The sequence below is a fragment of the Leptopilina boulardi genome, unplaced genomic scaffold (assembly GCF_019393585.1).
Source record: "Leptopilina boulardi isolate dan_hultmark-lab unplaced genomic scaffold, ZJU_Lbou_2.1 LbouV2_155, whole genome shotgun sequence".
Lineage (NCBI taxonomy): Eukaryota > Metazoa > Arthropoda > Insecta > Hymenoptera > Figitidae > Leptopilina > Leptopilina boulardi.
In genome coordinates, this window is record NW_026137702.1 from 190927 (window position 1) to 261342 (window position 70416).

At 26.1% G+C, this 70416-nt stretch overlaps 1 protein-coding gene and 1 long non-coding RNA gene across 6 annotated transcripts; both read right to left on the reverse strand.

Moving 5' to 3' along the window:
• Nucleotides 1–3134: 3134 nt before the first annotated feature.
• Nucleotides 3135–29667, reverse strand: LOC127276923 (ornithine decarboxylase 1-like). Of its 5 annotated transcripts, none has more exons than XM_051297673.1 (9): nt 29530–29667; nt 29002–29132; nt 5555–5745; nt 5315–5391; nt 4794–4966; nt 4404–4704; nt 4036–4275; nt 3622–3830; nt 3135–3549 (listed from the first exon to the last, which is right to left on the reverse strand). In XM_051297673.1, exons 3-9 carry the CDS (start codon nt 5736–5738, stop codon nt 3489–3491), a joined length of 1245 nt encoding a protein of 414 aa, XP_051153630.1. In that variant the 5' UTR covers nt 5739–5745; nt 29002–29132; nt 29530–29667; the 3' UTR covers nt 3135–3488. The 5 variants fall into 5 exon arrangements, with proteins under 5 accessions (XP_051153630.1, XP_051153629.1, XP_051153632.1 ...); XM_051297672.1 differs by having other exon boundaries at nt 29499–29639; XM_051297675.1 differs by having other exon boundaries at nt 29002–29093; nt 29499–29565.
• A 3635-nt stretch (nt 29668–33302) lies between these two features.
• LOC127276926 (uncharacterized) lies at nt 33303–51888 on the reverse strand. The gene is made up of 3 exons (XR_007842281.1): nt 51830–51888; nt 42768–43008; nt 33303–35706 (listed from the first exon to the last, which is right to left on the reverse strand). It is a non-coding gene; the product is annotated as an uncharacterized LOC127276926 (long non-coding RNA).
• Between the last annotated feature and the right edge of the window lie 18528 nt (nt 51889–70416).

A 70416-nucleotide genomic window follows, 5' to 3' on the forward strand; every position in this document is an offset into this window, starting at 1 on the left:
CTATTTTTGCAATTATTGCTATAAGGATTTTAATGCGAGGATAATGTGTAGAAATGACCCTCCCTTACCAAACTCATTGTCAGAGAGATCCTTGTCAAGACTGACGAAATCGAGCATTAACACTCTTGTGCCTTAATTAATCCCATAAACCACAGACTGACCAGACCTATAATTCTAAAAGAGAGGGATTTCTGATAAAAGACACTTCAACTAGCGGATTATTATTAATAAAAAAACCCCTCTCGAGTTTTTTTTTATCTAATCCTCAATGTCAAAATGATTCTTCTCTCTTCTCTCTTTAGACGTTTTAATTTAACACATTATTATTTTATTATAATATTAATTAATCTTGTTACATTTCTTTTTTCTCTTCTGTTAACAAATAATATTCTATTTTCTTTCTTTCTCTAAGAGAAAATAGTTTTCGTATTTTGTTTTAAATATTTTAAATACTGAACGAAATTTTTTTTTCTTCCTTTGAAACGGAATTTCAATAAAGATATATTTTTCATCAAAGATGGAAAAAATTCTACCATATACAATTTATTAAGAATATGATATAGAAACGCCCCGAACTATTTTGTTCACATCCCAGTTTTCTGTACCCTGAAGTCATATTGGTGAAGGGTCGTTGGAAGTTATAGGGAGAGAGGCTGGACTGAATTCAATCCTAACGCCCTGCTTTCATGTTCCTTTATGGCTGCCGCGCATTTGGTATATATATGGTGAGAGAGAGAGAGAGTCGTGTTCAGCTTTCAATTTTGATATATAACAAGTTTCACAAGATTTTTTTTTTTTTTTTTGTAGAAAATTTCTCTTGAAAAAAATTATTTGTTAATTTAAAAATTGATTATAAATTTATATAATTCAATGTCATTTGTTAGTAAAATTTCTTTATATTTTCAAAAGAATAGGAAAAAAATAGTTTTATGAAAAAAAAAATATATATTACTTAATAGAATTAAAATTTTGAATACAGAAGTTGCTACCGAATGACTTTATTCACTTTCTTGTGCACCTAATTTGAAATTAACATTTTTCATCTCGTTATCCAAATAATGAATGATCCTTAAACAAGACTTGATAGATGTTTAAAGTGAGCCCTTAATTGAATTCACACTCAGTCACTCGGTATCGTTTACAAAACGGCAAGTCATTCAGCACTGATTTTCTCTCTCTCTATCTCTCTCTCTCTCTCTCTCTCTCTCTCTCTCTCTCTCTCTCTCTCTCTCTCTCTCTCTCTCTCTCTCTTTCTCTCCCGCGCACATACCCGGATATATTTCTTCCGATCAGCAAAAATTATTTGACAATTCACTGAGATTTAATTAAGGCTTTATTTTACTAATTTTAAGTTTGAAAATTTAAAAGCTATTATAGTTATATTTTTACCTACCAGGACTAAAATTTGTTGCAAAATGTTATGGAGAAAAATGGAATTGTTGTGCAAACAATTTTTGGATTGTTGTCAATATAACCTCACCTTAAAAAATACAAAATTTAAATATTATTTAACAACAAACAAGGGAAAATAATTTTTTTGGTTTCAGGTCAAAGAATTCGATTCAGAAGTTATGCATGTTCCACAGATTTTAATGCAAATGAAACTGGTGTTATGACTTACGGAAATCTGCTATCGATTATTTTAGAAGGCAAAGAAACTTAATAAATTGTATTAAACGAATCAAAGCTTTGTTAATACAACAAATTGTATTGCCGATTTTTAACAATTTAGTTTTGTTATTTCAACTGTTCCATAACAATTTTCTTTGTTCTTCAAACAATTCTGTTTGTTCGCCGAACAATTCAAATAGTTTTAATAACAATCCCATATTATAACAAATTTTTTTTGTCCTAAAAACAAATGGTTCTCTATTGACAATCCGGAATTGTTGTGTGGGACTTAATTTTAAGTAACCACAACACCTCAAATTTTTTTCTCTATTTAGTGAAAAATCAAGCAAAATATTTCATAAAATCTAAAGATTTACGTTTTATTCGAATTTACAATTGTAATAAATTTCCATTTTTGAAAATGATAATTCTGTTATATATTTAGTATACTTTTTCTATTTAAATATTTTCATCATTAAGAAATGGTATCGTGGTATACGTTATAAATTCTTAATTATTCTTTCAAAAGAGCTAATTAAAAATTTTATAATGAAGGAAAAAAAAATTAAATTAACTATTATTATTTTCCCACATTTTCAAGACTTTGTATAATATATATGTAAAGGTTTTATCACACTTACACCTATATTCACTGTAGTGCTATATATATAGAGAAAAGAAGCGTTACATTATATCACCGCAAGTATTTCATAAAAATTGTATCGTTTCATAATTTTCAAATGAATATATAAAAAATTAACAGTAAAATTACAACTTTATTTTAGAAATTAAAAAATCATTGAGCGAAGAATATTTTTTATCTTTTTATTATATTTTTAAGATTTATATCTAATTAAAATATATTTATAAAATTAAACCCTTTTTTTAACATTATCCCTGAGACTTAATTTTTTTTTCCTTATTGAAATATTTCTTGATTCAAAACATACCCATGCATACAGGAAAAAAATATATTTTATACAAACATGAATGTTTTTAATTAACTTTTTTTTTTCAAAGAAAATTTTATTTTGAATGAAAGAAAGCACAAGTTAAAGAAACTGGTTTCTTTAAATCAAAGAACTATATTGCAAAAATTTCTTAAAAATTTTTCTTCTATACAATTAAAATCGTAAAATATGTAAAAAATTTACAAAATTTATAAATGAATTTCTATAGTTACTTTCTATTATTAAAATATATAGTGAAGATTTTAAGTGAGGAGAGCTTATACTGTGAAAGCGAGTGGTGACTGGAAGCTTTTAATCCAAACGTGCAAGAAGACGGAAAAGATAAGAAGAGGGTTGTCAGCGTCTTTGAGACGCCAGGGACGTTTCTACTTTCCCCATGTCCTATCAACCTCGCTCCCATTCTGTCCAACGTTCTTCGATTCTCTCTCTTATATATATATAAAGCATTTCTATTTCTTCTTGTATATTATAGAAGGGTCGAAAATGTGTCAAGAAAAAAATCTGCTTCTTTTTATCTCCTTTATTTATTTGTTGAAAAAAAAATATTAAAAATTAGAAATATAATATTTTATTTATTCATTTTTACAAATTTTACTTTTTTTAAAAGGTTAAAAATATTACATATATATTATATTCAAAGTAACAAAATAAAATTTTTTATTTAAACATAAATATCTCGTCGCAGATTATAGAATAAACTATTGTTATTCCAACCAGATAAATTTTTTTTTTATAACACGGATAATATATTCTTTCTTCAATTATAATAAAATATTAAAAACATTTATCATTTATTTTTTTTTAAAAAGGTCATGGTTTTGAAATGCAGTCAATAATTAATATATACATATACGATTTTACTCGAATTTTAATTGTCTGCTTCCTATTTTATTCCTTGTGTGATATTTAAAATTGAGAATTTATTTTCTTGTTATTGACGATAGATATTAGTTGTTTCAAAGTATACCTGTTGAAAAAAAAGTAAATATTTGAAAGATTTTAGTTAAATTGCAGAAAAAAAGAATATTATTATACTCACTGATCTTTTTTTCGAATAAATGGATAAATTTCAGGACCTTGAAAGCCATTAAAACTACTTGCACACGCTAAGGTATAAGCGCCCATATCGTTCCAAATTAGCCAATCGTTAACTTTAAAATCAGGTAAAAAAACATTTTTTAATATACAATCAAATGCATCACATGTTGGTCCCCATAATGATGAAAGAAATTTTGTATTATTTTCAGTCTGAAAGTTATAATTTATTATAGCAAAATTTACATATATTATATATATATATAGAGAGAGAGAGATTTTTAATATATATACATAGTATAATTTTTATGCTTTGAAATCCCTAAAATTTTCGCTTTAATTTCATTAGTTTTGTTTAAAACATGAATAAAACAAAAATAAAATTTTTTTATGTCCGTAACATAAAAGTTGCACTTACCCCATTTAGGGAAATTGGATAACGTTGTTTCAAGTTCAACATTTCTTCTATAAATGAACCAAAAGTTCCATCATTAACGTAATACATTTTCATTTCATCATTACCAGATTGTATTATTTTTTTACCAATTAAATGAGCAACAGCAGTAAAAGCTGCTGTAACATAATATCTTCCTGGTTCACTTATAATTTTTATTGATGGATCAATGTTCTCGATTGATTTGTTTATTACATTTGCTATCTGTTGTTTTTTTTTTTAAATAAAAAAATTTTTTTTTAAAAAAAAAGAGGTTCTTTTATTGTAAATTTTCGTTATCATTATTAAATTAAATTATTAATGAAACATTATAGTTTCTTTTTTTTTTTTACCTTATCTAAGTCAAAATCATTTTCGCCTGGAAATCCACCACCAATATCGATTAAACAAGCATCATAACAACCAATTGATTTGGCATAATCGATTAAATTTTTAGCAATTTTTATACCCTCATCATATGCATTTAAATCACCACAAGGACTACCAACATGAAAGCTAAATCCATATAAAGTTAAATTCAATGATTTTGTCAAATTTATTAATTCAAAAACTTCGTCATTTGGATTACATCCATATTTTTGTCCAAGATTATTTTCCGTAACTTTTGAATCACAACGAATACGAATAACTATCCTTAAAAAAAAAACAAAAAAAGAAAATTTATTCATTTATTTGTTATTGATTTTGACAAAAAAAATTTTTTTTCTTTTTTATTTACTCACTTTGCTTCTGGAAACAAATCTTTTATCTTATAAAGTTCGAATTCACAATCGGCAGTTAATTTATCAACACCAACTTCTTTTGCAAATTTAATTTGTGATTGTGCTTTCATTGGATTAGCAAAAATAATACGTTCACCGGACACGTTATATTTCATAACATCAGTTATTTCTTTCTGTAAAATGTAAGAGATTTTATTGGTAAATTTTAATTTTAATTAATATTACCGTTGCTTAAGGTAAAAAATGGTAATGATAACAGTTGCTATGATAACGGTTGCCATAGAAACAGTTGCTATGGTAACGGTTGTCATGGAAACGGTTGCTATGGAAATAGTTACTATGGAAACGGTTGCTATGGTAACAGCTGCTATGATAACGGTTCCCATGGAAACAGTTGCTATGGTAACGGTTGCCATGGAAACAGTTGGTATAGTAACTATTACCATAGCAACCGTACACGAGCGTACAACGGACGAATGGACGGACGAACGCTAAAAAAATTTTTTTTTAAATTACATTACCTTCGATGCACAATCAAAATTTCCATTCATATCAGCTATAATTTTAATCACAGTTGGATTAGGATTACATTTCACGGCTAAAATTAAAAAAAAAAAAAATAAAATAATTTATAAATAATCTAATATTTTATTTCTACTATATTAATATAATAAAAAAACATAAATTATTATAAATTAAATTTATAAAATAGAAAAAATTTATTTTCTCGAAATGATATTGTAAAATTGGAAAAAATTTACCAAAATAAGGTGTAACACGAGGAATTTTCTCCAACCATAATTTATGCCTTGATACAACTTCACCAACATCCAAAATATGAAAAGCATCTTCTTGATTTTGATTTTTTATTATGTCATTGATAATATCATTTTTATTGAAACTATCATCGACAATTTTTATTTCACTAATATCAATGGTTGGCATTTTTTGTCTATAAAATAAAAAAGAAATTTAATTGTTATTTTTGAAAAAAAAGAAAAATTGTCAATGTTTTTATATATTACGGAGAAAAATGGAAAAACGAATAAAGTAATTTTTTACTATATTTTAAAAATAAAATCGGAACTGTCTGCAGTTTCTGCGCATTTCTAGCAATAATTTTTTACTACAGAAATGCTTAGAAACTGCGGACAGTTCCATTTTTACTTTATAAGTATATAGTAAAAGTTACTTTATTCGTTTTTCCATTTTTCTCAGTAATAGAAATTTGTGAAAATTTTTTTTTTTATTCTAATATATAAGAATTGTTGTTTCTTTCGCGTATAAGTAATTTTTTTAATATTCTAACAAAAACAATTTTATCCTCTTTGAATCTTTTAGTTACTGACCTACACTCCATATGAGAAAATATTTCCTAACACTAAATTTAATTAACTGACAAATTTTAATCTTTTACAAATTGTAAACGTAGGTTTCATAAACTATATGGGATAAAATTTTTTTTATGCATATTTTCCTCATTATAGTTAAATATTATTTAATTAAATATGTGTCACAGTGATAAAGATAACGTCAAACAACGACAAAACAGTTTTTTTTTTTTTTTTTTTGAAAAACGATTTCAAAATTAAATCATGTATTTGAAATTTGAAAATAAAATATTACAAGAATTCGGGTAAATAAATAAAATAAATGAATTAAAAAAAAGGTAAATTTAGTTTCAAAATTAAAAAATTTTTTTTTATATAAAAATAAAATATAAAAATTAATAAAAATATTTTTTATGTTGCCTTTTTAATTGTAATCAAATTTAAAAAAAAAATTAAATTTTTCAGATTAAGTTTTTGTATCCAGTAATGCCAACTTCATCCATCTCACACAATGTACCGGATATTTCAGTGAACGAATCACCCCATCAGCAGCATTGGCGTTGATTTCCGCGGGGAGTGACGCGTCACGTCGCGTGTTTCGAGGGGTGCCAAAAGCAGTCTGCACCTTTTTTTTATTCTTTCTTTTTTAACTGTTGGTCCAACTTTTTTCTTTTACTTCTTCGGGATATGTTTTCCTCAATTATTTTTTTCATAAAAAATTATGACAATTAACGAGAAAAAATTAATAAATCGTAAAATAAAAAACACTTTTTTCTCCTTTTTAATTATTTTATTTTCTTTTATTTATATCTTTATTATTTCTCAACTAAGCGATTATTAACAATTATTCGAATAAAACTGAATTTAGTTACCGACTGAGTAGTTTTTGTAGACTATGATTTACATTCTTTTTAGGTTAGGTTTTCTTTTCTCGAAAGCATTATTTGATAAATATAAAATTTAGAAGGAAAAGTTTTTTTTATTTTTTATATACATATACAGTTACAAAAGGAAAATCACCAAGTGGACCAATCAAAAAGTGCGCCAAATTTTCGGGAAATAAAATTTGCGAGATAATGACTTAAAAATAATGCCAAAAAATTAAGCAAAAGGTCTCGAACAAAAAATGTATAGCGCACTTTTTAATTGGTCCAGCGGATGCTGAGCTACACTCACTAAAACTGGGAAAAAATTTCGAAAAATTAAATTTGCGAGATAATTGATCGGGAATACAGCCAAAGACTTAACCCGGGAGTCTCGAACAAAAAATGTATGGCGCACTTTTTTATTGGTACAGCGGATGCTGAGCTACACTCAGATAAATTTTTTAAAAAATTTCGAAAAATTAAATTTGCGAGATAATTGATCGGGAATACCGCCAAAGTCTTAACCCGGGAGTCTCGAACAAAAAATCTATGGCGCACTTTTTGATTGGTCCAGCGGATGCTGAGCTACACTCAGATAAATTTTTTAAAAAATTTCGAAAAATTAAATTTGCGAAATAATTGATCGGGAATACCGCCAAAGTCTTAACCCGGAAGTCTCGAACAAAAAATGTATGGCGCACTTTTTGATTGGTCCAGCGGATGCTGAGCTACACTCAGATAAATTTTTTAAAAAATTTCGAAAAATTAAATTTGCGAGATAATTGATCGGGAATACCGCCAAAGTCTTAACCCGGGAGTCTCGAACAAAAAATGTATGGCGCACTTTTTTATTGGTACAGCGGATGCTGAGCTATACTCAGATAAATTTTTTAAAAAATTTCGAAAAATTAAATTTGCGAGATAATTGATCGGGAATACCGCCAAAGTCTTAACCCGGGAGTCTCGAACAAAAAATCTATGGCGCACTTTTTGATTGGTCCAGCGGATGCTGAGCTACACTTAGATAAATTTTTTTAAAAATTTCGAAAAATTAAATTTGCGAGATAATTGATCGGGAATACCGCCAAAGTCTTAACCCGGGAGTCTCGAACAAAAAATGTATGGCGCACTTTTTTATTGGTACAGCGGATGCTGAGCTACACTCAGATAAATTTTTTAAAAAATTTCGAAAAATTAAATTTGCGAGATAATTGATCGGGAATACCGCCAAAGTCTTAACCCGGGAGTCTCGAACAAAAAATCTATGGCGCACTTTTTGATTGGAACAGCGGATGCTGAGCTACACTCAGATAAATTTTTTAAAAAATTTCGAAAAATTAAATTTGCGAGATAATTGATCGGGAATACCGCCAAAGTCTTAACCCGGGAGTCTCGAACAAAAAATGTATGGCGCACTTTTTTATTGGTACAGCGGATGCTGAGCTACACTCAGATAAATTTTTTAAAAAATTTCGAAAAATTAAATTTGCGAGATAATTGATCGGGAATACCGCCAAAGTCTTAACCCGGGAGTCTCGAACAAAAAATGTATGGCGCACTTTTTGATTGGTCCAGCGGATGCTGAGCTACACTCAGATAAATTTTTTAAAAAATTTCGAAAAATTAAATTTGCGAGATAATTGATCGGGAATACCGCCAAAGTCTTAACCCGGGAGTCTCGAACAAAAAATCTATGGCGCACTTTTTGATTGGTCCAGCGGATGCTGAGCTACACTTAGATAAATTTTTTTAAAAATTTCGAAAAATTAAATTTGCGAGATAATTGATCGGGAATACCGCCAAAGTCTTAACCCGGGAGTCTCGAACAAAAAATGTATGGCGCACTTTTTTATTGGTACAGCGGATGCTGAGCTACACTCAGATAAATTTTTTAAAAAATTTCGAAAAATTAAATTTGCGAGATAATTGATCGGGAATACCGCCAAAGTCTTAACCCGGGAGTCTCGAACAAAAAATGTATGGCGCACTTTTTTATTGGTACAGCGGATGCTGAGCTACACTCAGATAAATTTTTTAAAAAATTTCGAAAAATTAAATTTGCGAGATAATTGATCGGGAATACCGCCAAAGTCTTAACCCGGGAGTCTCGAACAAAAAATGTATCGCGCACTTTTTGATTGGTCCAGCGGATGCTGAGCTACACTCACTAAAACTGGGAAAAAATTTCGAAAAATTAAATTTGCGAGATAATTGATCGGGAATACCGCCAAAGTCTTAACCCGGGAGTCTCGAACAAAAAATGTATGGCGCACTTTTTTATTGGTACAGCGGATGCTGAGCTACACTCAGATAAATTTTTTAAAAAATTTCGAAAAATTAAATTTGCGAGATAATTGATCGGGAATACCGCCAAAGTCTTAACCCGGGAGTCTCGAACAAAAAATGTATGGCGCACTTTTTGATTGGTCCAGCGGATGCTGAGCTACACTCAGATAAATTTTTTAAAAAATTTCGAAAAATTAAATTTGCGAGATAATTGATCGGGAATACCGCCAAAGTCTTAACCCGGGAGTCTCGAACAAAAAATCTATGGCGCACTTTTTGATTGGTCCAGCGGATGCTGAGCTACACTCAGATAAATTTTTTAAAAAATTTCGAAAAATTAAATTTGCGAGATAATTGATCGGGAATACCGCCAAAGTCTTAACCCGGGAGTCTCTAACAAAAAATGTATGGCGCACTTTTTGATTGGTCCAGCGGATGCTGAGCTACACTCAGATAAATTTTTTAAAAAATTTCGAAAAATTAAATTTGCGAGATAATTGATCGGGAATACCGCCAAAATCTTAACCCGGGAGTCTCGAACAAAAAATGTATGGCGCACTTTTTTATTGGTACAGTGGATGCTGAGCTACACTAAGATAAATTTTTTAAAAAATTTCTAAAAATTAAATTTGCGGGATAATAGATCGGGAATACCGCCAAAGTCTTAACCCGGAAGTCTCGAACAAAAAATGTATGGCGCACTTCTTGATTGGTTCAGCGGATGCTGAGCTACACTCAGATAAATTTTTTAAAAAATTTCGAAAAATTAAATTTGCGAGATAATTGATCGCGAATACCGCCAAAGTCTTAACCCGGGAGTCTCTAACAAAAAATGTATGGCGCACTTTTTGATTGGTCCAGCGGATGCTGAGCTACACTCAGATAAATTTTTTAAAAAATTTCGAAAAATTAAATTTGCGAGATAATTGATCGGGAATACCGCCAAAATCTTAACCCGGGAGTCTCGAACAAAAAATGTATGGCGCACTTTTTTATTGGTACAGCGGATGCTGAGCTACACTAAGATAAATTTTTTAAAAAATTTCTAAAAATTAAATTTGCGGGATAATAGATCGGGAATACCGCCAAAGTCTTAACCCGGAAGTCTCGAACAAAAAATGTATGGCGCACTTCTTGATTGGTTCAGCGGATGCTGAGCTACACTCAGATAAATTTTTTAAAAAATTTCGAAAAATTAAATTTGCGACATAATTGATCGGGAATACCGCCAAAGTCTTAACCCGGGAGTCTCGAACAAAAAATGTTTGGCGCACTTTTTTATTGGTACAGCGGATGCTGAGCTACACTCAGATAAATTTTTTAAAAAATTTCGAAAAATTAAATTTGCGAGATAATTGATCGGGAATACCGCCAAAGTCTTAACCCGGGAGTCTCGAACAAAAAATCTATGGCGCACTTTTTGATTGGAACAGCGGATGCTGAGCTACACTCAGATAAATTTTTTAAAAAATTTCGAAAAATTAAATTTGCGAGATAATTGATCGGGAATACCGCCAAAGTCTTAACCCGGGAGTCTCGAACAAAAAATGTATGGCGCACTTTTTGATTGGTCCAGCGGATGCTGAGCTACACTCAGATAAATTTTTTAAAAAATTTCGAAAAATTAAATTTGCGAGATAATTGATCGGGAATACCGCCAAAGTCTTAACCCGGGAGTCTCGAACAAAAAATCTATGGCGCACTTTTTGATTGGTCCAGCGGATGCTGAGCTACACTTAGATAAATTTTTTTAAAAATTTCGAAAAATTAAATTTGCGAGATAATTGATCGGGAATACCGCCAAAGTCTTAACCCGGGAGTCTCGAACAAAAAATGTATGGCGCACTTTTTTATTGGTACAGCGGATGCTGAGCTACACTCAGATAAATTTTTTAAAAAATTTCGAAAAATTAAATTTGCGAGATAATTGATCGGGAATACCGCCAAAGTCTTAACCCGGGAGTCTCGAACAAAAAATGTATGGCGCACTTTTTTATTGGTACAGCGGATGCTGAGCTACACTCAGATAAATTTTTTAAAAAATTTCGAAAAATTAAATTTGCGAGATAATTGATCGGGAATACCGCCAAAGTCTTAACCCGGGAGTCTCGAACAAAAAATGTATCGCGCACTTTTTGATTGGTCCAGCGGATGCTGAGCTACACTCACTAAAACTGGGAAAAAATTTCGAAAAATTAAATTTGCGAGATAATTGATCGGGAATACCGCCAAAGTCTTAACCCGGGAGTCTCGAACAAAAAATGTATGGCGCACTTTTTTATTGGTACAGCGGATGCTGAGCTACACTCAGATAAATTTTTTAAAAAATTTCGAAAAATTAAATTTGCGAGATAATTGATCGGGAATACCGCCAAAGTCTTAACCCGGGAGTCTCGAACAAAAAATGTATGGCGCACTTTTTGATTGGTCCAGCGGATGCTGAGCTACACTCAGATAAATTTTTTAAAAAATTTCGAAAAATTAAATTTGCGAGATAATTGATCGGGAATACCGCCAAAGTCTTAACCCGGGAGTCTCGAACAAAAAATCTATGGCGCACTTTTTGATTGGTCCAGCGGATGCTGAGCTACACTCAGATAAATTTTTTAAAAAATTTCGAAAAATTAAATTTGCGAGATAATTGATCGGGAATACCGCCAAAGTCTTAACCCGGGAGTCTCTAACAAAAAATGTATGGCGCACTTTTTGATTGGTCCAGCGGATGCTGAGCTACACTCAGATAAATTTTTTAAAAAATTTCGAAAAATTAAATTTGCGAGATAATTGATCGGGAATACCGCCAAAATCTTAACCCGGGAGTCTCGAACAAAAAATGTATGGCGCACTTTTTTATTGGTACAGTGGATGCTGAGCTACACTAAGATAAATTTTTTAAAAAATTTCTAAAAATTAAATTTGCGGGATAATAGATCGGGAATACCGCCAAAGTCTTAACCCGGAAGTCTCGAACAAAAAATGTATGGCGCACTTCTTGATTGGTTCAGCGGATGCTGAGCTACACTCAGATAAATTTTTTAAAAAATTTCGAAAAATTAAATTTGCGAGATAATTGATCGGGAATACCGCCAAAGTCTTAACCCGGGAGTCTCTAACAAAAAATGTATGGCGCACTTTTTGATTGGTCCAGCGGATGCTGAGCTACACTCAGATAAATTTTTTAAAAAATTTCGAAAAATTAAATTTGCGAGATAATTGATCGGGAATACCGCCAAAATCTTAACCCGGGAGTCTCGAACAAAAAATGTATGGCGCACTTTTTTATTGGTACAGCGGATGCTGAGCTACACTAAGATAAATTTTTTAAAAAATTTCTAAAAATTAAATTTGCGGGATAATAGATCGGGAATACCGCCAAAGTCTTAACCCGGAAGTCTCGAACAAAAAATGTATGGCGCACTTCTTGATTGGTTCAGCGGATGCTGAGCTACACTCAGATAAATTTTTTAAAAAATTTCGAAAAATTAAATTTGCGACATAATTGATCGGGAATACCGCCAAAGTCTTAACCCGGGAGTCTCGAACAAAAAATGTTTGGCGCACTTTTTTATTGGTACAGCGGATGCTGAGCTACACTCAGATAAATTTTTTAAAAAATTTCGAAAAATTAAATTTGCGAGATAATTGATCGGGAATACCGCCAAAGTCTTAACCCGGGAGTCTCGACCAAATATCTATGGCGCACTTTTTGATTGGAACAGCGGATGCTGAGCTACACTCAGATAAATTTTTTAAAAAATTTCGAAAAATTAAATTTGCGAGATAATTGATCGGGAATACCGCCAAAGTCTTAACCCGGGAGTCTCGAACAAAAAATGTATGGCGCACTTTTTTATTGGTACAGCGGATGCTGAGCTACACTCAGATAAATTTTTTAAAAAATTTCGAAAAATTAAATTTGCGAGATAATTGATCGGGAATACCGCCAAAGTCTTAACCCGGGAGTCTCGAACAAAAAATGTATGGCGCACTTTTTGATTGGTCCAGCGGATGCTGAGCTACACTCAGATAAATTTTTTAAAAAATTTCGAAAAATTAAATTTGCGAGATAATTGATCGGGAATACCGCCAAAGTCTTAACCCGGGAGTCTCGAACAAAAAATCTATGGCGCACTTTTTGATTGGTCCAGCGGATGCTGAGCTACACTTAGATAAATTTTTTTAAAAATTTCGAAAAATTAAATTTGCGAGATAATTGATCGGGAATACCGCCAAAGTCTTAACCCGGGAGTCTCGAACAAAAAATGTATGGCGCACTTTTTTATTGGTACAGCGGATGCTGAGCTACACTCAGATAAATTTTTTAAAAAATTTCGAAAAATTAAATTTGCGAGATAATTGATCGGGAATACCGCCAAAGTCTTAACCCGGGAGTCTCGAACAAAAAATGTATGGCGCACTTTTTTATTGGTACAGCGGATGCTGAGCTACACTCAGATAAATTTTTTAAAAAATTTCGAAAAATTAAATTTGCGAGATAATTGATCGGGAATACCGCCAAAGTCTTAACCCGGGAGTCTCGAACAAAAAATGTATCGCGCACTTTTTGATTGGTCCAGCGGATGCTGAGCTACACTCACTAAAACTGGGAAAAAATTTCGAAAAATTAAATTTGCGAGATAATTGATCGGGAATACCGCCAAAGTCTTAACCCGGGAGTCTCGAACAAAAAATGTATGGCGCACTTTTTTATTGGTACAGCGGATGCTGAGCTACACTCAGATAAATTTTTTAAAAAATTTCGAAAAATTAAATTTGCGAGATAATTGATCGGGAATACCGCCAAAGTCTTAACCCGGGAGTCTCGAACAAAAAATGTATGGCGCACTTTTTGATTGGTCCAGCGGATGCTGAGCTACACTCAGATAAATTTTTTAAAAAATTTCGAAAAATTAAATTTGCGAGATAATTGATCGGGAATACCGCCAAAGTCTTAACCCGGGAGTCTCGAACAAAAAATCTATGGCGCACTTTTTGATTGGTCCAGCGGATGCTGAGCTACACTCAGATAAATTTTTTAAAAAATTTCGAAAAATTAAATTTGCGAGATAATTGATCGGGAATACCGCCAAAGTCTTAACCCGGGAGTCTCTAACAAAAAATGTATGGCGCACTTTTTGATTGGTCCAGCGGATGCTGAGCTACACTCAGATAAATTTTTTAAAAAATTTCGAAAAATTAAATTTGCGAGATAATTGATCGGGAATACCGCCAAAATCTTAACCCGGGAGTCTCGAACAAAAAATGTATGGCGCACTTTTTTATTGGTACAGTGGATGCTGAGCTACACTAAGATAAATTTTTTAAAAAATTTCTAAAAATTAAATTTGCGGGATAATAGATCGGGAATACCGCCAAAGTCTTAACCCGGAAGTCTCGAACAAAAAATGTATGGCGCACTTCTTGATTGGTTCAGCGGATGCTGAGCTACACTCAGATAAATTTTTTAAAAAATTTCGAAAAATTAAATTTGCGAGATAATTGATCGGGAATACCGCCAAAGTCTTAACCCGGGAGTCTCTAACAAAAAATGTATGGCGCACTTTTTGATTGGTCCAGCGGATGCTGAGCTACACTCAGATAAATTTTTTAAAAAATTTCGAAAAATTAAATTTGCGAGATAATTGATCGGGAATACCGCCAAAATCTTAACCCGGGAGTCTCGAACAAAAAATGTATGGCGCACTTTTTTATTGGTACAGCGGATGCTGAGCTACACTAAGATAAATTTTTTAAAAAATTTCTAAAAATTAAATTTGCGGGATAATAGATCGGGAATACCGCCAAAGTCTTAACCCGGAAGTCTCGAACAAAAAATGTATGGCGCACTTCTTGATTGGTTCAGCGGATACTGAGCTACACTCAGATAAATTTTTTAAAAAATTTCGAAAAATTAAATTTGCGACATAATTGATCGGGAATACCGCCAAAGTCTTAACCCGGGAGTCTCGAACAAAAAATGTTTGGCGCACTTTTTTATTGGTACAGCGGATGCTGAGCTACACTCAGATAAATTTTTTAAAAAATTTCGAAAAATTAAATTTGCGAGATAATTGATCGGGAATACCGCCAAAGTCTTAACCCGGAAGTCTCGAACAAAAAATGTATGGCGCACTTTTTGATTGGTTCAGCGGATGCTGAGCTACACTCAGATAAATTTTTTAAAAAATTTCGAAAAATTAAATTTGCGAGATAATTGATCGGGAATACCGCCAAAGTCTTAACCCGGGAGTCTCGAACAAAAAATGTATGGCGCACTTTTTTATTGGTACAGCGGATGCTGAGCTACACTCAGATAAATTTTTTAAAAAATTTCGAAAAATTAAATTTGCGAGATAATTGATCGGGAATACCGCCAAAGTCTTAACCCGGGAGTCTCGAACAAAAAATCTATGGCGCACTTTTTGATTGGTCCAGCGGATGCTGAGCTACACTCAGATAAATTTTTTAAAAAATTTCGAAAAATTAAATTTGCGAGATAATTGATCGGGAATACCGCCAAAGTCTTAACCCGGGAGTCTCTAACAAAAAATGTATCGCGCAGTTTTTGATTGGTCCAGCGGATGCTGAGCTACACTCACTAAAACTGGGAAAAAATTTGGAAAAATTAAATTTGCGAGATAATTGATCGGGAATACAGCCAAAGTCTTAACCCGGGAGTCTCGAACAAAAAATGTATGGCGCACTTTTTTATTGGTACAGCGGATGCTGAGCTACACTCAGATAAATTTTTTAAAAAATTTCGAAAAATTAAATTTGCGAGATAATTGATCGGGGATACCGCCAAAGTCTTAACCCGGGAGTCTCTAACAAAAAATGTATCGCGCAGTTTTTGATTGGTCCAGCGGATGCTGAGCTACACTCACTAAAACTGGGAAAAAATTTCGAAAAATTAAATTTGCGAGATAATTGATCGGGAATACCGCCAAAGTCTTAACCCGGAAGTCTCGAACAAAAAATGTATGGCGCACTTTTTGATTGGTCCAGCGGATGCTGAGCTACACTCAGATAAATTTTTTAAAAAATTTTGAAAAATTAAATTTGCGGGATAATAGATCGGGAATACCGCCAAAGTCTTAACCCGGAAGTCTCAAACAAAAAATGTGTGGCGCACTTTTTGATTGGTCCAGCGGATGCTGAGCTACACTCAGATAAATTTTTTAAAAAATTTCGAAAAATTAAATTTGCGAGATAATTGATCGGGAATACCGCCAAAGTCTTAACCCGGGAGTCTCGAACAAAAAATGTATAGCGCACATTTTTATTGGTACAGCGGATGCTGAGCTGCACTCAGATAAATTTTTTAAAAAATTTCAAAAAATTTAATTCTGCGAAATAATTGATCGGGAATACCGCCAAAGTCTTAACCCGGAAGTCTCGAACAAAAAATGTATGGCGCACTTTTTGATTGGTCCAGCGGATGCTGAGCTACACTCAGATAAATTTTTTAAAAAATTTCGAAAAATTAAATTTGCGAGATAATTGATCAGGAATACCGCCAAAGTCTTAACCCGGGAGTCTCGAACAAAAAATGTATGGCGCACTTTTTTATTGGTACAGCGGATGCTGAGCTACACTCAGATAAATTTTTTAAAAAATTTCGAAAAATTAAATTTGCGAGATAATTGATCGGGAATACCGCCAAAGTCTTAACCCAGGAGTCTCGAACAAAAAATCTATGACGCACTTTTTGATTGGTCCAGCGGATGCTGCGCTACACTCAGATAAATTTTTTAAAAAATTTCGAAAAATTAAATTTGCGAGATAATTGATCGGAAATACCGCCAAAGTCTTAACCCGGGAGTCTCGAACAAAAAATCTATGGCGCACTTTTTGATTGGTCCAGCGGATGCTGAGCTACACTCAGATAAATTTTTTAAAAAATTTCGAAAAATTAAATTTGCGAGATAATTGATCGGGGATACCGCCAAAATCTTAACCCGGAAGTCTCAAACAAAAAATGTATGGCGCACTTTTTGATTGGTCCAGCGGATGCTGAGCTACACTCAGATAAATTTTTTAAAAAATTTCGAAAAATTAAATTTGCGAGATAATTGATCGGGAATACCGCCAAAGTCTTAACCCGGGAGTCTCGAACAAAAAATGTATAGCGCACATTTTTATTGGTACAGCGGATGCTGAGCTGCACTCAGATAAATTTTTTAAAAAATTTCAAAAAATTTAATTCTGCGAAATAATTGATCGGGCATACCGCCAAAGTCTTAACCCGGAAGTCTCGAACAAAAAATGTATGGCGCACTTTTTGATTGGTCCAGCGGATGCTGAGCTACACTCAGATAAATTTTTTAAAAAATTTCGAAAAATTAAATTTGCGAGATAATTGATCAGGAATACCGCCAAAGTCTTAACCCGGGAGTCTCGAACAAAAAATGTATGGCGCACTTTTTTATTGGTACAGCGGATGCTGAGCTACACTCAGATAAATTTTTTAAAAAATTTCGAAAAATTAAATTTGCGAGATAATTGATCGGGAATACCGCCAAAGTCTTAACCCAGGAGTCTCGAACAAAAAATCTATGACGCACTTTTTGATTGGTCCAGCGGATGCTGAGCTACACTCAGATAAATTTTTTAAAAAATTTCGAAAAATTAAATTTGCGAGATAATTGATCGGGAATACCGCCAAAGTCTTAACCCGGGAGTCTCGAACAAAAAATCTATGGCGCACTTTTTGATTGGTCCAGCGGATGCTGAGCTACACTCAGATAAATTTTTTAAAAAATTTCAAAAAATTAAATTTGCGAGATAATTGATCGGGAATACCGCCAAAGTCTTAACCCGGGAGTCTCGAACAAAAAATGTATGGCGCACTTTTTTATTGGTACAGCGGATGTTGAGCTACACTCAGATAAATTTTTTAAAAAATTTCGAAAAATTAAATTTGCGAGATAATTGATCAGGAATACCGCCAAAGTCTTAACCCGGGAGTCTCTAACAAAAAATGCATCGCGCAGTTTTTGATTGGTCCAGCGGATGCTGAGCTACACTCACTAAAACTGGAAAAAAATTTCTAAAAATTAAATTTGCGAGATAATTGATCGGGAATACCGCCAAAGTCTTAACCCGGGAGTCTCGAACAAAAAATGTATGGCGCACTTTTTTATTGGTACAGCGGATGCTGAGCTACACTCAGATAAATTTTTTAAAAAATTTCGAAAAATTAAATTTGCGAGATAATTGATCGGGGATACCGCCAAAATCTTAACCCGGAAGTCTCAAACAAAAAATGTATGGCGCACTTTTTGATTGGTCCAGCGGATGCTGAGCTACACTCAGATAAATTTTTTAAATAATTTCGAAAAATTAAATTTGCGAGATAATTGATCGGGAATACCGCCAAAGTCTTAACCCGGAAGTCTCGAACAAAAAATGTATGGCGCACTTTTTGATTGGTCCAGCGGATGCTGAGCTACACTCAGATAAATTTTTTAAAAAATTTCGAAAAATTAAATTTGCGAGATAATTGATCGGGAATACCGCCAAAATCTTAACCCGGGAGTCTCGAACAAAAAATGTATGGCGCACTTTTTTATTGGTACAGCGGATGCTGAGCTACACTAAGATAAATTTTTTAAAAAATTTCGAAAAATTAAATTTGCGAGATAATTGATCGGGAATACCGCCAAAGTCTTAACCCGGAAGTCTCGAACAAAAAATGTATGGCGCACTTTTTTATTGGTTCAGCGGATGCTGAGCTACACTCAGATAAATTTTTTAAAAAATTTCGAAAAATTAAATTTGCGAGATAATTGATCGGGAATACCGCCAAAGTCTTAACCCGGGAGTCTCGAACAAAAAATGTTTGGCGCACTTTTTTATTGGTACAGCGGATGCTGAGCTACACTCAGATAAATTTTTTAAAAAATTTCGAAAAATTAAATTTGCGAGATAATTGATCGGGAATACCGCCAAAGTCTTAACCCGGAAGTCTCGAACAAAAAATGTATGGCGCACTTTTTGATTGGTCCAGCGGATGCTGAGCTACACTCAGATAAATTTTTTAAAAAATTTCGAAAAATTAAATTTGCGAGATAATTGATCGGGAATACCGCCAAAGTCTTAACCCGGGAGTCTCGAACAAAAAATGTATGGCGCACTTTTTTATTGGTACAGCGGATGCTGAGCTACACTAAGATAAATTTTTTAAAAAATTTCGAAAAATTAAATTTGCGAGATAATTGATCGGGAATACCGCCAAAGTCTTAACCCGGGAGTCTCGAACAAAAAATCTATGGCGCACTTTTTGATTGGTCCAGCGGATGCTGAGCTACACTCAGATAAATTTTTTAAAAAATTTCGAAAAATTAAATTTGCGAGATAATTGATCGGGAATACCGCCAAAGTCTTAACCCGGGAGTCTCGAACAAAAAATGTATGGCGCACTTTTTTATTGGTACAGCGGATGTTGAGCTACACTCAGATAAATTTTTTAAAAAATTTCGAAAAATTAAATTTGCGAGATAATTGATCAGGAATACCGCCAAAGTCTTAACCCGGGAGTCTCTAACAAAAAATGTATCGCGCAATTTTTGATTGGTCCAGCGGATGCTGAGCTACACTCACTAAAACTGGGAAAAAATTTCTAAAAATTAAATTTGCGAGATAATTGATCGGGAATACCGCCAAAGTCTTAACCCGGGAGTCTCGAACAAAAAATGTATGGCGCACTTTTTTATTGGTACAGCGGATGCTGAGCTACACTCAGATAAATTTTTTAAAAAATTTCGAAAAATTAAATTTGCGAGATAATTGATCGGGGATACCGCCAAAATCTTAACCCGGAAGTCTCAAGCAAAAAATGTATGGCGCACTTTTTGATTGGTCCAGCGGATGCTGAGCTACACTCAGATAAATTTTTTAAAAAATTTCGAAAAATTAAATTTGCGAGATAATTGATCGGGAATACCGCCAAAGTCTTAACCCGGAAGTCTCGAACAAAAAATGTATGGCGCACTTTTTGATTGGTCCAGCGGATGCTGAGCTACACTCAGATAAATTTTTTAAAAAATTTCGAAAAATTAAATTTGCGAGATAATTGATCGGGAATACCGCCAAAATCTTAACCCAGTAGTCTCGAACAAAAAATGTATGGCGCACTTTTTTATTGGTACAGCGGATGCTGAGCTACACTAAGATAAATTTTTTAAAAAATTTCGAAAAATTAAATTTGCGAGATAATTGATCGGGAATACCGCCAAAGTCTTAACCCGGAAGTCTCGAACAAAAAATGTATGGCGCACTTTTTGATTGGTCCAGCGGATGCTGAGCTACACTCAGATAAATTTTTTAAAAAATTTCGAAAAATTAAATTTGCGAGATAATTGATCGGGAATACCGCCAAAGTCTTAACCCGGGAGTCTCGAACAAAAAATCTATGGCGCACTTTTTTATTGGTACAGCGGATGTTGAGCTACACTCAGATAAATTTTTTAAAAAATTTCGAAAAATTAAATTTGCGAGATAATTGATCAGGAATACCGCCAAAGTCTTAACCCGGGAGTCTCTAACAAAAAATGTATCGCGCAGTTTTTGATTGGTCCAGCGGATGCTGAGCTACACTCACTAAAACTGGGAAAAAATTTCTAAAAATTAAATTTGCGAGATAATTGATCGGGAATACCGCCAAAGTCTTAACCCGGGAGTCTCGAACAAAAAATGTATGGCGCACTTTTTTATTGGTACAGCGGATGCTGAGCTACACTCAGATAAATTTTTTAAAAAATTTCGAAAAATTAAATTTGCGAGATAATTGATCGGGGATACCGCCAAAATCTTAACCCGGAAGTCTCAAACAAAAAATGTATGGCGCACTTTTTGATTGGTCCAGCGGATGCTGAGCTACACTCAGATAAATTTTTTAAAAAATTTCGAAAAATTAAATTTGCGAGATAATTGATCGGGAATACCGCCAAAGTCTTAACCCGGAAGTCTCGAACAAAAAATGTATGGCGCACTTTTTGATTGGTCCAGCGGATGCTGAGCTACACTCAGATAAATTTTTTAAAAAATTTCGAAAAATTAAATTTGCGAGATAATTGATCGGGAATACCGCCAAAATCTTAACCCGGGAGTCTCGAACAAAAAATGTATGGCGCACTTTTTTATTGGTACAGCGGATGCTGAGCTACACTAAGATAAATTTTTTAAAAAATTTCGAAAAATTAAATTTGCGAGATAATTGATGGGGAATACCGCCAAAGTCTTAACCCGGAAGTCTCGAACAAAAAATGTATGGCGCACTTTTTGATTGGTCCAGCGGATGCTGAGCTACACTCAGATAAATTTTTTAAAAAATTTCGAAAAATTAAATTTGCGAGATAATTGATCGGGAATACCGCCAAAATCTTAACCCGGGAGTCTCGAACAAAAAATGTATGGCGCACTTTTTTATTGGTACAGCGGATGCTGAGCTACACTAAGATAAATTTTTTAAAAAATTTCGAAAAATTAAATTTGCGAGATAATTGATCGGGAATACCGCCAAAGTCTTAACCCGGAAGTCTCGAACAAAAAATGTATGGCGCACTTTTTGATTGGTCCAGCGGATGCTGAGCTACACTCAGATAAATTTTTTAAAAAATTTCGAAAAATTAAATTTGCGAGATAATTGATCGGGAATACCGCCAAAGTCTTAACCCGGAAGTCTCGATCAAAAAATGTATGGCGCACTTTTTGATTGGTCCAGCGGATGCTGAGCTACACTCAGATAAATTTTTTAAAAAATTTCGAAAAATTAAATTTGCGAGATAATTGATCGGGAATACCGCCAAAGTCTTAACCCGGAAGTCTCGAACAAAAAATGTATGGCGCACTTTTTGATTGGTCCAGCGGATGCTGAGCTACACTCAGATAAATTTTTTAAAAAATTTTGAAAAATTAAATTTGCGGGATAATAGATCGGGAATACCGCCAAAATCTTAACCCGGGAGTCTCGAACAAAAAATGTATGGCGCACTTTTTGATTGGTCCAGCGGATGCTGAGCAACACTCACTAAAACTGGGAAAAAATTTTCGAAAAAAAAAATTTGCCAGATAGTGACTCGGGAATAATGCCAAAAAATTGAGCAAAAAGTCTCTAACAAAAAATGTATGGCGCACTTTTTGATTGGTTCGAGACTTTTTGCTCAATTTTTTGGTATTATTGCCGAGTCATTATCTTGCAAATTTTATTTCCCGAAAATTTTTCCCTCGATTTTTTGAGTGTAGCTCAGCATCCGCCGCTTATACGACACATTATGAGTTTAGTTTTTTTTCTGTGAATATTTGTCCCACTTTTTTTCTAAAAGATAGGTTTTATAAATTTTTACGATTTTGAATTTGTAAAATAGCCTAATAAGGGTATAAAAATTCTCGAATTTAAATTATCATCTATCATTTCTTTTTTTTTGGTACATTCGTCTTATTATATATGAAGGTATCTCCTATCAAATTCTCAACATCGACAATAATCGGCATGTCTGACTGTCGTTTTAGAGATGAGGGGTGATTTTGCCCTTCTGGGGTGAAACGAACTAGCCTGGAATATGAGTGAAGGAGAATCGGAGCGTTCTTCTGAAACCAACTCCGCATGTATATCTCTTTCTCTCTCTCTTTTTGGTATATATATACCCTTATAGTAAAGGTACCCCTGGCGTGGAGCTAGCCAAGACACGAACGTGATTAATGATTGTACGTAGAGCCATGCACCGTATAGCACTTCTTTCTCTCTCTCTCTCTCTCCCCTTTCCATATTCCATTTTGCCATCCACTTTTCTCTTCACTCCGTTTTCCTCTTTTCCCTCTTTTCTATTTCGCCCCTTTTTCCCATCTCTTCTGGTAACCATATAACTCCACAGCAAGTAGCTACTACCTATATAGAACAACTGTCGACTATTTCTTTCATACCAAAAACTCTTACAGTTTTCCTTTGTTAAATTCAAACACGAGAATGTCCAGATTATTAGAGCCTATTGCACGCATTTTTGGTCTGATGGGGGTTTGGCCTAATATGTGAAAAAGACCATAGCAAAACCAAATGGTGAGTTCAATTGTTAGAAGGGGTGAACTTCCTATTTTTTTGAAAATGGAACACAACAACTCATGCGTAAACTTGATCGTTTCCAAATTTTTTGATAAATGAACATAGTAATTTCTGGGAAAAATAAATCTAGAGCAATATTTAATTTGAACATTGGAAAAAATTTTTCTTGTAAATTATAGAAAGCGAAAAAGAATTGAATATAAATTTTCCATACAAATAAATACACGCAGAAAATTATAAGTTATTAAAATAAGCTGCAACACTTATTATTTTAATTCAATTTTGCTTATTTTAATACCAAAAATTGATTAAAATAAGGAAAATTAGATTAAAATAATAAGCGTTGCATAGCTTATTTTAATGCCTTTTAATTTTCTGTGGAATTATCATTGAAGAGAATTTTAAGTGATTTGAATTTTTAAATGACAAAAATTCTTTAATTCATCGAATTTTAATTTCACCGAATTTTAATTTTTCCAAAATTAATTTGTTTGGAATTTTTATTTTTCCTGAATTTTAATTTTTCTCAATTGAATTTGTTCCGAATTTTAATTTTTTTTTGAATTTAATTTGTTCCAAATTTTTATTTGCAAAAAATTTTTTAATTGATACAATTTTTGCGATGCCGAATTTTTATTTTGTCATAACGCGAACAAAAAATCGAGAGAAAAAAATTGGGGGCAAAAAAATGACTGAAATTTTGAAAAAAAAAAAATGTTATAGAAAAGAAAAACGAGAATTATGAATTTTGAAAAAAAAAATTGCTATAGATTAGAGAAAAAAAAAAGAATATACAAAATGGTTTGTAAATAATATTTCATTGTCTGCGTATAGTATATTTATATATATTGAATAAAAAATGAAAATTGATTAATTATTATTGATATTGAATGTTTTGTGTATGAGCGAATAGCGCAGTTTGAAAATGGCGATGATCTCTTGCGAATGGGAAAATACAAGAAGTAAGTGTGCAATTCCAAGTAACTCCTAATTACCTCTCTTGATAAATATCACTCGCGTTTGCCTCGCGAATGACGTTGAGCTCCTGCTGCGTTTGCCTGAAAGGTCGTCAGTCAAATACACGTCAGCCAGATTCGTATATATTATCGCAAAATAGCTATATGGTTATATATCTTTTTGTTATACGCTCACTTTAAAAAAAAATAAAAAAAAAAAACTCACAATTCAGCTCACAATAGAAATCTAAAAATTACTGTCGTCCCTTCATTATATAAATTTTTACCTCTGTGATGTAAAAAAAAAAAAAATTAATCGTCTCTAGAATTTATTTTAGTTTTCAATTTATTAATCACAATTTCTGAAAATGAAATCAACAAATATACAATAATTGAATTACATTTTTTTTTTAGTTTTTTTTTTGTAAATTAAAAATAATAATAAATAAAATGTACACTCTACTTTTAACTTAAAGAATTAAAATTTTTTTAACTCTAGGAAGGATCGAACCCTGAACGCATAATCTTAACGTTTATATAATTCAATCACTTAACGATTGTGACTGTCGCAAACTTGAGAATTATTTATCGTTTTCTGAAAAAATAGATTTTTATAATTAAAAATGTTCTTCTTATTTAACAATTTAAAAAAAAAACTATTGGAGAAAATAAAATATACATTTTTTAAAAATATAATACTATTTATTTAGATTTAAAAAAAAAATTGTATTTGTCAATAAAACAAAACAAAAAAAATTGAAGTTCTATAATCATATTTAAGTTATATGTGAGAATCTATCAAATATATATATAATGTTCGTAATTAATAGTATGGAAGTGAAAGGTATCGTGTAACATTAATCCTGTCAGAATTAGCACAAGGGCTATACGAACACGAATGAAGGGAAAAGGACTCGAGAGATCCCCTTATTATTACAATAACTCCTCGAGTTGCTTTTCGCTCTTCTCATAAGATTCCGCCTCTAGCAAAGAGGATATTACCTCCTAGATTAATGGACATTTAACGGAAGAGGGCAAGGACTTTCCGGAAGTGAATAAGAACGGCGAATTTCCCCTTTTCTTGCGCACAAGACTATAATTTCTTTTTAACTATATAAATAATAGACGGAAAAAAAAACTAATATGAGAAAAATTTTTCTTTTAATATTCTATAATTATTAATATATAATTTATTGTTTAATTATTAAATTAAATGCAACATTAAAAAAAAAAACATTCGTATAAAAATCTCTTGAAACTAGAAAGTTTCTGTCTTTAAAAAAAAATGAAAATATAAGAATTTTCAAAATGAAATTCCGTCACGGTTTAAATTTTGCAATGTACCTGCACATGGAATTTCATTTTCAAAGTCATACGAAGTGACTTATTTATGATCGTTCCGTTGACTTCTTCAAAAAGGATCAGGTAAAGGGTTAAACGCGAAACAAATATATATATACATTCAAAAGTCAAGGAAAATTTTCATGCGGTCAGACCACCAATGGAATTATATATATGTATATATTATAGTGAAAAGTTTCTAATAATAAATGCGTAAAATTATAAATATAATCAAAAAATGCCGCTTTCTCCCCTTTTTCTTGACTTGAAATCATAAATACTTTTTTTAATATTGAATTCTTTATGTATTTTACTATAGAAAAATATTTGTAAACTAAAACTATAATACTGTAATAAATGCTATAATACTACAAATACAGTACTATGATACTATAAAATTGTAATACTACAGTACTACAATACTATAATACTACTCTTATGAAAATTCCCTTATAAGAAAATAAATGTTAAAGCTAAAATGTTTTCAGTATAATGTTTTTTGTATAATATTTTCCCGATTATAGGTAATTTATTATAAGAAATTCATAATAAAATTTTTTTTCTCAAATAATTATAAAAATATAATTATAAGAGACTAATGAAATCATTACAATTTTATAATTTTGATAATTTAATTATTGAAAATAAAATTTTCCACATGCAAAAATTAAAATATTATAAAATTAAAATTATAAAAATTTAATTACAGAAATTAATTAATTTTGTATTTTACTGATAACTATATATTATATATATAGTTATCGGTAAAATACAAAATTACAAAACTATATATATAGTTATCAGTAAAATACAAAATTAATTAATTACTGTAATTAAATTTTTATAATTTTAATTTTATAATATTTTAATTTTTCCATGTGAAAAATTTTATTTTCTATAATTACATTTTCATAATTATAAAATTGTAATTATTTCATTAAAGAGTCTCTAATAATTATATATATTTTTATAATTATTTGAGAAAAAAAAATTTTATAATGAATTTCTTATAATAAATTACCTATAATCGCGAAAATATTATAAAAAAAAACATTATACTGAAAACATTTCAGCTTTAACATTTATTTTCTTATAAGGAATTTTCATAAGGGCCTACAATACTACAGTACTACAATACTATGAAATTAATACTATATGAAATTAATACTATAACACTACAATACTATAGGAAATTTAAAAAATTATATTATTGAAGTATTATTAATTAAATTTTTTTCAATGTATTTTTTTTTTCATATATTATATATATATATATGTATATACTATCCCGGTAGTACCAGGAGGACCGATGGAAACCACGACAGCTGATGAGGACCTTGCTAGGGGGACGATCAATAATTTGTATAATACCTCGTCGCTTTAGGTACCATCGTACTACTATCACACCATCATAATGCATATATATATATATATATATATATATATATATATCATATCAAACCTTCTTGTCGCTTGCAATTATTCCCTGCTTTTGACAATGCGTGGGATGTATCAAAAATATTTGTTTTCAAAATATGAATGATTACATTTGGTATACACGTCAGTAAAAGAAAAATTTCGAAAACAATATTGTGCAATTTTATATCGTAACTCGAATTTTTATTCAGTTCGTATCCATTTTGATTTGAATACAGAAACTAATATAATAATAATAATAATAATAATAATAATAATAATAATAATAATAATAATAATAATAATAATAATAATAATAATAATAATAATAATAAAAATAATAATAATAATAATAAAATATATAAAATTTTATTAACAGATTTGTATTAAATTTATTTCCATTGTTAAAAATTTGTATTTAAGCAAAACTTACTATTTTTTTTTTTTTTTTTTATATATCAATTGTATAATAAAATTTTGTAATGTATACAAGTTATAATAAAAATTGTAATAAATGTTAAATAAAATAATAAATAAACAAATAAAAATGTAATAAATAATAAAACTAAATAATTGTAATAAAACATTGCAATAAAAAATTATAATACAAATTATTATAAAAAATTGTAATAAATTTTTAAATAAAAAAAAAAAAATTTTTAAAAAAATGAAAATGTAATAAATAAATAAAACTAAAAATTGTAATAAATTTTAAACAAAATAAATAAATAAAACTACAAATTGTAATAAAAAATTGTAATTCAAATTATTATAAAAATTGTAATAAATTTTAAACAAAAAAAAAACAATAAATAAATAATGAATAAATAGAAAAATAAATTAAAAATTAAATTAAAAAAAATAAATAAATAAAAATGTATTAGTAAACAAAATCAATAAAACTAAAAAATTGTAAGAAAAAAATATAAATAAATAATGATAAAATAAATGAAAGTTTAATTCTAAATTCCTAATTATACTATTCTGAATGCTTTTTGTTCTTTAATTTAAATTCTAGAATCAGATTTATCAACACAAATAAGAATGAAAATGGTTTTAAATATTTTACCAACATCTTTCAAATCAGTGCTGCCATCTACTGGAAGCATGTGAAACCTCCAAGAATTATTATTTACAATTGTTAACAAAAAAAAAAAAATAAATATCCTTATTTGCAATATATTATTTTTTTTTAAATGAAAATTGATTTTTCCATTTATGTATACGTAAACGAAATTTATCATAAAGAAATAATTATATAATTACCATATTTTAATTAATAATTACATTTTATATCGATAATCCAAATTGAATTAATGGGAAATTAAATGCATGAATATTGTAAACATAATTATTATTAATTAATTTTTATATTAAATAAAACTTTTAATTTATATCACGTCAAAGAAAATGAAGTTTATGATAAGTGAAATCACTTACCGACAGTGAAATTTCTACTTTAACTTTATCTTCATTTATAATAATAATAATAATAATAATAATAATTTTTCTTTAAATCTCTATTTTTTAATATAAATAATTTATTTAAAATTTATTATTTTTAAATTTTATTTTTTAACAAAAAATTTATTATTTTTTAAATTTTATTATATAACAAAAAAAATTTTATTTTTAAATTTTATTATTTAACAAAAAGTTTATTATTTTTAAATTTTATTATTTAAAAAAAAAATTATTGCAACCACTTTTTTTAATTGTAAAAAGAATTATAATCATATTTAAAGTATATAAAAATTTCAAATATATTTGAAAAGTAGTTTTTATTAATTAGAAATTTTTTTTTCTAAATTGTTAAACTTATTTTTTCATACTGATTTAGCGTAAAAATTTTCTAAACTTTCTATTTTCTTTCAAAGAAATAAATTTTTCAAAAATTAATACTAATAACTATTATTAATTATATGTTCAAAAATATTTGATATTTCTACTTACCACTTTTTTGATTATAACTTATTATTGAAAGTATATATGTTTACTACGCAGTTTTTGTTGGTAAAATTTTTCAATTTCTCAAATTTATATTACTTTTATAAATAAATTTATTAACTATATATTAAAGAAAGCTTGGAAAAATTAAATAAATTTTATAAATTAATAATATACATAAATAAATTTTATTCAATAATATAAAGCGATATTTATTTATTTCTAAATGTTATAAGCCGTTATTAATTAAATAAAACGAATAAATTTTAACAATTTTTGGAAATTTAAATTATGCGAAACATATATAAACCTTAGAAATAATTTTCTTTTTTAGGAAATTAAATTGGTTTATATGCTTATTTTATTGAAAAATAAAATTTTAAAATCAGAATTGTTATATTATTAATTATTTAATTAATTGCTAATTATTGAATTAGTAATGCATTTTTTTTTATTTATTTGAAGTTTTAAGTCAAAAAAAAAAAAATTCCAAATTTACTAACAGTTAAATAAAGATTTTTATATGTATTTTACAGTAAATAATTTTTCCAACTTTCTTGACAAACTCGTTCAAGAATCGAAGAAATACTGTCAAAAATTTTCAGCTGTATTACAATATATTTCAAACAGATTCTATACATTAATATATATGTACATATATACAAACTCAGACAATAATAAATATACGTAAATATAAAATTTCATTTTTAAAAAGAAAATAAATATTTTCTCTAATTACATCATTTAGAATAATTCCAAAATTTTGTAATACTATTTAACGAATTATTATATAAGAAAAAAAAAAATTTTTTTTATATATACACACAAAATGGAGGAAAATTATAATTTTGACATAAAGTGTTGATTTTTTTTTTTTTATTGTATAAAGTCGCGTGGCATGTCATCCGTAAGATACCTGTAGAGACGAGCTTCTGACATCTATTATTCTACAAAAGCCCGGATCTACAGGGTAGATCACGAATGTGCCTATTTATTGTTATTTCATCCTCTTCTAATTTTAATATCTGAAACATAAAATAGAATATTTTTGTTATTTAATAAAATTTAACAAAATAAAAATTTATCCAAACAATTTTCAAAATACAAAAAAAATATAATAATTTTAATTTATAATTATATTAAAATATAAACGAAATTATTTAAAAATTCTAATTATTTAATTATATTTTCAAAAATAGTTTTTTGAATTATTACACAAATTACTATTAAAATTACGTATATACAGAACAATTTACGTTCATTTATTTTTAATAGAGAATTTTATTCCTATTTCTTTTTTTTTAATTATTTCTTTTTATCTATTTTTTAATTATTTTTTTTTATTATTATTAATAATTATTATTTAATTATTATATAATTATTAATAAATAAAAATAAAACAAAACATTTTATTTACAATATTTATTATATTATTTATAGCACTAATAATAATAATAATAATAATTACTATTTTTAACAATTATATTTATACTTATATAATAAATTATATTTAACAATTTTTTGAATTAGTATATATGTCAAAAACAATTTTTTAATAATTAATTAACATTAAACGTGTATAGAAAAAATAAGTGAATTAAATTCAAAGAAAGAAGATATATTTGTATTGTCAATTAAAATAAAAAAATTGACACGTACCATTGATTGTGGATTGATGACATCACTTAAAACAGGACGTGATCTAGCACGTGCATCCTCAATATATATATATATACGATTAAAGGAAGTCACGAATAGAACCTTAAAAAAAATTGCCTGACGTGACTGCGCATCTGGGATTTAGCATATGAATGATTTTTCGCTCAAGGATTAAAGCTATGTAATAACTGCATGCCTCACATATATTTAAAACCATTTTGAAATTAATCGCACCTTCAAGGGGGACCTGTAACAAATTCAATAATTTTATTGTATCACAAGCATTTAAAAAAAAAAAAAAAAAATGTATTTATAAAAAATGGAAAAAAAATTCTTCAATTTTTTTTTTTTTTATAAATTTATTTATATATCTATAAATTAAAATACTATAATTTTTGTAATAATTATATTATTTATTATAATATTATAATATATATTTATTATTTATTATAATGTTATAATATTTACATTATTTATTATAATGTTGCAATATTTATATTATTTATTATAATGTTGTAATATTTATATTATTTATTATAATATTTTAATATTTACATTTTTTTTAAATAATTGTTTATAACAAATTATATTAATAACAACAACAATAATAATTACACTGAAAAAAAATTTATTTGATTCAAATACTCGATTACTTGAGTATTGTCAAATAAATATTTATTTAAATCAAATAATTTTTATTTGAATTAAATAAATTGTATTTGAACCAAATAATTTCTGTATTTGAAACAAATATAATTTAATTGACTCAAATAATAATTATTTGATACAAATAAATATTTATTTGATAATAATAGTCAAGTAATCAAGTATTTGAATCAAACAAATTTTTTTTTCAGTGTATTATTATTACTACACGTATAATTATACGTTTTTGAATAAATAAATAAACATAAAATAAATAAAAATAAAATAATAATAATAATAATAATAATAATGATGATGATAATAATAATAAAATTTATAATAAACAAAGTAATTTAAATAAATTAAAAGTAAATTAAAAAATTACTATATTAAATTAAAAAAAAGAACTGAAATAAAAAAGGGGTTCAGTAAATTAATCAATAAAACAAAAAAATATATATATATATATAAAAAAAGAGGAAACAAAAGTGGTTCATGCGGGTGGCAGTTGTTCATAAAAGACTTCCTTTCATTTTTGTCGATAATGGCAATAAATCAAGTGCCACAACACTAAAGAACTGCCAAAACTGACACACTTCCAACACTTGAGCACAATAATAATTGCTTTTATAAATTATCACTTTCGCTGAGAAACCAGTTATATAGACTCCGGGAAGAGAATATCTTTAAAATATAATTTCGATCCACAGGAAGTATATATATATATATATATATATATATATATATATATATATAAACTGGTCTGCAAAAGGACTCAAGGCTCGAGATTCAAGATCCATTTATCAGTCTGTTGAGTCAAATGCGGGTCGTTCGGCTGAAACTTCGGAGGTCACGAGAATGAAATCCAGACATGCAACAAGCAAGAGACATGATATGAAGAGTGGGGGAAAAAAACCAGAGAGAGAGAGAGAGAGAAAAAAAATTCAAAAATTAATTCGATCTAGATTTTTTTTTTTTTTCTATGAACAAATTTAACAAAATTTAGTTTTGAAATTTTTTTTAATTACAAAAATAATATTAAAACAAATGGAAAATCTTTTATTAAAATTTTATAAAAATAATATTAAAACAAATGGAAAATTTTTTATTAAAATTTTATAAAAATAATCAAATTCTATAATGATGGAATTTACTATGTTTCTTTGAAAAATGTAGACGAAATAGTTAGACAACTACTTAAAAAAAATTGTAGTTTCAGTGTCAGTAATAATTGTAATTTCAATCAGACAATTTGGTAAAATTTTTGTCGTTTCAATTTTAGTAGTAAAAGCACATTTTAGTCAGACAATTGGTAAAATTATTGTAGTTTCATAATTAGTAGGTGAAAGTAAACTTTAGTCAGACAAATACAAAATACTTGTCAATTTAGTAACAGTAGTAAAAGTAATTTTTGGTCAGACAGAAAAAATTTCTATTTTTTATATTTGTAAAAGTACATTTTTCTGTACTAAAACATTTTTCTGAATTGCTAGAATTCTTTTTACTTTCAATATCAGTAGTAAATGTAATTTTTTGAGTCAGACAACTACTAAAATTCTTGTAGTTTTCAGTATGAGTAGTAAAATTATTTTTTAGTCAGGCAACTGCAAAAAAATTCTTGTAGTTTCAGTATAAGTAGTAAAAGTAATTTTTAGTCAGACAACTACTAAAATTCTTGTAGTTTTCAGTATGAGTAGTAAAATTAATTTTTAGTCAGGCAACTGCAAAAATTCTTGTAGTTTAGTATAAGTAGTAAAAGTAATTTTTAGTCAGACAGAAAATTTATATTTACTAAACTTTAATATAAATAGTAAAAAATAAGTTTTGGTCAAACTGGTGCTAAAATTTTTACAATCTCAATAACAGTAGTAAATATAATTTTTAGTCATAAAATTAATAAAATAGAAAATTTAATATAAGTAGTAAAGATAATTTTTGGTCAGACAGAACAAATTTCTATTTTCCATTTTTTTTTGGTGTAAGTATAGTAAAAGTGCATTTTTTTCTTAAACAATTGCTAAAATTATTATTGTACTTTCAATATCAGAAGTTAAAGTAATTTTTAGACAGACAAATACAAAAATTCATGTAGTTTCAATATAAGTAGTAAAAATAAGCTTTAATCAGGCAGAATAGTTTTTGTAATTTTTAAAACTATTTATTTAGTTTCAGTAGTAAAATTAATTTTTAGTCAGACAACTGCAAAAATTCCTGTAGTTTTATCATTAGTAGTAGAAGTAAGTTTTTATCAGACAAAATATTTTGTAATTTTTAAACCTATTTTTTTTAGTCTGAGTAGTAATGGTAATTTTCAGTCAGACAACTACTTTTTATCTTGTAGTTTCAATATCAGTAGTAAAAGTAATTTTTTAGTCAGACAGCTGCTGAAATTCTTGTAGTTTCTGTATCAGTAGTGAAAGTAATTATAATCAGACAATTACTTAATTTATTGTAGTTTCAATATCAGTAGTAAAAGTAATTTTTAGTCAGTCAATTTCTAAAATACTTGTACTTTCAATATTAGTAGTAGAAGTGATTTTTGGTCAGACAACTATTAAAATTTTTGTAGTTTTAGTATCAGTATTGGAAAGAACTTTTAGTCAAACAATTAGAAAAATTATTGTACTTTCAGTATTAGTAGTAAAAGTAAGTTTTGGTCAGACATCTACAAAATACATGCAGATTTAGTTTTAGTAGTAAATATAATTTTTTAGTCAGTCACCTGTAAAAAATTTATTTTAGTTGTTTTTAGTTTTAGTATCAGTATGTTTTGTTCTGATAGAATAGTTTGTAATTTTTAAAATTATTTTTCTACTCTCCAGTGGTAGAAGTAATTTTTAGTAAGACAACTGTAAATATTATTGTAGTTTAAATTTTAGTAGTAAAAAAAGTTTTGGTCAGACAGAAAACCTTGTAAATTTATAAACTATTTATGCAGTTTTAGTAGTAGTAGTAATTTTCAGTCAGTCAATTACTTAAATTCTCGTAGTTTCAATATCAGTAGTAAAAGTAATTTTTAGTCAGACTGTACTATTTTAGTAGTAGTCTTCAAAAAAAAATTTTTGTATCAGTAGCAAAAGTATGTTACAGTCAGACAAGAATAATTCAAATTTGTCTAATTTTTAAAAATTCTATTTCAGAAAACTGTCTCTTGACAAAAAATCAAAATTTCGTTCACCAAAACTAAGATATTGATTATATATATATATATATATATATATAAATAAATAGTAAAAAAAAAATTTCTGCTTGTTTTTAATAAAAGAAGAATTTTGTATTTCTTTTAGTAAACTTTTTTAATAAAAAATTGGATCTAACTTGCCTTTAGTAAATATATGTCACTCAAACGTCACTAATAACTTGAAATTTCAACTTCACGTTTACAAACAAAAAAAAAATGATTTTTCCTCTCATGCGTGATTTTCAATGAAATAATAAAAGTGCCATATGTAAAAAGGGTGGATTGGTGTCTGTGTAATGAATCCAAGGGGTTGTTTTTCAGTATTATTTTGTCAAAAAAAAAAAAAAAAAATTTGTCACAATTTCTTAAATATAAACGAAAATTTAATTTAATTTTAAAAATATAATTCAAAAAAAATTTTCGATTTTCATTCAATTCAAGAAAATTCAAAATTTTTATTTTTGAAATTTTAATTTAAAAAATAAAAAAATAACAAAAAATTTTGAATTTTAAACTTTGTATACAAAACAAATCATCGATTTTATATATAAAAATTATTAAAAAAAAAAAAATTTCTGTCAAAAATAATACGGACCCAATTTTTTTGTGAGTAACACTTGAAGGTTATAGTAAATTGTGAAAAAATTTCTTTCTCTCTCTCCCTCCCTCTCTTTTTCTCTCTCTCTCTCTCTCTATATATATATATATATATATAGATACTGTCGAATGACTTTATGGAGATCCGCGAGGTGACCCTTGGCTTAGAGTATGGTTCACTGCGGATGTTGTGCGTATGACCCTCTGTATAGTTGAGATGAGGATGATGCTTATGTGGGGTGATTTTTCGGACGCAGGACAACGCCCCTCTTTGAACGGCCACTTGACTATATCCTTTTTGTCGTCGAAGAGATGGAATCGCGACGACTCTCCTTTAGAAATTCTGCGAATCGTCCGTGGATGAGGGAAGAAGAGGAGGAGGAGGTGGTGGGGGGGGGGGGTTTGGAAGCGGCGTCTCCTCGTCGGCTTCCATCGCGTATCCCCGGGGCGAGTGCGTCAAAAAAGGGGGATGATGCTCTGAATTCTGCGATGATTGGACCGCGCACAAATATATATCCCTTCGTACACATTCAAACACACAACCACGTGGGGCCATTGCAAATCTTCAGTAGCGTCACAAAATTATGGTTCCTTATTTCATCATGTTTTTGAAAATAATTGTTGTTGTTCTGAAAAAAGAAGAAAATTTTTTAAATTCAAATCAACTTTTTTTTTACTATTATTATTATTATTATTATTATTATTATTATTATTAATATTATTATTATTATTATTATTATTATTATTATTATTAATAGTATACACGCAAAAAAAGATTTCTTTGATTCAAAAAAAAAATTATCTTCGTTTCAAAAGAAATTTTTTATTTAATTCAAATAAATGTTTCTCTTTGACATTAATATAGAATTTTTTTGATTCAAAGAAAACTTTTGTGAATCAAAAAAAAGTTTTTTTTTTTTTAAATCAAAGAAATTATCTTTAAAACTATGAGAAACTTTTTTTTGTTTCAAAGAAAATTTTAAATTTAATCAATGAAAAAAATAATTTTTATTTAAATTAAATAAATTTGTATTGAAACCAATAATTTCTGTTATTGAAACAAATACAATTTCAAATAATAATTATTTGATATAATTATACTAGAAATATATAAATATATACCTATATATATGTTTGCGATAATAGTCAAGAATTATTAGAATCAAATAAAATTTTTTTTTCTCATGTGTAATGTAACTTTTTTTTTCCCCCTGTCTTTTCTGATTTGTGTTTGTTTCTTTACTTTTTCCGCACACTTTTTGAATTGCGTGACATGAAAATAAATCCTCATATAATTCTGTCAGAAACTTTGATATATACCTTTTGACTCTGTCATATCTCTTTACTTGTCATAATTCAGCATGTAAAACATTCCCTTTGCGATGTAAATAAAATAGCATTGTATATATATATATATATATATATATATATATATATATATATATATATATATATATATATATATGTGGGTTATGTTATATATTATTTTATATATTTACATAAAAATATTTTATTACCAAAAAAAAGTTATAAAACAAAATTTTATTTATAATAAGACACATGTATTTCTTTTTTAAAATAAAATTATTTGATTCAAATAAATATTTACTTGATTGAAGGAAATATTTAGTTGATTCCAGAAAATATTTACTTCTTTTAAGGAAACATATACTTGCATCAAGGAAATATATTGTTGGTTCAAGGAACTATTTAGTTGGTTCCAGAAAATATTTACTTGTTTCAAGAAAATATTTACTTGCTTTAAGAAAAAATATTTACTTGCTTCAAAAAAAAAATTTAGTTGGTTTAAGGAACTATTTAGTTGGTTCCAGAAAATATATACTTGTTTCAAGGAAACATTTACTTGCTTCAAGGGAAATATTTAGTTGGTTCAAGAAAATATTTAGTTAGTTCAAGGAAACATTTAATTGCTTCAAGAAAATATTTAGTTGGTTCCAGAAACTATTTACTTTCTTCAAGGAAATATTTAGTTGGTTCAAGAAACTATTTCTTTGGTTCAAGAAAATACTTCTTTGGTTCAAGAAAATATTTAGTTTGTTCAAGAAAATATTTAGTTTGTTCAAGAAAATATTTATTTAGTTCAAAAAAATATTTATTTAGTTCAAAAAAATATCGATTTAAATATTTATTTGCTTCAATTAAATATTTATTTGACAACAGTCAATATAAGTAAACGATTTTATTTGAATCAAATAAATTTTTTTTCTTGTTTCAATTATAATATATATATAAGTGCGTAGGGTGACGTGGAAAATTGACACGATCCTGAATTCGTTGAAAATCGGCAAAATTCGCCAACTCTCGACTAAATCCTATCAAAACCCCCTCCGCAAGCAATCCCGGGCATCCTTCGTTCGTCTCTCATCATCTTTTCGTTCTCATCTCTCCCAAACCCCCCCCCCTCCCGACCCCCACTTCTCCAACCCCACCATCAGCACCACTTCTTCTCTAACATAACTGGATTCTGGACTCCATATACATAGCTTAAACCATGTTGCCTTTCGAGAATTCGGCACAGTTCGTCCTTGTTCCTTGGTTGAGACGCAACGACAAACTTCCTCTCCCCCACCCCACCCCCGCGCCTCATTTACCCCCCCCATTATGCTTTTGAAACCTCCCTTTACCGCGTTTCCTTTCCCGACGTATTGATCGGTCCTAGTCCAGAGAACTCTCAGTGGATGCTGACAACATTGAAAGACAATATATATATATATATATATGGGTTGATATTATGTTATGGGGGGCAATTCACGTAAGATTATCAAAAAAAAAAAAAAAAAATTTTTTTTTGTTGGGTTAACAAAAAATTTATTTTGGTATTTATTTGGTTGGATCAAAAAAAAAAATTTTTTTCTTGATATTTCAGCAACCAAACTATTTGTTTGAGTCAACAAAAAATTTGGTTGATTGCTTTTGTTGGCATAACAAGAATATTTGGTTAGCTCAACCAAATTTTTTTTTTTTTTTTTGGTAGATCAACAAAAATATTTGGTTGATTTAAACTATAATTGTTCTCGTAAGGTACGAGCTATAGCGAATTAAATTATTTGGTTGTCGTAACCAAAATTTTGGTTAGAACGCAATCATTTGGTTTTTAGACCAAACTATTTTTTTGTGTCAACCAAATTATTTTGTTGACGTAACTAAATTTTGATTGGAATTTAAAAATGTTCAATCAAATAATTTTGTTGGCGTTTTAAAACGTTAAATTTACTAAAAAAAAAAAATCTCAACTTTCATAATTTTTTCATCAAAATAATGAAATAAAAAAATACCTATTTTCTTAATTTTCATAAAAATTTTTGAAAAAAAACAATGTTCTGGTCAATAAAAAATTTCAAATGAAAATCTCACGTGGAATGACCCAAATATATGTTGACATGAAGAGATTTTATAGAAATAGAAAAATAGACGATAAAAGAAAAATAAGAGGAAAGTTGATTGCGAGAAGGTATAAAAAAAAATGTTATAGGAATCGTATTTGATATGGCGGTGAGAATCTCGCTCAATAAATCGTATAATTCAACTATATATAGCTTGCCATATAATGACATTTCTAACATGCGTTATTAATGTTATTACTTTTTTAATCTTTGTCTATATACCATTGAAAGAAACATTTATTCTTTGTTTTTTATTTTATTTTCATATTAGTAGTAAAAGTAATTTTTCAGTCAGACAAGTGATAAGAATTGTCGTAGTTTCAATATCAGTAGTAAAAGTCATTTTTAATCAGACAGAAAATTATTTTTTCAAAGTTTAGTATAATTAATAAAATAAACTTTTAATCAAACAAAGGCTGAAATTTTGGTTGTTTCAATATTAGTAGTCAAAATAAATTTTAGTCAGACATAATTGTATGCATTTTTTAAACTGTTAGTGATAAGTAGAAAAGGTGTTTTTATTCAGACAACTATTTAAAATCTGAAACTTTTTGTATCAGTAGTAAAAGTAATTTTTAGTCAGACAGCTTCAAAATTTTAGATTCCTTATTAGTAGTAAAAATATTCTTTAGTCAGACAATTACTAAAATTCTCTTACTTTTAATATCAGTAGTAAAAATAATTTTTTGGTCAGACAACTAGAAAAATTCTTGTAGTTTCAATATAAGTAGTAATAAATCCTTTTAGTCAGACAATTGGTGAAATTTTTGCAATTTAAGTGTCAGTGGTAAAAGTTATTTTCAGTCAGACAAGTGCTTATAATTTTGTAATTTCTGTATCAGTAGTAAATGAAATTTTAGTCAGACAATCGGTAAAATTTTTGTAGTTTCAATATTAGTATAGTAAAAGTAAATTTTAGTCAGACAAGTACTAAAATTCTTGTAGTTTCAGTGTAAGTAGTAAATGTTAACTTTGGTCAGACATTGTATTTTGTAATTTTTACACAATTTATTTAGTCAGACAATTATTCAAAAATTTGTAGTTTTACTATCAGTAGTATAAGTGTGTTACAGTCAGACATGAAAAATGGAATTTTTTTTTTGAATCTTTAGGTATATATCAGTAGAAAAAGACAATTTCTGTCAGACTCAAAAAATTTACAATTTGTTCATTTTAATGTAAGTAGCAAAAGTAGTTTTTAGTCAGACACAATTTTTTCAAAAAAATTCTCTCCTTGTCAACAAAACAAAAATTTGCTTTAAGAAAAAAATATTACTTGTAATAAATTTTTTATTGTCAAAATAATTAATAAAGTTTATTTGGTAGCAAGTAAATGTATATTTTCTGTATATGTGCTTGTCACTCTCTTCCTTTCAATAAATCGTTTTTATTTTGACAATCAGATTTTAAATTTTACTTTATATAGTTCAAAGGCATATATATATATTATTGTCACTTCGAAAAGTCGAATGCTGCCTGCATCTTAGATTTTCGTATGCAGACGTGATAATGTAAATATATATATATATATATATCAGACACAAGGGTCCTCTGAAACGTACCACTTGCTTTGCGTGACATTCGATTTCAATCTGATTGAGTACACCGATCTGTCAGCGTAAAAATTATTTTCTAAAAAAAAAAACATTTTATTTGAATATTAACACAAGTTTGAGAAAATTTAAATATGAGTACATTTATTTTTTTTTTCCTAATAAATAAATAATTTCCCCTTTTTTTTTCTTTGCTACTAAAATTTTTTTTAACAAAAAAGAATTTTGTTTTTCTTTCATTATTTACAAATTTAAATTTTTCATTTTATTTTCAATTATTTTTATTATATTTTTAATATATATATATATATATCTACAATTTTGACAATATTTAGGGTATTTATAAAAAAACGTGCAAATATTATATTCTCAATGTTAAATATTTTCGTTATATTTAGTTTTATGCGCAACCTGTAATTACGCATTTGTCAATACCCGAGGGCAAAACGCAAAGTGAGATTCAAAAAGACAGATGTCCTATATATATAATATATACTCTAAAACTTTTAAAGTACATTTAATCAAGCTTATAAATATATATATATATATCCTATATAGAGTTCTTTATTATAAATTATTTATATTTTTATTTTTAAGGAAATTTTATGGGCAACACCTTTTGTATATATACGACACGCGCGCACCCGTTTACCCATTCTTATATGCGTCTAGGAACATTCACATGAATCATAACAGAGAGGGGCGCAAGATAAGACTTTTGAGAGCGATAAAAAAAATAAGAAGAATTGATCTATAAGAAAAAAAAAAAAAAAGAGAATCATAAAAAGTCATATTTTCCATAGCCGAAAGCATTTCAATGATAAATTATATTCTCCCTTAAAAAAATATATAATAACAATAATAACAATAACAATAATAATAACAGTAATAATAATAATAATAATAATAATAATAATAATAATAATAATAATAATAATAATAATAATTACAATTTAATTATAATTATAACAAGAATAAACAAAAAAAATTATAATTAAATTGTAAAAATTATTATTATTATTATTATTATTATTATTATATCCGGCGTCCGTCCGTAGCGTCGTACACTAGTACGGTTGCCATGGTAACAATTATCATGAGAGCCGTTTCCATGACAACCGTTACCATAGCAACATTTTCCATGACAACCGTTTCCATAGCAATCGTTTCCATAGCAACCGTTACCATGGCAACAGTTTCCATAGCAACCGTTACCATGGCAACAGTTTCCATAGCAACCGTTATCATGGCAACAGTTACCATAGCAACCGTTTCCATAGCGATCGTTTCCATAGCAAACCGTTTCAATGAAAACCGTTACTATAGCAATCGTTGCTAAGGAATTTTTTATATATGCGGAACAGCGATATGTTTGTCTGAAGTGGCGCGAAAATTTTCGCTGTTTTAGTGAAATTTATCATTGTTTTAGATAAAGAAAAAAAAATTTATTTGTCACTTAATTTCAAGTATTAAACAGAAAAAATTGTTTTTTTTAAATATTTTAATAATAAAAAAATTAGATAAAAAAAAAAAAAATAAAATTTCTACCTTTATTAAATTCAAAAAAAAAAATGATATAATTATCATAAATTTCAATAATTTTTATTAAATAAAAAATATAAATAATATAAATAATAAATATACTTTTTTCATCTATATTTAATTTTAATCTATGTTTAAAAAGCAAGCACCGTTTATGATTATATGGTATATATATATATATATATATGTGTGTATAGATATAGTGAACAAGTCGTAACGTAGTTAACGCGCTTCCCATTTATTGATTAAAATACGCCAGAAAGAGCCAATGTTGTGGAAACGAATATTCTTCTCTAAAAATGAAAATACTCGTTTACCACGCGTTATTCTTGATAACAAGGTAATATTTACGATCGTAATTCCTCCGTTATTCAATTTGCTACACGGTTTATCTTGTTTTATTACAGGCATATATAACTATATATATATATATATATAGAAGGAAATTTTAAAAACAAATACATATAACGAATTCATATATACATATATATATATGATAGTATGCAATTTTAAATTCAATGCACTGAAAAATTTAATCCGTAGATGCATTATAATTATATGCATAATAAAGATTTTATACCCGAAATTGTATATACAGATATATATATATATTTTATGATAAAAAAAGAAAACTTAAAATCAACATAAAACTATAAGTATAAAATTATCGTTTCACATTCATTTAAGTTGATAAAAAATTGTATAGTGCGTTTAATTAAATTTTTTTTATCACCCAGAATACATTTAGTAAAATAATATATAATTCTTTCATATAATATTAGAGGGAAATTTATATATAATTATCTTCTTTCAGGATTTAATTAAATTTTCTTTTTTTAATTTAATACATAAATTTTAATTGTTTTAGTTTTCATTCTTTTTTTTCAAAATCAATTAATTATAATATTAAAGAAGCATTTAATGTAAAATTGTTTTTAAAACAAAATTTTTTTTTTTTTTTTTTACTGTAGGGAAAAAAATATTTACCTGAAACAAGGAAAAATTTTAATAGAATAGAAAAAAATAATTGAATTAAGTATACAACTTTTGCTATACTATATATATATATATAGTGTAATGTTTTGCGAATTATTTTTTTCCAATTAATTTAATACAATATATGTAAATTGAAAATTGTAAATAAAAATTGTATTTAAATGAAATAATAATAAAAGAATGGCTCATATATACCTTTTTTTTATATATATATTTGTACTTATAACACTGCTGGTCGATGGATAATTGTTTCTCACTGCATTTTCACGACTGAAAGAAGTCCTGACTACGACTGCTTGTCTCTATTGTATCGCGGAATGTTTTCACATGGAAGGAACGTCCGGAAATCGTGACTCGAATAATAAATGTTCGTCAGCCGATTTCCTTTTTCTATCGCACCTACCGCAAGCATATATTCCAAGAGACGTGGAAGTACCTGAAAAAATGTTTTCGAGTACATTTCATATTCTTTGATAAAATCAATTTAAATAAATATATATATATACACTTTGAAACAAAAGAAGGTTACATTATTCATTTTGTAAATTTTTCTTTTTTTAAATTAGAGGTAGTTCAATTTTTTAAATTCATGTTCAATTTTTGCAATTCGTGTTCAATTTTAAAAAATTTTAAATTTTTGTAAATTAAAAATTTTCATATTCAATTTAATTTAATTTATTCAATTTTTTTATAGTAAATTTTATTTGGAGAATTTTTTTTTATATTCAAATATTTCTAAATTTAATGCCATGTAATATTTTTAAATTATTGTAGTTTCAGTACCAGTAGTAAAAGTGATTTTTAGTCAGACAGCTTCAAAATATTTGGTTTCTTATTAGTAGTAAAAATATTCTTTAATCAAACAATTGCTAAAATTCTTTTACTTTTAATATCAGTAGTAAAAGTAATTTTTAGTCAGACAACTAAAAAAATTTCTTGTAGTTTCAATATCAGTAGTAATAAATCCTTTTAGTCAGACAAGTGATAAGAATTGTCTTAGTTTCAATATCAGTAGTAAAAGTAAGTTTTAGTCAGACAGAAAATTATTTTTTCAAAGTTTAGTATAATTAATAAAATTAATATTTTAACCAAACAAAGGCTGAAATTTTGGTTGTTTTAATATTAGTAGTCAAAATAAATTTTAGTCAGACATAATTGTATGCATTTTTTAAACTGTTAGTGATAAGTAGAAAAGGTGTTTTTATTCAGACAACTATTTAAAATCTGAAACTTTTTGTATCAGTAGTAAAAGTAATTTTTAGTCAGCCAGCTTCAAAATTTTAGATTCCTTATTAGTAGTAAAAATATTCTTTAGTCAGACAATTACTAAAATTCTTTTACTTTTAATATCAGTAGTAAAAATAATTTTTAGTCAGACAACTACAAATATTCTTGTAGTTTCAATATCAGTAGTAATAAATCCTTTTAGTCAGACAATTGGTAAAATTTTTGCAATTTAAGTGTCAGTGGTAAATGTTATTTTCAGTCAGACAAGTGCTTATAATTTGGTAATTTCTGTATCAGTAGTAAATGAAATTTTAGTCAGACAATCGGTAAAATTTTTGTAGTTTCAGTATCAGTAGTGAAAGTAATTTTTTAGTCAGACAGCTGCTAAAATTATTGTAGTTTCATTATTAGTAGTAAAAGTAATTTTTAGTCAGACAGAAAAATTTCTATTTATTAAACTTTAGTATAAATATAGTAAAAGTAAAAAAAAGTTTTGGGTCAAAAAGGTGCTAAAATTTTTATAGTTTCAATAATAGTAGTCATAGTTACTTTTAGTCAAAAAACTTTCAAAATTTTTGTTATTTCAATATCAGTATTAAAAGTAACTTCTTGTGGGCAATTAATATAATTATTTGTTCCATTTTTAAAAATTTTTTGTTCAAGTAGTAAAAATAAAGTTTAGTCAGACAAAACTAAAATATTTATAGTTTCACAATCAGTAGTAAAAGCAGATTTTGGTCGGGCATAATAGTTTGAAATTTTAATACTTTAGTTATTATCAGTAGTAAAGGTAAATTTAAGTCAGACAATTGTAAAAAATTTGATGTCAGTAGTCAATGTAAGTTTTAGTCAGACAAAGCTAATGAAATTATTCCGTGAGTATAGACAAAGCAAATTTTAGTTAGGCAATAACAATTTGAAATCTTATAACTTTAGATAATAGAAAAATTAGTAGTAACAGAAATTTTTATCCCGACATTTAAATTCTTACATTTTTTGTAATATATCAGGTTTTGTCAAAATTGTTAAAATTCTCATTATTTTATATATGTAATATAAGTAGTATAAAAATTTCTTTTCAGTCATATTTTCTAATTATCCATTTTTTTTTATGTTTTAATAAAACAAGTTAAATGAGTTTGAACAGAGGGATTTCTGAAATAAGTATATATATATATACTAGTCGGAGCAATAAAAGCTTAAACGACTAAGCTAATGTTATTGAGATGAACCTAGTCGGAAAGGAGGAGTGCGGATTTCCAACAAAAAATGGCAATGCCGCCCCCTTTTTACAGAAATTTAGATTTTCTCCTCCTTTCATTGAAAAATGTTCCACTATAACCAAATTGAATCGCACTTGCAACTTCGCTAGCATTGCTAATGTAAATTATGCTAAAATCCAAAAGAGACTTTAAAAAAAAATGCCAAATTGAAAAAAAATACAAAAAAAGAATTTTCATCTGAAACAACGATAAGTTTCACTGGAACAGAGATATTTTTCACTAAGACAGGGAAAGTTTTCGTTGATCCAGAGAAACATATATCGCTGTTCCAGATAAAGATTTTTTTCCCATTTATTTTTTTGATATTAATCGATATTAATTGATATTAATTAATTTAGATAAAAATTATTGTTTCGAATCCATTTACGAAAATTGATATTTAAATTTTATTTTTGTATATAGAGGGAATTTCTCTCACTCTCTTTACATTTGCTAAACATAATAAGTCTATATATATTTCGAAATAACGGTATCATTTATTCATTTAGGAGCTTTTAGGGCTGTTGAATGATTCTAACAGGGGTTTGTATGTATATATACCAAATGTAATTTGTATTCTTTTAACCAATGATAGTCGTTTATTTCAATCATGCGCAGAGTGCACAAAAGCATAATTGCTTCCAACAAATAAAATACTTGTTTAATTTATTTATTTTCTTGTTATAGAAAATTATTAAAAACACTAAAATATTTATTTAAAACAACTATAGTATTTATTTAAATATAGATTTACTCTATAAATAATTATTAAAAATTACTAATAATAAATATTAAATTTATAATTTATTTATAATTTATTTATAATTTATAATTTATAATTTATAATTTATTTATAATTTATAATAATAATAAATTTAAAAAATAATAACAATATATTTGCAAAATTTGGAAAAAAAAAAGTTTTCGTATTTCCCCCATGACGTTGACGTAGCTCCCATGGGAGATTTTCGTGAATAAAACTTAGCGCGCGCTATATATATATATATATGCAAAAATTCACAGAATTCAAAAATATCCTTTTCGTCCTCAATCTTTTCATCTCCCTCAAAAACTGTCTTCTATCCTTCTTTTTTTGTTCCTTTTTTCTACTTAACTTTTTTTCTATCATCCTCCTTCTTTTTTTCTCACCCTTAACTTTGCTTTTTATCCCTTCGTCAGATACGAAGAGGTCAACGTAAGAAGCTGGCACTTAGTACATATATACATATATATATATATATATATATATACACAGCTATAAAAAAAGGATCAGTTTGTATGTGTGGATGTCCATCGTAAGAGGTATTTCTGAACTGAGGTTTATCCCCCTTCACGTTTTTATTCGATTCGTCTGGGATAGAAAGAAAAATTGTGTTATATACATATATATATATATACTCAAAAATGGGATTAGAAAAAACTGAAGTGAAATTCGCCGAAAAAACTTAACTCTAAATTTAAGAATATATATATTCTAAAGAATTCTAAAGAATTAATAAAAAATATTAAATTTGACTTATTGTTTTTGAATTAGAATTTTACTAATTCGATAGTGAAAAAAATATTTTTTTTTCTTTTACTATCACTGCAAAAATTTATGTCTTATTTTAAAAAACTTTTTGTCCTGATTTTTAAGATATTTTATGGTGTCTTACATTTCGACCAATTACGGAGCGTCTTAGATATTTTCTATATATATACAATGAAAAAAGGGTTTAGTATATTGATAACCAAACGTTTGGTTGGTATTTAAGCAACGAAAATTTTTTTTTATTGAATCAACAAAATTTTAATTGTCTCAATCAAAATTTGTTTGACACAATCAAAATTATAGAAAAAAAGGATTTTTGTTGTTCTAACTATATATAAAGTTTGATTGGGACAACCAAAATTTTGTTGATTCAATAAAAACAAAATTTGATTGCTTTATACCAACCAAACGTTTGGTTGTCAAACCCTTTTTTCAGTATAACCAAATGAAAAAAGTGAAAATAATTTTTTAAGACATTTCCTGTGTTATATATATGTCTTAGAATTAGACGCACTCGTTTTTACAATGTATAGACATTTAGAGAACCTCTTTTAAAATTCTCTCAATTTATTCGATATATAAAAAAAAATATCAAAATCATTTCATCATTGCTCGAAATCTAAGACACTATATATAAAATGTCTTAAAAACAATAGGACAAATGACGTGTGTGTTTTAAAATATAAGACAATTTTTTAATTATTGCAATATGTAGATAAGTGTCTTATTTTAACGACACTTTTGTCCTGATTTTTTAAGACATTTTGTAGTATATATATGTCTTAGATTTCGACCAATGACGGAATGTCTTAGATATATTTTTCCCAAATTATGTCAATTTTAAGACGTTTCCAAAGTGTCTTTTGTCTTATATAGTAAAATACTTTTTGTACTGATTTTTAAGACATTTTATGGTGTCTTAGATTATTTTTGGCCCATTATATACGAAATGTTTTAGAGATTTATTCTATATAACAAATGAAACAAATGGAAAGAATTTTACGACTTTTCCCGAGTGTCTTATGTGTCTTAAAGTGTAAGATACTTTTTGATGATTTTCAAGAAAATTTTAAACTTTCCTATATAAGTGTCTTAAAGTATAAGACACCTCTTTTTGACAATGATAGTGTCTTGTGTCTTAAAGTGTAAGACACTTTTTGATGATTTTCAAGAAAATTTTAAACTTTCCTATATAAGTGTCTTAAAGTAAGACAATTTTTGACAATGATATTTACATATTATATCAAAAGATAAATAAATTCCAAAAAAAAATTTTTACATAACTATAGGATTATTTTTCAAAAATTATTTTTCTCCTCCACAAATAGTATAGTGTACGCGGGGAAAATTAATGAGACTTGCTAAATATATACGTCGCTTGAGGGTATATGAAAAAAAAAAAAAACGATGAGAAGAATTTACATTGAAAATATAGTTCAAAGAAAGATAGATAACGCTTAAAAAAAAAATTACAAGGGTTAGGAATATATATATATATATAGGCGGAGACATGGGGTTGGCAGGCAACGTCAAGCATTCAAAAAGGGGGATGGATAGAGTTTAGGTGGAGAAACGAATGGTTGGAGTGATGTAGGCAAAAAAGGGAGAAAAAAAAGAAAAAAAAAAGGGGGGGGGACCCACCATACCGTATAGCGATTCCATCTGCCTGTCATTCTGATACTGCGTACACTGTCGGCTGTCGACAACCGCGATCAATACACTGCAATCTATACAAAATGGCTGATGCAATATTTCACAACTTTTTATCTTTATATCCGATACTTATTATTATTAAAAAAAAAAGAAAATAGTATGACACTGTCGTCGAATAAATTTTCAAATACTAAAAAGAAAACAATATTTTCCTTTTTTTTTATAAAGTTTGAAAAAAAATTACTTTTTCCATTTAAATTAATTTTAATAAAAATAATAAATTTATTACATCCAGAGAAATGTTTTATTTTAACCAAATATAATATATTTGAATTAAATAAATGTATATATATTTATCTCATATATAGCCAACTAGCCTATTTAATTGGCGTAAATCAAATTTTTTTCTTTAAATCAAATTTAAAATTTATTTAAATCAAATAAATATTTATTAGGCTCTGAGACAAATACAAAAAAAAAAAATTTTATTTGATTCAAATAATTGATTACTTATTGACTATTATCAAATAAATATTTATTTGTAATATTTATTATTGTAACAAATAATTATTATTTAAATCAATTAAATTGTATTATTATTTCAAATACAGAAAATTATTGGTTCAAATACAATTTATTTAATTTAAATAAAAAATTATTTAATTCAAATAAAAAATATTTTGGTTCAATTAAATATTTATTTGATAATAGTTAAGTAATCGCGTATTTGAATCAAATGAATTTTTTTTTTTTCAGTGTTAGCATCCGCTCTTTATAGTTAAATAATTTTTTTGGGGAAAAAAGTATTTTTTTTTTACATGCTACTTAGATTATAAATGGAATGAAATTTTTTCTCTATTATTTAATATAAATATTAAAGAGAAATTATTTCCTAAAATAGTTTCTTTTTTTTCGTGGGATTGTCGAAAAAAAGAAAAATTTTTGAAAATAAAGTCGGAGTGTTTTGATGTATGTGGCGCCATCTGGAGAATATTCCGTAAAGTTAAAGTTCCTCAAAATCACGAAAGATGGCGTCATAACATCATTATTGGTTCAATTTGATAAATTAGAAAATAAATTTCACAAAAAATGGAAAACATAATATTTTTCTTTTTCCTCAAAAGAAAAAAATTTCTAAATAGTTTTATAATCCACTGTATTTTCTTTTACCAAAAAAAATTTGCATAATTTGAAAATAATTCTTCACACTGAATTTGACATTATTAATTTCGCATTACACATTTACACTTCACATTTACTGCAAAAAATGAAAAAAAAAAAACGTTATTTTAATATACTGATATTAATACATTTTCCGGGGAATAAGATGAAAAAAAAAAAAATTGGGTTCATACAAAAAAAATTTCATAAATAAAAAAAATTTTCTTGAACACAAATAATTGCAAAAAATTGAAATTGCGAGTAAAAAAACAATACATATATGCAATAAATACGACTGCACGGCAAGCAGGTCGAAGCAGAACTAAACCAAGTTTCGTACAATAAAGGGGATCATTTTGAATCTGTGTGAAGTGTGTTGAAATTTATGGTTCTCCCACCCAGCATCCCCTTCTGGACCGTGGGGGCCGACGTAAAGGCCGGCCATTAATTTTCCGTTTGCCAAAGTGTATAGCTTGATTCCTTGTGGATTATACGACAAGTGCCATTATCGAATATAGTTTTTTGTCTATTTCAAAAACAAAATTTATTTGATTTACTTAAATATTTGTTTGATTTTAGTAAATATTTGCTTAATTCTAGTAAATATTTGCTAGATTCAAGTAAACATTTGCTAGATTCAAGTAAACATTTGCTAGAATCGAGTAAACATTTGTTAGATTCTAGTTAATATTTAGTTGATTCAAAAAAATACTTGTTAAATTCTAGTAAATATTTGCTTGATTTTAGTAAATATTTGCTAGATTCTAGTAAATATTTGTTTGATTCTAGTAAATATTTACTTGATTCAAAAAAATATTTGGAATAACCAATAATTGTTTGATCCTAGAAAATATTTGCTTGATTTTAGTAAATATTTGCTAGATTCTAGTAAATATTTGTTTCATTCTAGTAAATATTTGCTTGATTCAAGTAAATACTTGTTTGATTCTAGTAAATATTTGTTTGATTCTAGTAAATATTTACTTGATTCAAGCAAATATTTGGAATAACCAATATTTGTTTGATCCTAGCAAATATTTGCTTGATTTTAGTAAATATTTGCTAGATTCTTGTAAATATTTGTTTGATTCTAGTAAATATTTGCTTGATTCAAGTAAATACTTGTTTGATTCTAGTAAATATTTGTTTGATTCTAGTAAATATTTACTTGATTCAAGTAAATATTTGGAATAACCAATATTAGTTTGATCCTAGCAGATATTTGCTTGATTTTAGTAAATATTTGCTAGATTCTAGTAAATATTTGTTTGATTCTAGTAAATATTTGCTTGATTCAAGTAAATACTTGCTTGATTCTAGTAAATATTTGTTTGATTCTAGTAAATATTTACTTGATTCAAGTAAATATTTGTAATAACCAATATTAGTTTGATCCTAGCAGATATTTGCTTGATTTTAGTAAATATTTGCTAGATTCTAGTAAATATTTGTTTGATTCTAGTAAATATTTACTTGATTCAAGTAAATATTTGTAATAACCAATATTTGTTTGATCCTAGCAAATATTGGCTTGATTTTAGTAAATATTTGCTAGATTCTAGTAAATATTTGTTTGATTCTAGTAAATACTTGTTTGATTCTCGTAAATATTTGCTTGATTCTAGTAAATATTTGTTTGATTCTAGTAAATATTTACTTGATTCAAGTAAATATTTGGAATAACCAATAATTGTTTGATCCTAGAAAATATTTGCTTGATTTTATAGTAAATATTTGCTAGATTCTAGTAAATATTTGTTTGATTCTAGTAAATATTTGCTTGATTCAAGTAAATACTTGTTTGATTCTAGTAAATATTTGCTTGATTTTAGTAAACATTTGTTTGTTTCCATTAAATATTTGGTTGATTCGAATAAATATTTATTTAATTATAGTAAATATTTGTTTGATTCAAATATAAATCATTATCTGATTTAACTAAACATTTACTGTATATGTAATAAATTTTTCCAACAAAGAAAAAATTTGATTGAGCGAAATAAAATTTCTGTTTTTTTTTTTTTTGGTTTACTGCTGGTATACAAAATTATTTATCTAATTCAACTAAAATTTTTGTTGTTTCAAACCATTCTTTTTTTTCAATGTGATTTTGATAAAATTCCTATTTTTTTGGAGATGAGGGGGAATTATTAATATTTACCAACCTAACTTTTTTCTACTTTCCGTTTTCAATTTTCTATAATTTTTATATATCCGTTATTTTCTTCACTTTCCATATATTCCATTTTCTGAATTTTCACTTCCACTTTTCACATATATTTAAACATATATATTTAAACACCCCACTTTTTTGGAAGAAATTTTTAAATAGATAATTAAAAAAAAATTTTTTTTAAAGAAAAAAATGAGGCGGGAAATTGAAAATTTTAAAAACAAATTTTTTGAAAATAAAAAAAACTTACTTCCTGGACCGTATTGGAGATGAAAAATATTTGTTCCAGGTGATGTTGTTCGTTTGCCGATCTTCGGGGTTGTGATGCAGTGAAACGCCGAGGGGTAGTATCCATTGGGGAAATGATTTATGGCTACGAGTACCAGGTAGGGCGCCATTCAACTCTGAATTCAGCCTTGGTTTCCTTCTCGTGCCTTCGGCTACTATATAGTATAATATATATATATATATATGTAGTATACTGTAAAAAAGTCATCTACGTTTTTCAACTGCCATTTTATCTCTCGCTCTGAATTTAATGTTTTCAGTTGACTTACTTATTTGGATCACGCACGATAGCCAAATATTTCGCTCCTTATAATAATAAATTTATAAAAGAGCAATTCGCGATGTTTAGTAAAAATTTAAGCATTTTTTTTTTTTTTATTATTTATTTAATTAATTCAAGAAAATTTCTCATGCATATCATTTCAACTAATTTTCTTTTTTTTTGTAGAGATTTCAAAAAAATGGTGATATCTCCGAAAAGTTTTGTTTCAATCAAATATATATACTATTTTTTTGTATTAACACAATTTTTTAGTTATTTTGAACAAAATTTTTTTTTAAACATTTTTTTTTTGTATTAACCCAATTGTTTGGTTATTTCAAATAAAATTTGTTAGATTGAAACGAAAATTTATTTGATTCAAACAAAAATTTCTTTGCGTCAAACAAAAATGATTTAATTTTATTTAAAAAAAATTTATTTGATTCAATGACAAAGTTGATTAGATGCAAAAGAAATTTATTTGATTAAAAACAAAATTTAATTTGATTCAAATAAATATTTTTTTTGATCTAAATAAACGTTTGGTTAATTATAATAAATTTTTTAAACGAAGAAAGAATTTTATTGAACCAAATAAACTTTTAAGTTGAGTCAACTAAAATTTGGTTGTTTCAAATAAATTTTTTTCCCTAAGTGCACTATAGAAAAAAAGTGAACAACGCAGGATTAAAAAAAAAATTTGAGGAAAACTTCGTTCTTTTTTCTATTGAAGGTAAATATTTATCGTTTTACAATAAATATGAAAAATAATTGGTATTAAAAAAAAATTGTATTAAAAAATAAATGAATAAATTGTATCAAAAATTATTTTAAAACAATTTTTTTTTAATAATACAAATTTTAAAAAATTGGTACAAAATTCGATAAACGAAAGTAGACACATATTAAAATTGAAGTTTCGAGAAAAAATTGGCTAACGTGAATGAAAAAAAAATCCCTAACAGAAAGTATATGTCAACATAAATAATAAAAGAAAACTGTTGTATATACTATGTAAAAGTGTATTCTAAAACCTTAAGCTTCTTTGGCACGTAAAAAGTATATAATGTTATCTCAAAAGAGGAAAGCAAGTGAACATTGCAAAATACCACAGGACAAAATTTTTTCCTACTTTTCAAGTAACATATATATATATATATATAATTTTTTTTTCGCGACTTTTATACAAGTTTGTGATTTTTATTTTTCTATCACTTTAAATATAAATAATTTTTTTTAAATTCTGATAATTTTATTTATTCATGTATTTATTATTTTATTTATTATTTAATTAATTATTTAATTTATTATTTAATTGATTATTTTATTTATTATTAAATTAATTATTTAATTAATTATTTAATTTATTGTTTAATTTATGATTTAATTGATTTACATAATAGATTTAGTAATAAATTAAGAAAATTAAATAAATAAATTAAATAAAAAATTAAAATAAATCTTAAAGTTAATCTTTATAAAAATTATTTTTCTTTTCTAAACATTTTAAATGTTATTATAAAATTCTAAATATTAAAATAATTATTATTTTCTAAAATAAAATCAATTAAAAATAATTTCGCATTTTATAAATAAATAATGTTGATTAACCCTTTTTAATAATTAAATTTCGAAATATGTTTCCTTTAAAATTTTGATTTTTAAAAAGAAATCGGAAGTCAATGATGATGAAAAAAGAAAAAAATTTTTTTTCCGAGTACCAAGAGAAGAAATATATATATACATATATGTGTATACTTAGAATTGAGAGGAAAGAAGGAGAGAAAATGTCGAAATTTACAAGGATAAAAAAGAGACAGAAGAGAGTCAATGCGTCAGTAGCTCTACCCCGAATAATCATCAATCATCAAGAGCGAGACAATCGTATAGAACATATATATACACAACCGATGAACAGCTGTCGCTTCGTTACTCTCCTTCGATAATAATCCACGTTACATGTTGCTATATATATAAAATTACAAATTAGAAATTGGAATTTACAAAAATTAATAAAAAAAATCTCGAAAAAAATTAATCCTTTTCTCTTCTTTTTCTTCTTCTTCTTCTTATTATTATTATTATTATACAGGGTGATTTTTATGTTCCGGATCCCCTAAAAATTTATTTTTTAATTACATATTTTTGCTTAAAAAACGAAAAAAAATGAGATTAAAAAAAAAATTTAGGGGGGTCCGGAACATAAAAAAAATCATGTTATATGTGAACCAAATATAATATATTTGAGTTAAATAAACTTATATATATTTGTCTCAGAGCCTACTTAACCCATTTATTTGGGGTAAATAAATTTTTTTTATTTAAATCAAATAAAAATTTATTTTAATTATATATATATATATAAAAAAACTTATTTGAATCAAATAAATATTTATTTGGCTCTAAGACAAATATATTCTATATCATGATAGAATTAAAACAATAAAATATTAAAAAAAAAAAAAAAAATTAAGAAACAAAAAAAAATAATCTTAAATCTCCATTAGCAAAATATATTACACTAAAATATTAAATAAAAGTTTGACAATTATTTTTATTTGAAATCATTACCTGTACATATAAATAATAAAAGTCAATGACATTTTGAAAATGGTGTTATGACTATACCGTAATTATAAAAACTCCCACTGTGTTAACGTATAATAGCTATATATATATATATATATATATATATATACGGATAGTGCGGACACCCCCTATGGATATTTTTTCTAACTCTTAAGAAATAAAACAAAAGAATTGTATATTTTTCCTAAGGATTTAAATATTGACTTTCAACATAAATTTTGCGGTTAAAAGTTAATGAATAATTAGAAATTTTTAGGAATTACCAAACAAATACCAAACAAATAAGAAGATAATAAAAATATGATGGGATTTCCAAGTTGACAATTTTTCTTACAGATCAAAGATATACTTATATATAACCAAACATTATATATATAATGAAAAATTTTTCCTTTTAAATTTTTGTTAATATTTCCTGTCAATTATTATGACAGACAGGATTAAGTATATATGTTTCGTTAAATAGTTATAGAAATAAATAACCATCATCATCATTTTATTTATTACCTTTTCAAATATGAAAATTTTGTCATAAATAATAAATATGTTTTTTTAATGGTCACAATTTACATATATATATATATATATATATACCAAAATGGGAAAAATTTTGTTTGAAACAAACAAATTTTGTTTACATCAACCAAATAATTATATATTGCTATATACACATAGTTAACTAAACTTTTCGTTAAATCAGCAAAAAGTTTATTTGACTAAATCAAATTCTTTCTTCATTTCGGAAAAATTTTTAAAAAACCAAATATTTAGTTAGTCAAATTTTTTCTTTAATTGTATTTTGTGTATAAAATTATTTTTCCGATTTTCGAAGATAGATAAAATTAAAATAAACTTAATGTCAAGGAAATAATAATAATAATAATAATAATATAATAATATATATATATATAATATATAATAATATATAATAATATAATAATAACTCTCTCTACTTTTACTTATTATTATTATTATTATTATTATTATTATTTTTATTGTTATTATTATAGTTATAGTTTCTTTTATTTATTTAATTTATTTATTAAAATTTGTTCTACTTTCTACCTATCTTCAAAAATCGACAAATATAATTTTACACAAAAAAATAGTCGAATGTTTAGTTTGATCAATTAAATATATTTATTTGAATCAATTTTTTTTTTTTTTTTTTTTTGAAAATATTGAAAAAATTATATTAAACCAAAAAAAATAGTATTTTTAGTTTAAACAAAACTTTTCTCTGAGTGTATATACATACATTTCATAAATAACTGATGTAAAAAATGTATAATTTCAATACACTCAGAGAAATGGTATATTTGTCTCCGAGCATACTAACTCATTTATTTGTTGCAAATATATTTTATTTCATTGAAATAAAAAATTTATTTGAGCCAAAGAAAAATTTATTTCTGACAAATAAAATTTTTATTTACGCCAAATAAATAAGTTAGTAGGCTATGAGACAACTATACGTTTATTTAACTCAAATATATTTTATTTGGTTCAAATAAATCATTTCTCTGGGTGTATGGATATGTCGATATATTGTATACTTGAACATATATAAATGATAAATAGAGGAGCTTTATTGTCTTTATAAAAACATAACCATTTATTTAAGGTCGCATATTAAAGATGGGTCGATGGTCGCGACTGAAGTCGAATAACATTTTTTTTTTTTTTTGGGGGGGTGTGCGACATTGACGAAATACAATCTGGCGCAAGATTTGTTGCTTCATTTTTTTTTTTTTTTTTGGTAAAAAAAATAAAACGGGAAAAATTTTTCTTTTTTCTTCAAATACCTTCTTTATTTTGCACATAAGTTTTTCTAATGGATTATATTGCATATAATAATGTTTATTAAAACATTTAATCAAAAGAAAAAAAAAATTTTTTTTTTTTAATAAAAAATGTAAACCTTGAAAAATTTTCAACTTTAAATATAAGAATTCTAGAGAGAGATGGAAAGCAACAAAAAAAAAAAAAAATGCTTATCCAAGAGGATTTGTGTTTTCTTAAAAGAGAAAGAGATTTTCCTTGACAGGGACGAAAATGAAAAAATATATTTGTATATATATGAAAAACGGGGCCTAGCTAGTAAATTAATAATCATGCGCAATTTTCACTCCATCCCTAAAAATTAATTAAATTTCCCTGAGCGCAGCGCTTAATTCCGCTGACTGTATATATAGTCTGTTTATAAATTAATCTACCAAATTGGAATTATGTTCATTTTTTTTTCATATTTTTTTACATACAAATTTTTTAATAAATTTATATTTAGAAAACTAGGTAATTAATTTTTTTCGCAAATATTTTTTTCTTTTTTCAATTGTTCTTAAAACTAAAGAAGCAAAAAAAAAAAAAACATTCGAAACAGTTTTGAATGTTTTTTTTTAAATTTTTGAATAAATTGAACATCACAAGTCGATAGGGAAGTTTACTGAAGAAAAATTCTCTTTATCTACGGAGCATTTAGTTACACGCTTAAAAATGTAGATGACGCCACTGTGAATTTTCCATTTTAACTTGTTTGAATCGAAATTATTTTCAATTTACGGAAATTAAAAACAGCAACTAATTTATAATTATTGTAATAATTTTTTTGGCCTCTATGTAAAAAAAAATATATGTGATAATAATAAAAATAATAATTATATTAATAATATTAGAAAGAAGAAGAAAAAAAGGAAAAAGAAGAAGATGAAAAGAAAAATAATTAAAATAATAATAATAATAATAATAATAATAATAATAATAATAATAATAATAATAATAATAATAAATAGTACAATACATAAAAATTGTGTAATTTATTTAATAGTATTACTATCTCGTTTTTTATGTTATTATTTTATTTTTTTATTATTATTATTTATTAATGCAAATGAGTAATTCAATAAAACTATTATTGAATAGGAAAAATTAGAGAATATTTCGTTATATAGGTTTGAAAAAAAAAATGTTGTTGAAAGAAAGATGAACGTGAAATGAATAATGTTCGGGAGGAGATGACAAGAAGTGATAAAGTCACATTGTGTTTGGTCACTAATGAGTTCTTTGCCCATAAGGATCAAGCTTATAAAAAAAAAAAAAAAAAAATACGTGTGATCATAAATATAAACACAAATTTTATAAATTTATTCCATATTTGACTTTATAAACTGTAATGTGACTTTTATCAAATCACTTTAATAATTATTTTAAACAAACAATGAAAAAATAAACATTCAAATAAAATTAAATAATAAAATTACAAGTAATTAAATAATAAATAATTGAATAACAATAAAAAAAAATAAATAAAATAAAAAATAAATAAAAAAAAAATTATAAATAATAAAATAATAAATATTTAAATAGCAAATAATAAAATAATTAAATAACAAACAATACCTAAAGTAATAAATAAATAATTAAATAATATAAAATGTTTGTTATAAATAATTAAATATTAAAAGAATATGAATATTATCCTATAATTGTGTTAAATAAAAAATAAAATAAAATTGTTTGTAGTTTAAAAAACGATGTGAGAGAGCTTATTAAATTTGAAGTTGACCAAACTATAAAAGGGACATACTATTATATATATATATATATATATATATAGGGAGTATGTACTTATTTATGCATTTCTCCGTGGAAGGCATATCAGACTCCCCGAGAATCCCTGGCAATATTTCCATCGATCTGGTGTGCGCCACGTGCTGTAGTGAGTGACGTGCAAAAAATATATTCCATGGAAATATATATATATATATAGAGAGACTCCCGAATATCGGCCCGATATTATACCTCACCCAAGAATTTACATATATCTCTGCAAAAGTATCGCGATTTTCATTTTTAGTGGAAATTCCATTTTTTCTAAACTAAAACATTATATAACTTTTTAAACTGAAAAAAAAATTTATTTAATTCAATTAATCGATTACTTGACTATTATTAAAATAAATATTTATATACTTGTAACAAATAATTTTTATTTGAATTAAATAAACTGTATTTGAATCAATAATTTCTGTATTTAAAACATAATACGCATCCAGAGAAATGATATATATATATATATATTTGTCTCAGAGCATAATAAATATTTATTTGATTCAAAAAAATTTTTATCTGATTTAAATAAAAAATTTTATTTACGCCAAATAAATACGCTAGTATATATAGGCTATGAGACAAATAATATACGTTTATTTAACTCAAATATATTATAAAAACATTTCTCTATGAACTGAAAAAAAAAATTTATTTGATTCAAATACCGGTGTATTTGGTTATTATCAAATAAATATTTACTTGAATCAAATATTTCTTTTTTGAATCAAATATTTCAGTATTTGAAGAAAATACTATATATTTGATTCAAATAAGAAATATTTGATGCAAGTAAATATTTATTTGATAATAACCAAATACACCGGTATTTGAATCAAATAAATATATTTTTTTCAGTGTGTGTATACAATTTAATTGATTCAAATAAAAATTATTTGGTTCAAGTAAATATTTATTTGATAATAAATATCAAGTAAACGATTAATTAAATCCAAATAAATTTTTTTTCTGTGTATTAATTTTGATATAGGGAGAAAAATTTTAATATTAGTTTTTTAAAAATTTTTTTGGTTAAAAAAATTAAAATGATGATAAAAAATAAATTTTTTAGAATAGTTTTTGCAAATAAATAAATAAGTAAATATATATATATATATATATATATATATATATATATGTATATATTACTGGTATGTTTGTTGATGAATTTAGAGTATAATAGATTATTCCAAAATTCTATACATATATCTAGGGATTATTTGGCAGTGGTAGAATAATGAGCTTTCAATACTCATATATAAATATTTATACTTGCCGCACTGGATCGATTTTCCTCGTCTCATTATTCTCTTTTCAAAACATACACGCAGAATTATATGGTTCTTTATTAATTCGAAAATAATAAATTATTTTTACAATAGACTTTTATTTTCTATTCGTTATTATTAAATTAATTATTCATAGTGCAAAAGAAACATAAATTATTATAATACATATATTACTAATTATTCACATATGTTTAATGTTTAATCACTAAAAATTGCATATAAAAATTTAAAAAAAAAATTAATTTTTTCCGTTTTATTTATTAAAAAAAAAAAAAAACTTAAAATTATATATTTAATTAAAAATAAAACTATGAAGCACATTTATTATTTTTTGAATTCAAAATTAATTAAAATTTATATTTTTTTTTATTTATTTAAAAAAAAAAAAAAATTAAAGTTAATTACATATTTTTGGTATAGGTACTTTATTACCCCAGGTGCAAAATTAATAAGGTAGACACACACGCTTATGCGTAAAAGTCTGCAGACATTGTTTGTGTCTAGACCTAAAGATTTGTTTCTTTTGACAAAAGAAATTTTATAAGATTTTCCTTTTGTCAAAAATATACCTAACAACATGACTTTTCTAATTTTTCACACTTAAATATTTTCTTAAACCATCTTTAGTATATATATATATATATATACATTGAAATCACTATATAAATACTTTGGCGACATTATCGTATGACTTTATAATGATGCAATGATGATCAAAAATCAAATTACATATTGCACCTCTATTATATAATAATATAAATTAATGATGAAGAATCTTAAATAATTGGAATAGAATGAAAAAAAATTTATTTGATTCAAATAAACGGTTATACTTGAAGCAAATGAATTTTTATTTGAATTAAATAAACTGTATATACTTGAAATTAAATAATTTTTTTTTTTTTAAAGAGGGAAAAAGGCAAAAGATGAAATTTTGAAATTTAAATAAAATTTTTTAAATGACTATAAAAAAAATTCGATGACTTCATGCGATATGTATACTATAAGAAAGAATTGACGTCAAGAGTTTTTGATGTACTTCCCGCCAAAAAGCAGAAACTAAACTCATCATTGAGTGATGGCCGCTCAGTCGACCTCGTAACCAACGCCATACATCATTCAAGATGGCTGGATTCCCACCCCTATATATATACATATACAAGGGTGACAACCCCTGTCTATTCCTATTTTCAAATATCTATATCGTTTTTTCTTTGCCATCATTGATATAAGATATTCAGAACTTTATTAAACTCCACACATTTTCTGTGTTATAGAAAAAAAAACTGAAATCATTTATTGCGACATTCCATCAGAATTTTAGATAGCACAATATGTATTTCAGGACTCTTTGAGGAATATTTTAATATTTTAAGGGAATTCGATATTTCGATTATATGTAATTTCATTTCCACTTTTACTTTCATAATTCCACTTTCACTTTCACCCTTCCAATTCCATTTTCACCATTTCACTTCCACTTTCACTATCTCATTTCCACTTTCAGTTATAGTTTTATAATTCCTCTTTCACCCTTTCGATTCCATTCTTACCAATTCACTTCCACTTCCACCTATCACCACACTACTTACACATTAACCCTTTCACTTTTACTTAATTGGTAGGGTGAAAGGGAAGGGTGAAAGTGGAAGTGACATAGTGAAAGTGGAATTAGAAAGGAAAGTTCTTCCACCTATCCACTTTCCCCTTTCTAATTTCGCTTCCACTTTCACCACACTACTTACACTTTAACCCTTTCACTTTTACTTAATTGGTAGGGTGAAAATGGAAGTGACATAGTGAAAGTGAAATTAGAAAGGGAAAAGTAAAAGTGGAAGTGAAATAGTGAAAGTGAAATTAGAAAAGTGAATGTGAAATTGTGAAAGTGGAATGATGAAACTGGAAGGATAAAATTGAAAGTGATATGGTGAAAGTGGAAGAGAAATAGTGAAATTAGAAAAGTGAAAGTGGAATTATGATAGTAAAAGTGGAAGTGGAATGATGAAATTGGAAGATTAAAAGTGGAAATAGAATGATGAAAATGGTATTAGAAGGGAGAAAGTAAATATGGAATTGAAATAGTGGAATCGGAATTGAAATTACATAATCCAGGAATATTGTTAATGGATCCTAGAAAAAACACAGTTAATTTAAAAGTATCAGAGTGAATAACCAAAAATATAAAAATTTCGCTCAACACAGAAAAAACCTGGTCTCAAAATGAGTAACAAAAATGAGCCAGGTTGGTGGCGCCACTGTCTATGTCATTTAGCATTGGCTCATTTTGAGTTTGCAACAAAAATGAGACTAGATTTTTTTCTGTGAATTTGATATTATCAAATTAACTTTATATAATATGCGTAAAGAAACAAATTGTTGCTAATTTTTCTCAAAATCGATTATAAAATCAAAATATCATTTTTTTTTTTTTTTAATCCAAAACATAATTTCGAATGCATTTTCAATTATAATGAAAGCGTGATAAAATTATATATATATATACCTATATATATATATATTATATGTCCCACTAATGAGAAACCATAAATAGTTTCGTAATGTTTTTTGGCTTAAAATACTGAAAGTAATGATTCTATTAGTGAAAAATACGCATATATTCGTGCGTTGTCATCGGCACAAACCTCATCAACTGTTAAAAAGAAATATTGCAATTAACTATATAGTTTTGAAAATTAGTATAAGAGGCATCGAGTTTTGGCATCGAAGTAGTATAACACATATATATACACGGTGGTTGAAAAATACAAATAATATAGTTATAATTATCCCTTGTGGATGATAACACATTTGATGTTTAGAGAGAGAGAAGGAGATAGAGATAATAGTTTAAGATTGTATACCCTTATACATATTTTTATCTAAACACTCATTATTCATTTTTGGCTCGTGCCCCAAAAAAAAGAGTCATTAAAAAAACAAGAGAAGCTGTAAAACAATTATTATCTATTTTCTCATATGCTATATATTATATATTGAAAAGTATTTTTTTTTTTCAATATTTATCATATAATAATAAATTTTGCAATAAAAAAAATTTTTATATTAAATTTATATTATAATAATAATATATACACGGAAAAAAATCTTTATCTACTGGAGCAGAGAAATCTATATATAAGACTTATGTCTTTAAAAATAAAAACAAGTGTCTTAAAATGGGATATTTGTTTTTACATTATTATTAAAAAATAATGTATAATTATTATCATAAATAGAAATATTCAAAAAAAAAATTGAAAATGTTAACAATAATAGTTTCAAGTTGAAGGGTTTTAAGAGGCATTACATATATATATATGACGAATATGTCATCAAGAAAAAAAAGTCCATATATATATACATAAAGTGTATTAAGAAACCATTTAGAAATAATTTGAAAAATATTTAATCTTTTCGCGGCATCTATTTTTTGAGATCATATTTTTTTGATTAATTTTCTTTAATAATATTTTTAATATATATATATATATATATATTATTAAATATAAATAAATAAATATAATAAATATTTTTTTCAGATATGATGGATCAGAAAAAGTATATTGAAAATTTTCGATAAAGTTCGCAAATATACAGGTGGGATATAAAAATGAAAGGGAAAAATTTGATAGGCTATATATATATATATATATATATATATATATATACAGTATAAAGAGGGATGGCATATGCGAGGCAATGCGCGTAAGTTTTGATGCGATTATTGATTGCCAGCTTCTGTCATTGACAGCCTGTCATATGGAAAACGGCGAGACACTTTTTTCGTTACTTGTCTCCACAGTATTCGCATATATATATATATATATATATATATATATATATATATATATATATATATATATATATATATATATATATATACGCTTCAATAATATGCACAAAGAGCAAATTTTGCTTACAAAATACTTATATATTCTTTCTAAATCTGATTTAATTTGAAATAACTATAATTATTAGTAAAAGAAACTAGTCATTAGGAAAAAAACTAATCATTAGTAAACAAAACTAGTTATTAGTAAAAAAAAAACTAAATAATAGTAAAAGTACTAGTTATTAGTCAAAAAAAACTAAATAGTAGTAAAAATACTAGTTATTAGTAAAAAAAATAACTAAATATAGTAGTAAAAATACTAGTTATTAGTAAAAAATAACTAAATAGTAGTAAAAATACTAGTTATTAGTAAACAAATAACTAATTATTGGTTAAAAAACTAGTTATAAGTAAAAATTAACTAATCATCAGTGGAAAAATAAGTAATTATTATTAAAACAACAAATTATTAGTTAACAAAACTAGTTATTAGTAAAAAGTAACTAAATAGTAGTAAAAGTACTAGTTATTAGTAAAAAAATAACTAAATAGTAGTATAATTACTAGTCATTAGTAAAGAATAACTAAATAATAGTAAAAATACTAGTTATTAGTAAAAAAATAACTAAATAGTAGTAAAAGTACTAGGTATTAGTAAAAAAAATTACTAAATAGTAGTAAAAATACTAGTTATTAGTAAAAAAATAACTAAATAGTAGTAAAAATACTAGGTATTAGTAAAAAATTACTAAATAGTAGTAAAAATACTAGTTATTAGTAAAAAAAATAACTAAATATAGTAGTAAAAATACTAGTTATTAGTAAAAAATAACTAAATAGTAGTAAAATTACTAGTCATTAGTAAAAAAATAACTAATTATTGGTTAAAAAAAACTAGTTATAAGTAAAAATTAACTAATCATCAGTGGAAAAATAAGTAATTATTATTAAAACAACAAATTATTAGTAAAAAAAACTAGTTATTAGTAAAAAGTAACTAAATAGTAGTAAAAGTACTAGTTATTAGTAAAAAATAACTAAATAGTAGTAAAAATACTAGTTATTAGTAAAAAAAATAACTAAATATAGGTAAAAAAACTAGTTGAAATAAAAATTATTTGATTCAAGTTAATATTTATTTAATAATAATCAAGTAATTGATTATTTGAATCAAATAAATTTTTTTTTTCAGTGATACTCTCTAAATTTGAATTTTAGTATAGTTTTTTACTATAATGAAAGAGTGCGGTTTCTTTTACCAATTGAATTAGTAACAGTTTTGATTCTTTTTTAGTAGAAAACTATATACTAATTCAAATTTAGAGTGTATATTGTTACAATATTGTAAAAGTAAAAATTTAAAGTAAATTGTAAAATTTTAATAGATTTGACAAATGGAATAAGATAAAAAAAAAACATAGTTTTCAAAAATATTAGCAAAGGAGTTTATGCGGTGACTCCTCGACAACGTGTAACATATGCTTTTATCTAAATTAAACAGTGTCGGCGCGATTTTCATTTCCTGTCCCGAAGCCGCTGATCTTATCCACAGGATAGCGTTTCGCGAGAAGCTGACAAGAGAGGGAGAAAGGTTTTCCTCTCTCATCCTCAACGAAACGCTTGAGAGAGGGTCTTCACGGTCCCCCCCCCCTCTCACTCCCCCTTCTGTAAGGATCCTCTATGCTCAGTTGCCTACTATCTCTCCCTATATATATATATTCTAACCAATCCCTTCGTCCTTTTCCTGTGACTGTCTCTTCATCCGCCAAAACCTCTCCACTCACTTTCAAACACCCCCCTTAAAGCTTTCATGGTTCCTCTGTCAGCAGACCCTGTCAAACTTCCAGATTATATTATACAAAAGCGAAGATACCAAAACCTGAAGGGTGTAGTCTACTGGAAAGTCAGACTTTTTGGATATATATATATATATAAGGGGAACACTTTCTACTCTCACCCCCTTCTATGAATTTCTTCTTATATTTTTTAATTAATATTTATTGTACATCCAGAAAAAAGGATTTTTCTAAAAAATAATTAATTTCTTTGACAAATTTTTCTTTCATATAAAGAAGATTTATTTGTTCTAAAAAAATTATCTTCCGTTTTAAAGAAATTTTTTTTGTATTTAATTCAAATAAATGATTCTTTGACCCTAATATATCAATGTTAGAATTTCTTTGATTTAATATGCACAAATTTCTTTCATTTAAAGAAACTAAGCAGCTTTTTTTGTTTCAAAAAAAAAATTTTATTTTGTTTGTAAGAAGCGATATATGTTTCACTAAAACATATATGGAAAGTTTTCATTATTCTAGAGAAACAAATATCGCTGTTCCAAATAAAGATTTTTATAATCTTTACACCCAGAAAAATGATTTATTTGGACCAAATAAAATATATTTGAGTTAAATAAATGTATATTTGTCTCAGAGCCTACTAATTTATTTATTTGGCGTAAATAAAAATTTTATTTGCCAAAAATAAATTTTTTTTTGGCTCAAATAAATTTTTTATTTCAATGAAATAAAATTTATTTGCAACAAATAAATGAGTTAGTAGGCTCGGAGACAAATATACCATTTCTCTGAGTGTATATTACGTTATAGCTATATAATAATATAGGGACAGCGAATAAATTTGCTGTGGGATCAAAAAACATTTCTGTGACAGTAAATTTTTAAAAATTATGACTAATATTAATTTATCACAGCAAATTTATTTTTCGTTGTCTTATAGCAAAAAAATTTATCTGTGATTACTAATTTTGATAGATCCCATATAGAAAACATATCAGTTATAGCATATGTAATTTCCTTTATTTCCGTGTATTTATCAAATAATTATATCAAATAATTATTATTTGAGTCAATTAAATTGTATTTACGTTTTAAATACAAAAATTATTGGTTCGAATAAAATTTATTTAATTTAAATAAAAATTATCTGGTTCAAGTAAATATATTATTTATTTGATAATATTTATAGTCAAATAACCAATTATTTACGAATCAAATAAATTGTTTGTTCAATGTAACTAAACTTTTAGTTGTATTAATCAAAAGTTTATTTGGTTCAATTAAATTCTTTTTTTTCATTCTTTATTTTAAAATAAATCAAAGGTTTATTTAGAGCAAATAAATATTTATTTGAATCAAACAAATTTTTTATAAAATAACTAAAACATTGTGTTAATACAAAAAATAGTAAATCATTAAAATAACTCTTTTATTAGTAGAAAAAAAATAGTATTTATTATTACATATTTTATTTATAGTTTAACCGTTTTTGAAATAGTTTTTTTTTTAATTTTTAAATTCGAAAAAAAATAGTAATTTTCTCTTTTGGTGCTTATTTCGAAGTATTTTCATAAACTAATTCTAGTGATACTATATATTCTAGCAAAAAAAAAAAAAAAAGAAAAAAGTTAGCGATCTTATAATAAAAGTTTCCTGAATACAAAGTCAGTATATGGATTTTCTTTCCGCTTCACACAACTTGTACATATATATATATACATCTTTTGTAATATACATATAAATAATGGAAGTTTTGGTGACTTCAAAAATTTATATTGAATTTCCGTGATTTTCTTTTAAGAATTTTCAAAATAATATATTAAAAATAAAATATTAGGAAATAAAGCAAAATTATATTTTATTTCATTTAAATAAAAAATTTATTTATGAAAAATAAAATTTTTATTTACGCCAAATAAATAAGTTATAGTTAACTCTGTGACAAATATATATATATATATATATATATATATATATATATATATATATATATATATATATATATATATATATATATACGTTTATTTAATTCAAATATATATTTTATTTGTTTCAAATAAATCATATTTCTCTATAGATGTACATACACTCAGAGAAATGGTATATTTGTCTCCGAGCCTACTAACTCATTTATTTGTTGCAAATATATTTTATTTCATTGAAATAAAAAATATATTTGAGGCAAAGAAAAATTTATTTCTGACAAATAAAACTTTTATTTACGCTAAATAAATAAGTTAGTAGGCTCTGAGACAAATATCCGTTTATTTAACTCAAATATATTTTATTTGGTTCAAATAAATCATTTCTCTGCGTGATAGAAAAATAAAATATACTTCAGTAAAAAAATTTCTATTATAGATGATAAAAAAAAATAAGTCCTTCGAAAATTTTATCTGTAACAATTTATATATTTTGTATAGATTATCACAGGTTTCGTATATATACAATATACAAAATGTGAAGAATTTTTTAAAATACTTAGTACAAACGTTAATTACTTATATACAGTGTGTTGATTACATCTTTTTTAAACATGAAAATTCGACTTAAAAAATTAATAATAATCTAATAATAATAATAATAATAATAATAATAATAATAATAATAATAATAATAATAATAATAATTTTAATAATAGTAAATAATAGTAATAATTATAATAATAATATATGTATATAACAAATTATATAATAATATTAAATTATTTATAATTATATCCTAATATATATAGCAAAAGTGAGAAAAGATCTAAGAGTTGTAAATAATGAGCTTTCTTATTGCAAGGTGCTTCTGTCTAGCCTAAAAAGATAAACCTATATAGCCTATAGCTTAGGAACAGGAGAGACGCCGACGCGACGTTACAAGTGCTGACGCGCCAGTCAAATGTTTTATGACTGTATTACATTCTAACTTGCTGTTACCTACTTTATTTTTGACATCATCGGATTAAGAAAGCAGTAAATATCGCCAATATATATATATATATATATATATATATATATATATATAATATAGAAAATAATATGACTTTTAGCCCCTTGGGACCAATGTTTAAAATTATTCAGACTCTCGAAATGAATAAATATAACAATTTTAAGTTCTTTTGTTTTATGCCTACAACAAATGTATGACAAGTACTGGAAATTTGAAATTCACAATTTCATCTTATAGAAAATTAAAAGATATTAAAATAATAGTTGCAGCTTTTTTTAATGTCTTTTAATTTTCTGTGCTACTATAGTCATATATAAATTTTCAAAAGATTTTTCCTTAAAATTTTTTGTATTTGGAAATTTTTTGCATCTATAATTGTATTAATTTCTTAAAAAATTATATTGACAATTTTTTTACCAGAGAAAAAAAATTTTACCTAGAACAGCGATAAGTTACATTGAAACAGCGATATATTTCACTAAAATAGCGAAAATTTTTGTTATAGAGAAACATAACGCTGTTCCAGATAAAGATTTGTTATTGTAAACAATAAATAAATATTTAATAAGTAAATATTAAGTAAATATTTGATAATACTCAAGAAACCGATTATTTGAATCAAATAAATTTTTTTTTAAGTGATACTTCTTCGTATTTGATATATGTACAATGTTTTTTCGATACAAAAAAAAATTTATTAGTTTGAAATAAATTTTTTTTTTTTTTTTTTTTAATTAAAAAAATAAATATATCAAATACACGGACATGTAGATACGGTTTTCTTGAAACAAATTCAGTTGGTTTTCGATATATATATATTAAATTTTAGATTTTTTGAAATTTAAGATATATTTGAGTTTTTTAAACAAGCATTTCATTTTTTTTTTCTCCTAATTTTCTATACAAGCGTTGTATTTTTAAACTAATAGATAAACAAAAGACAAGGAAAAAAAAATGACGAAACCTGTTTTATTTCTCATTAGGAAATTCAGAGCATAGATAACAATAACTTGATGATAAGAATAATAACTTGGAAATTTCTTGTGAAAAATGTCATGCTCTGATTTCGAAAAAAAAAAAAAATGTTATTTTCTTCTTGTTTAAAAAATATATCAAATTTTAATTTGGAAAATTATTTAGTTCAATATATATTTACTGTAAAAATAAAAATTACTTAGTTCAAATTGAAATAAAATTAAAAATTATGTTTAGTTTAACTATATATAATATACCTGAGAATTAAAAAATGAAAATAATTCCTTTTTTCAGTTACACCCAAAGAAATGAATTATTTGAACCAAATAAAATATATTTGAGTTAAATAAACGTATATATATATATATATTTTTCTCAATACTAACTTATTTATTTGGCGTAAATAAAAATTTTATTTTTCATAATTAAATTTTTCTTTGGCTCAAATAAACTTTTTTTTGACTCGCAAATAAATTTTTCTTTATTTCAAATAAATTTTTTTTAAATCGAAATAAAATATATATTTGCAACAAAAAAAAATGAGTCAAATACAGGCTTGGAGACAAATAGGCTCTAAGTGCAATTTTCACAATTTCTAAAGAGTTGACAAAATTTTATTCAAAAGCAAAAACCAGTAAATTAATAATAAAACGTCAATGTCATTTTGAAAAGTCACTAATGTGTTGACTACCGCAATAATAAAATCAGCAATGTAAATAATAAGATTTTGGGATGGACACCAACTGTCTTAAGGAAATTAACAAAACGGCTTATCTCAAACGGGATCTATAAGCATTAACCCTACCGCGCGCGCAGGTAAGTAGCCTTAAATAATATACATATATATATAGTGTAACGACGGGGAAACTGTATAGAAAATTTATAAAACATTTTGCAGGTATTAAATTCACTTTGGCTTATTTAAAATTTTTCTAAAATCAGATTACAAATCAAAAATAAGCCGCATACCAAAAGTTTATTGTAAAATGGTTTCCCTATATAGTATTTTGTTAATTCGAAATATTTTACATTTCGAAGAGACAGAGGATTAAATTAAAATTTTCCAAACAAAATAATCCCTGTTTTATTTATTACACTCTTGAAAAATAGTTAATGAACATAATTTTGTCGTAAATAATAATAATGAATGCTGATGGTTCTCTATGAAGGTTTTATGAAAAATATTTTTAAGTTTCAAACTAAAATTTTCATTCTTAGAATGAGAAATTCTCCTGCCACTGAAATGAAATATACAAG

Excerpts from the sequence above, each read along its gene's own strand:
- LOC127276923 (XM_051297673.1), bottom strand. The coding sequence starts at position 5,738 with ATGCCAACCATTGATATTAGTGAAATAAAAATTGTCGATGATAGTTTC. Across the intron at positions 4,967-5,314 it reads ATTTTGATTGTGCATCGAAG|AAAGAAATAACTGATGTTAT; the intron begins GTAATGTAATTT and ends TACATTTTACAG. Across the intron at positions 3,831-4,035 it reads ATCCAATTTCCCTAAATGGG|ACTGAAAATAATACAAAATT; the intron begins GTAAGTGCAACT and ends TATAACTTTCAG.